At 36.7% G+C, this 60948-nt stretch overlaps 3 protein-coding genes and 1 pseudogene across 3 annotated transcripts; 3 read left to right on the forward strand and 1 right to left on the reverse strand.

Annotated features, from left to right (window-relative positions):
* The first annotated feature begins 18091 nt into the window (after positions 1 to 18091).
* LOC140234935 (beta-1,4-galactosyltransferase 6-like) lies at positions 18092 to 28427 on the forward strand. Its single transcript, XM_072314975.1, has 5 exons — positions 18092 to 18328; positions 20232 to 20348; positions 26227 to 26414; positions 27618 to 27842; positions 28283 to 28427. Exons 1-5 carry the CDS (start codon positions 18092 to 18094, stop codon positions 28425 to 28427), a joined length of 912 nt encoding a protein of 303 aa, XP_072171076.1.
* A 6302-nt stretch (positions 28428 to 34729) lies between these two features.
* On the forward strand, positions 34730 to 43162 carry LOC140234937 (acid-sensing ion channel 2-like). The gene is made up of 7 exons (XM_072314978.1): positions 34730 to 34941; positions 38431 to 38598; positions 39177 to 39341; positions 40179 to 40303; positions 40830 to 41017; positions 41613 to 41757; positions 43020 to 43162. Exons 1-7 carry the CDS (start codon positions 34730 to 34732, stop codon positions 43160 to 43162), a joined length of 1146 nt encoding a protein of 381 aa, XP_072171079.1.
* A 5591-nt stretch (positions 43163 to 48753) lies between these two features.
* Positions 48754 to 49739, reverse strand: LOC140234938 (uncharacterized; annotated as a pseudogene).
* Positions 49740 to 50333: 594 nt separating this feature from the next.
* Positions 50334 to 60370, forward strand: LOC140234940 (acid-sensing ion channel 1-like). Its single transcript, XM_072314980.1, has 8 exons — positions 50334 to 50569; positions 54496 to 54620; positions 55969 to 56156; positions 56955 to 57072; positions 57678 to 57737; positions 58683 to 58830; positions 59399 to 59490; positions 60219 to 60370. Exons 1-8 carry the CDS (start codon positions 50334 to 50336, stop codon positions 60368 to 60370), a joined length of 1119 nt encoding a protein of 372 aa, XP_072171081.1.
* Positions 60371 to 60948: the final 578 nt, after the last annotated feature.

The following is a 60948-nucleotide window of genomic DNA, read 5'->3' on the forward strand; positions in this document are numbered from 1 at the left end:
AATGTGCTTCGAGGGCGGGCGACAATCCGTGCCGCCAGCCCCCTACACGGATTGTCGCCAGGCGACAATCCGTGTAGGGGGCGACAATCCGTGCCGCCAACGCCCGTCACGGATTGTCGCCCCGAGCAGGAGGCGACAATCCGTGTAGGGGCGACAATCCGTGTCGCAACACACGATAGTATATTGGAGCTGGTCCTGTGGTATCAGGTTGCATACAGTACACGGACACTCCGACCCTTCCTGCCTGCCTACTTATTGCCTAGCTGCTGGTCATTGTTCGATGTCAGCCCTGCCTGGCCTTCGCGTCTGGGGCATGCCAATGCATGGCAGGACAGCAGTGCAAAGGAGCTTCAGACGTACAGTATGCAGCGCTGGTTGGTTGTGTGGTGGATCATTGGTTTTTCGCACGGCGGCCACCACACATCACAACGGCTCGGTATAGTATTTCGCCTCGCCACCGCACGGTGGCGCTATTACAATAACGGTCAATCGTTGCCTTAGTACAGCGGGTTGCTCTAAAATCAAAGAATTTAGCCGATCGGAAGGCCTCACATTTTCTTCCCCAGAATTAATAATAAGCAGTTTTTCTGGTCAAAATTTTCAGGAGAGTTAGCTTACAATACCTCTAACATAATTACATTCCTAGGCATGGTTTTCGAGATGATTTGAGACAACCTGATGCACCTTTCCACTTGGTATTTTTCCCCTTTAACGTATTACCACGAAACAATGTAATCATTTCTTCTAACGGTAGACGCGTCCGTTTCAATTTTCTCTACAAGGGTATTGGTTTGTTCGCGAAGCTGACAAGCTCAACATTCAGATTAGCGCAGGTGCTTGAAAGTGATGTATTGCCCAACCCTGATCGTCTAAAATAATTGTGAGTACATGAAGCACTAGCCTTTTCCAATTAAAAAAAAAAATATTCCTGAGATATGCTGTCTGACTTTACATAATAAAGAGGCTTTTTTTTTTCTAAAGCTTAATACGTAAAAAAAACCTTATGTTTGCCAAATACTTACATCGCATTCGAAGATGATTTCGTTGTGAACACGATCGTGATACTGCTTTTACGCCAAATCCAACCATACTGAAGTGAAAATAAGTTTTATAAATTGATCCTATTTTCGGAAATTTCTCACATTCTTCAGAACTGAGAAACTCCATATTTACTAGTGACGTCAGTCTAGGGAGAAATGCCACGTGACACTCTAATCGATCTAGCTAGATAGCTGCGCTGCGAGCAGTGCAACGCGATATTGTGTGCCGGTATGTGATTTATTGACTATTATTTTCTCATCAAATTTAGGTCAAATTTCATTTTTATTTCGGAGGGAAACTGTCAATTGTCTGGTAGATATTGTGTGTATCATTAATTTCATCAATTTGAAGAACAATTTCTTCCGTATTTTGATGCAATTTCTTTGAGAATCGCTTTTTAAAAACGTCATTCGAGTCTTGGCAATCAGGATTCGTCGGAACAAATTTTGTGTTGTAATCTACCACACTGCATATTGAATAGAGCGAACTTCACATCTGGCATAGATTAACTAGACTGCACTGTAATGAAGTCTTATTCGGCGCAAGTAACAGTTGTACTACAAACATGTCGGAGCGTGTATCACGTTTGTAGAAGATAGTTTGCAGTTTCCAAACATTAGCTAGACTAGCCATTTATGGGTAGGGCCTATACTCCTATTGATTACAGATGGAAACAAACTCGACGAGCCAAGTTAGACTTGTAAAGGCGAGAGTGAGAACTCATTCTACCACTTACCACCTTCCTGGTTAACTTGATCCAAATTGCGTAGACTAGAGGTATAATCTAGTTTCCTACCTATTTCTTTCAGTTTGATTTGTCTGATCCTGGCAGCTCATGAGTGACATCCAGCGACTGAGTTCTTCGAGTGCATAACATAGACTTACGTCAGCTCACACCTCGCCGCGCCCACAGACTCATGCCAGCGATATTAAAAAAAAAAAAAAATAAAAAAAACTATAGCGTATACCGCGGCAGGGGTACACAGTTATCGCTAACGCCTCGTCAGTTATGAAACCTACCCTGGTTGAAAATGGGTAAGATCATGTTTACTAACAGCAAAAACGGGGTAATATTGCATTTCGAGTTATGCTGTCTGAGGAGGTTTGAATAAAATTTTCAAATATAAAATTATGTGACATGATATTATTGTATGAACAAAATCAGCAGCCCATCTTGCATTGATATGATTTGTAGTAAGGAGGACTTGCACTACACTATGTCAACGAATCTTCAGACTTCAGTGGCTAGAATCTAGTTCTTTTACTGTATTTATTGGGACATCATAATTTCTATCAATTGTCAATCAGTCATTCAGATATCTCATCAGTAGTGAAGAAGAATATAAAAATAAATCAATCAATTTCTCAATTCAATTCAATTGCCACAATTGGTTCTTCTTGATTCGTTCTCCTGCTTGCGTACTGGAGTCAGGTTCGGCCATTTTACTGATTTTTTTTTTTTTTTAGGTTTCGAGCAGTAGTTTTGCCTCCTATTGTAGAAGCTGTGCTCTCGCATTGAATATTTAAATCAACAGACATTTGGGTCACCTCACTTTCTACCAGTATACCAGTTTGCCGCCCCCTCATGGGCAGTGTGGCGAGAAGGTTCTAAAGCGCTACAACTACTACGGGCACACCGAGTGTTACTTTGATTGCATTGAGGATTACATACGCCAAGCATGTGGCTGCAAAACTCTTTATGACGAAAGGTAAGTAGCAGGAGATTTTTTTTTTTTTCATGGACAAGAAAATAACAAGGGATCACCTAACTTGTAAAACGACGCAGAGACACGACAAAGTTATACTTTATAAGAAAGAACTTTCATCAAGGAAATATCCGTCGAGGCAGACCACGTGTTAGCGTTTGTGGAGTAGAATAAAGACAGAAAGGAATAGTAAAAAAAATAAACAATCGCTACTGGTAATAAAATTGCGCATTCTTCCTAGGCGGGCATGGAGTTCGAAAGATGCATAGTCATTGCAGTCTTTTTCTTTTTAAACTGATGTTTAAAGCCGTTACTATACATTAAGTATACACATTATTATTATTTTTTTTTTTGGGGGGGGGGGGGGTCAGAATTAATGAAAACGTGACCATCTTTGAAGACGGATAGAAATCGTGAGTTAAAGAAGAGCTTGCTTCCAAAATGCGTTAAATCCATCATTTTCCAATGGATTTGGTGCCTTTTGGTTGAAAGCTCTTAAACTCATTCGAAACACTTTCAGAACATACAGCATTGATTTTACAATCTAGTACACATTTTAGAATGGATTGACCTTGGTTTAATCGTGTGCGTTGAAACATTCAAGCTAGACTTCTAAATCGATAGATAACTTACAATATTCATTGGATACAATCAATCTTACGTTTGTAAATGACCCATCGTTCCTACATACATAATAAAAAGACATTTTTAAAACGAAAAAAAATCGTTTTGTGTGACTTGGTAAAGAAATAAGAAACAAAGAAAAAAAAAAAAGAAACGGGTTCATTGGGGCCTATGTCAAAGATAACAGAACAGATTTCAATCACCTTCTTGGGAATTGTCAGGCAAATACTGTGAATACTGTGTCACCATCAGGCGTTGAACTGAAAATTGTTTTCTTGTAATAATGTAGCCTTCATTTTATCCCTACTTTGTCAGGTGCTGGCCGAGAATGTAATGCTTGGGAATTCTTCAACTGCACTGTCTTTGCCTACAGTTAGTAAATTTCATTTATCTTGTTGTATTCATCTTTTTTTTCTTTTTTTTTTACATACTGATACAATAGAGTTCAGCCTTAACGTCCTGATTATTTGCTAAGTTATAAATCAAAGCTGCCGAGCATGAAGGCATACAGAAATTTGAATCTTGGGAATGAAGAAGCTTCGGAATGGGGTTTTAAATCTTTTAATCTCGTCATAGAACTCATAAATTTCCCAACTAGCACCACATAGTCATATCTATTTTAGGATATCATTTGCTCATCGGACAAGATACGCTACCTGATATGTCACAACTCTGTCGAAATATATTCAGAAAACTGAAAGGCAGCTAGACTCCACCTCGCATTTTCCATGGTAGCAAGTTTTGCAGCATCACCTGTAGGGGAGCCTCTGAAATCGTAGAGTGATTTTGAAAGTCACATTCCCCATTGACCCTCTTTCTTAATTGCTCGGTTTGCCACATTACACTGGGTACGGTATATGGGCACAGTTATTTTCATATTTGTTAGTATCATTTGTCATATTTGCAGTTTGTAGCAATCATGGATAAATGATTCGCCCATTGGAAAACATTAGGCTTACAGCATATTCCACAATGACGTTACACAGTCATCCTTATTCAAACACTGAATTATGTACCGACAGCACATGTGATACAAAATATGTATGGAATACATTATTAAACAAAATATTTCTGTTTTATTTTTTGAAAACCTTTTCCTCCCCTATTCAAAACACCCCACTTTTCATTCTATCACATGTGCTTTCGTAGAAAACGCAGAAGCACTTTGTGAGTGCCCATCTGACTGTTCAAGGAGAACTTATTCAGCCTTCGTGTCTCATGTGGCATACCCAAGCACCTTCTGCACTTACCCTTTGAGTGTTTTGTACGGCCAGAACACCGCTTATTTTAAGTAAGGATGCATGTAAAACCAAACTTGGCACACGCCATCACCTCAAAAGGCAGACATACAGCCACAGACAGAAAAAATAACACATACACACACACACACACACACACACACGCAAACACATTTATTTTTCCCTAGTTTCGTGAAGGAGCACAGTAATATATTGTGTATTCCTCGTATTCATTTTTTTAATGCTCCTAAGCTAAATCAAGTGATGCAATTTATCAAACCATTATTATATGATTTTATATAAGAATATATTTTCAAGTGTTCTTGTCTTATCCTGATTTGGAAACAATGGTAATGATGATGAAAAATTGATTTGTTGTTGTTGCGTATACTACTTATGTAATGTCTGCTACGTTTTTTCCTAAATAGATAAAAAAGGGTATAAGATCCGTTTTTCGGATTGATCCTTCTTTGTTTGCAATTTAACTTTAGAGAAAACGGTTGTGGGCTTACCGTGTTCTTCAAGGATATGACAGTTCAGAGGATCAAGCAGAGGAAAGCTTAGGACTTTTTCAGTTTATTGTGTAAGTATAAAACGGTGTGATTATTATCAACTTATATCAATCTTTTTTTATTATTATTATTTTTTACGGAGCACAGATATTAGTAAAAAGTAGTAAACTACCCATATTTTGCCTTTTGAAAGAAATTTTTTTTTTCAGCATTTTCGTTTGGTTTATTTGGTTTTATTTCTGCATTTTTCAACAATCCAGCACAAAATAATTTCATTACTAACAATATCTGTTTTCCTGTCTTTCAGAACGGGAGTGGTATGATCAATGGAGTTCTCTGTCAGCATAGTGTACTTGATATCTTTTCTTATAACAAGTGTATTTCGATCTTGACTTTGCAGCAGATCCCTCTTCCCCTTCAATGTGACAATCTTTCAAATGCTGTAGATTAAAGACATTGTAAAACATACAAAGACACTTTTATACACCTTAAATCTTCCAGTTTCTATAATAAACTTATATTTTTAAATATTGAACAAAACACATTGTTGACATGATCATGCCGATTCATATTGACGTTTATACTTCTAGCAATTTCACTAAACCTTGTCTTACGAGAGGTAGGGGCCATATTCAATTTATCACAATGTTGAGATTTTCAGCTGGATCATGTATTCTTGTATTTTCATTATTAACTGAATTCCATGCAAGATGCTTTTAGTGGTATCTATGTCACTTTATAGATCTATTGCATCGCCCTTTCTGCTGTGTCTGGTTTTATTTTGGTCAGGGAAAAAAAAAAAACACGAAAACTGGTGTATCATTACTCAGAATGAACACTAATATGAAAAAAAAAACAACAAACTGGTTTACCCTTCCTAATGAATTATTCCAAACACTCGAACTTGAGAGAAAAAAAAAAAGTCCTGTGTGCTTTCCTTCCCTTCCTCCTAAGAAAGCTAACTCAAACTCTGTTATTTCATTCGGGACAGTGTGTTTCATCACGTTGTTTGTTTTGTGATGTGATCATTATATGTAGTGTATACATATACGTGTGTATATATATATATATATATATATATATATATATATATATATATATATATATATATATATATATATATAATATATATACATATATATATATAATACTAACATTATATTAATACATTTATGTACACCCATTCATTTACAAATACGTGTATATGCACACATACATAAATATGTATATTCATCTCCGTGTGTGTGTATGTGTTTGTGTATGTAAGGTTACGCATTTCAAACACTTCTGTCTACACTTCTATTCTATTTAGAGATGCTTTAAGTCGAGATGCATTTGAGCAAAGTTCACGAATACTATCAAAACACTCTTGAGTTTCTTTTCCTGGATATCATTTTTTTTTTCTCCTTTCATAGGTGACATAGGCGGTTCCGTTGGGTTGTGGCTGGGCGGAAGTATATTCTCACACTGTTTGAGATAGTGGATGTCATTGGCCATTCTGCATACTTGTTCTCTCGAACGCGACCTCAGCCGCAAAACAAGACTCCTGTCCACCGATGACAGAATGTTATTATTGTGCCATGTTTATTTAATCATCATCAATGTAGTACTCATAATACGATTCTCTATTCTACTTCTCTTTCGGCTCTATTTGTTTTATACTATTGCTTGAGAGTAGCTGTAGCCTAAATTATTCCAACGACTAACCAGGAAGAATTGGTATACACCAGTGTATACTGAAGTTGACATGCAGTACTAAGCTTTACATAATGATCAACCGTGAACTAGCACAACTGTAACACCCTCTCGCTAAAACGAAGGAATATTGTTTCCACGGAAGAGATGGGAGCTAATTTTCATATGGAATTTAGTCATGACCGGTTTGACGAACTCCTGCAAAGTGGTCATCTGGTACCAACTTATTATCAAAGAGACATTTCCTATCCGGCACACTGTTGTAAAATGTTCCCTACACAGGGAAAGTGGTCATTACTTTCCCTTACTTTATAACAAAACGATAAAATATATGCATATATCATTTCCTGCAACTGGTTTTGGTAATTTGATGCGATATTCACTCCCAGTCGTGGATTAAAGCTGGGATGCATTGTACCAATCGGAAGTTAAATGTGAATTTTGGATTATTTGTACCGTTTCAGATATAGATTTGCAGTAAATTGTATTACTATTTAAAACGTTAAAATGTAAAACGTATTGCTTATGTATGTGACCGAGCATCACAAAACCAACAAAAAGTCACATCACTGATTGTGTGTTAGAACTGAAAATAATTGAAATGCGTCAACCCATCCAATCTTGAGTTGCTAATATTTTCTGAAAGGCAAGTCTTCTTGCACATTATACTAAAGTTTGGGAAGTTTTGTTTTTAGCAGTTTTTCCTCGAACACTTTTTGGTGGAATAGTGTGATTAGTTGTTTCTCATAGAACTCTTTTTTCATTTCTTAAAAACCCTGTTCATACTCTTCGTTTTCATTTCCAATAACTTTGAAAAGAATTATGCTCCTGCATTGAAAATTGGCAATACAAACGTACTCATGTACAGAATGTGTTAATAAAGCACGCTCAATTTCAGTTTCATTGGATAATCCCTTCATTGTTGTTGCTCCGGTGGTTAACATTCTGGGGGTTTTTTATTCCATTTATCGCACAGCTAGCATGGCTTGGTAAAGATTAAGCGCTTGAATAGATCCTGTACTTCAGAGCCTCTTTTCTCAGTTCACACTTTCCAGAGTGTGTGCTTTGTTTCCAGTATTACCTTAGGATAGGTTAGGAGAGTCCATCTGAATTGAGTTATACATTAATTTAAAGCTTAAAGTGGTCTTTCAGAATCGGTTTATAACTAAAAATCCATGTCTGGCGATATTTTGTTGGTTTTGTGATGCAGGGTCACCTACTCACTCAGCCAAAAAAAAAAAAAAGTAAACACTCTTTCAAGTTTATATCTTTCATAGAATTTCTGGTTACATGTTTACGTATTCTATATCATATGAAAGAAATTTTAATTGGGTATAACATGGTAAGTAAATGAATAGGGAAACCTTACGCATGATTGAATGCATTTGTTTTTCTCCTCCAAGGCACAAAAGTAAAAATTGCAAAATCAACAAGCTATTATTTATGAGTTTATGCCCTTCCATGTAATGATAAGAATAAAAAACAAATTTAACGCAATAAAATAAACATGAATTCAGTTGCCAAAAAAAAAAAAGAATACCTATGAGCTCTATGATATCTCTGAAGCCCAAAAGATCAATGAAGGCAGAATTTAAAGGAAGTAAATGAAGAATTTTCTGCCAAATCCAAATTCAACTGAAATGAGAGAAAAAAGCAATATTAAAAAAGAATGACAGGATTTTGAATTAATTTCTCAACTTAGGAAAATTGTAAACTGTATTTTGTTGTTGAATTTGTCTGTATCAAATTACTAAACAGAATGAAATAAAGATATCATGTTCATATAACCATCTTTGTGCCGTTACTCCCTATATCATTTGAAGTTTGATTTGACAGAAAATTCTTAATTTCCCCTTAGCTTTTGCACTTTGATTTTGTTCGAGGGTATAAAGAGATAAAGAGAAAGAGATCCCATTTTTGCTATTTGTGACCGTGCACTTCAAAACGAACATAAAGTCGCACACACTGATTTTGCGTGAGGACTGAAAATAAGTGAAATGGGTCAACCTAGCCGAACTTGATTTTTTCATATTTTCTGAAAGAGCGGATCTTCTTTTACATTATGCTAAAATTTGGTATCATAAAACGGGCAGGAAAGTGTGTTTTTTTAGCAGTTTATCTCGAGCATTTTTGGTAGAATAGTGTGATTAGGTGTTTCTTTAGAATCCCTTTTTCATTTGTAATAAACCCTGTCCACAGTCTTCACTTTCAACTCTAATAACTTTTGAAAGGTTAGTGCTACTGCTGTGAAAGTTGGCACTAATTATGGACAGAATGTTTTAATGAGGCATGCTAAATTTCAGTTTAATCTGATAATCCCTTCATTGTTGTCACTCTGGTGGTTTACTTCCTGTTTTTTTTTTTTTGTCCCATTCATCGCACAGCCAGCACGGTTTGGTAAAGATTAAGCGCTTGAATAGACACTGTACTTCAGAGCCTCTTTTCTCAGTTCACACTTTTCCTGAGTTTGTGCTTTCTTTCCAATATTTAGATAGGTTAGGAGAGTCCATTTGATTTCAGTTATACATCATTTTAAAGCTTAAAGTCTGTTCTTTTAGAATATGGTCTTATCTAAAAATTCATGTCTGGCGACTTTTTGTTTATTTTGAGGTGCAGTGTCACATTTCGTTCATGTCTCTCGTTGTGTTAAACTGGTCTCTTGTTATCATTGGTATCTGAAAGGGCATTTGCAAATGAAAGACAATGTGTCAATTTTTGAAATTTTTACTCTTGTGCCTTGAAGAACAAAAATAAATGTGTTCACTCATGCATAAGGTTTAACTTTATATTGACTTACTAAGTTGATAGCCAATTAAATTACTTTTAATATGGTATACAATACATTGATATTCACCACAATCATCTCTGAAAATTATGAACTTGTTCATTTTTTTTTTTTTTGGTTGTATTATAGTCCTATTTGGGTTCCTCCTTACACATTAGGGAGACAATAATTATGCTTCCTTCAAGTTTTCAACTATGTTACAGCCCACTGAATCCATGCTTTACTCCTGAAAATGCTTAGTACACATTTTTCAACACATTGTGTCCCTAACAATTGGATCCAGAGTCACACACACACACATACACACACACACTCACTCACTGTCACAAGGTGAATCTAGTTCAGGCCAGCCAGGGTAGAAGAAAGCAGGAGTAGAAATAAACAATAAGGTCAGAAGGTACTGGGGCTCTTTTGTGATACAAGGGGGTCTTGGCATAATATGTGACCGTGCACCTCAAAGCGAACATAAAGTCGCACACACTGATTTTGCGTGAGGACTGAAAATAAGTGAAATGGGTCAACCTAGCCGAACTTGACTTTTTCATATTTTCTGAAAGAGCGGGTCTTCTTTTACATTATGCTAAAATTTGGTATCATAAAACGGGCAGGAAAGTGTGTTTTTTAGCAGTTTATCTCGAACATTTTTGGTAGAATAGTGTGATCAGGTGTGTCTTTAGAATCCCTTTTTCATTTCTGAAATACCTTGTCCACACTCTTCACTTTCAACTCTAATAACTTTTGAAAAGATAGTGCTACTGTTTTGAAAGTTGGCATTAATTATGGACAGAATGTGTTAATGAGGCATGCTAAATTTCAGTTTAATCTTATAATCCATTCATTGTTGTTAATCTGGAGGTTTACTTCCTGTGTTTTGTCCCATTCATGGCACAGCCAGCACGGTTTGGTAAAGATTAAGCGCTTGAATAGACACTGTACTTCAGAGCCTCTTTTCTCAGTTCACACTTTTCCTTAGAGTGTGCTTTCTTTCCAATATTTAGATAGGTTAGGAGAATCCATTTGATTTGAGTTATACATCATTTTAAAGCCCTAAGTCTGCTCTTTCAGAATATAGTCTTAACTAAAATGTCATGTCTGGCGACTTTTTGTTTATTTTGAGGTGCAGGGTCACATATAGTTAGGGTTTGATAGCCAGGTGCGGGATAGTAGGGCAGGATGGGATAATAGGTAGAGTGGAGAGGATATTATGTAGGTGCTACATTGTGGGGTAGGATAGGATAATAGGTAGGAAGGTGAAGATAGGTTAAGATAGGGGTTAATAAAGCTGAGTGAGTAGATGAGTGTAACCCCCAGGATTGGGAGATATTCATAATGGACTGGCCTTGAGGGCAGCCAATGTCTTATCTCCCGAAAGTAGACAGTCCATATCATTATTATTACCCATTTAAGGCATCTTGAGCAGTAACTTAATCATTGTATTGTAATTTCCTGATTTAAGGTAACTCATTTTTACTCGGAGGTCGCTGTTAATATGTTTGGGTGAATTCTGGAGATTAGAATATTTTAGGAATAGGTATGTTTGTATTATCATTCTGCTGAATACGATACAGTGATATTGTGTAATGAAGAAAATTAAAGGGATGATAAGGTAAATACACACAGACATTCGCAAAGTAACACATACACATATGTACATAATATACAACATGTATTTATATAAACATGTACAAAGTGCAAACATATATTTTATATACAATCTATTCATATGAACATCTACTTAAATAGTATCTAAGACTGTTTTAAAGCGCAATGTACAACTATAGAGTAAGTAACTATTAGCTATACATGGTTTACAAATATGCACTCACGCAGACCCATTGAGTTTAGAGTTATCTAGCTGTGATAATCTCTTTCTCTCTCTTTTTATTTCTGTGATGAGATGTGACGTTGAAAATGGTCAGATAAATAGACGCATCTGCAGGACTGCAGGTTTGTGTCTAGGATTTTCTCTTGTTATGGTCCATGACCTTCAACATAACCACTCGTTGGATAATCAGGTCACTCCGAAAGGTGGCATATTTCCCCAACCAGTCCATTGCCTCGAAGAGACATACCATGCCTTGAATGTGAACGGAAAAAAAAAAAGCGGATTGTATGAGCGGGCCTTTGTGAAACTATTACAGTGCATACTCCATTAACAATGCATATCTTGTGAACAACGGGATATCAGATTGCTTGTTTTCACTCGTCGGTAGTGTGTTGAATGAAGTTCGCGATCAATGCCCGAATAGACGTTTTCTGCACGGCCAAGTTTATCTTCGGGAATTCACGTACCATGCTATGCGCTCAGTAGGCGACGTGGCTTGAAGCCCATGCAGCAAAGGGGAACATTGGGCCCATGCAATTCAATAGAACAGGCAGATAAGGAGGCGTTTATGTAAGTTCCCTATGCCGGGTAAGTGCATCGACAGATATTGGATGCTTGGTTAGAGGATTTGTGTGTGTGTGTGTGTGTGTGTGTGTGTGTGTGTGTGTATGCCACGTGTTATGTAAGATTTAGTCTGTCCTTCCTTCAGTCCGTCCGTACGTACGTCCTTTGTGTACAACGTAACTTAGAACCGTGTTTGGTATCTAAATGAAACTTGAGATATCATAGGCCCTACCAGTCGACAAAGCTGTGGACGCACGAGCTCAAGATCTGAAGTCACAGATCAAGATAAAATTCGAAAATGTCACTGTATTATCTTATTTTCCTTATTTTTGCAATACCTATAAAAAGGTATTTTTTATGGGACATGAGGGTGAAATGAAAATGCTAAAATTTCTTTCTTGTTTCTCCATATCTCGGAATGCCGGCTCGAGGTATTGTGTAATCAGATATGTATGAATTGTCTAAACGATGGTTCTCTGTGGAAGTTTTGCGTCCTTTGGTCGCACGTCAAGAGTCAAAAGTCCGTTAAAATGCTATGATTACACTATCTACTGTTGAAATTGCTCTGTTCTTCATGCCTTGGGAATGACTCATTCTATACACTTAAAGGTCCTGTTTACCTTTGGGAGCAGTGATTTAAAAGATATTCAAGACATCACATATGATGAATATGAGTAGGTCTGTTGTACCACAAAACACCCTACCATATGAAATTTTCTCAATAAAGCCTGACATATAAGGAGATATCAGTATATTTCTCAATAAACCGTAACTGTAGATGGTTTAGTCTGGAAACATTTTTATTATAACTATTCATATTTTGTATACAATACTTAACATCGATTTTACCGTTTGAACTTTTTACAGTGGTTATTTCTGTCCCTAACTCACATTTTAGAACTATTTTAAAGCATTAATGCTGGGCTTTTGTATCATCTGCAAATGGTGAATTATGTCTTTAATGGAGCTAGTATATAGTACATGCATCAACAGCCTATTATAGGGAAAGATTCGATCCAAGGGATCCAAGATAAACAATCAAAGTTCCGTCAAATCATCCAAAACTACTGTCACACATTGCAAAATCTGCTGCAACGATAAATAAGGCATACCAGAGGCATACCGGTTGCCATAGCGACATTTCTATTTGTATATGTGACCGTGCATCACAAAATCAACAGAAAGTTGCATGCAGTGATAATGTGTGAGGACTCAAGACATATATGATATTAAAGTCAACCAAGTCAATCTTGAGGGTTTTTTTTTTTGTAACATAATACGATTTTCTGAAATAGCAATCTTTCTTCTACATTATTGTAAGGTTTTTGGATTATATAAAAAAAAACACAATTGTGTTTTCAGCATTTTTTCCCCGAACACCTTTTTTTTTTCCTTTATAAGAGAGTGCGATAAGGTATGTCTAGTAGAGTCCCCTTTTCATTTCTGAAAAACCCTTTTCAAACCCTTCACTTTTAAATCTAATAACTTTTTGAAGAAAAATAATGCTACTGCTTTAAAAATTGGCATTAGTCATGGACAGTGTCAGTGTAATGTGAGAATTCCTTTATTGTTGTTGCAAAGACACACATATTGTTTTCCCCATTTATTACCATGATTACACAGAAAACGGCTCTATGAGATGAAGCGCTTGAATAGACCCTATATTTAGAGCCTGTTTTCTCAGTACGCATTTTCCAGAGTAGTGTGCTTTCTTTCCAATTAGATTCAAAGCGTCCACTTGAACTGAGTTATACATCATTATAAAGCTTAAATTTTTCTCTTTCAGAATCTGCCTTACAGACTTTCATAGAATATTGTATGCACAAGTTTTTTAATTAAATTCAATCATAATTTTTGCCCATTTGTCCCACTCCCCCTATGGTTGTTTTTGGTATGTCTTGGTCCCTTTCTTTTGGATGTTCTTTTCTTTGTCCTTATTCATTGCAAATCCGGTTTCTTTTTTATGTGACTCGCAATTTATGATACAGTGTATAATGACAACAGCTTCAATATTGTAAATTTGTTCATGAGATTAGCCTTAAAAGGCCAATGGCCTACTGGTGATGTCCACCACCATTTATTTTAATTGTTTTGTCAATCTTCAACACGCACTTTTCAACTATGATTATGCACTTATCCGAAATAATTTTTGGTTTGTATATTCATAATTTATGTTTGATTTTATAGATTGTCTTTCTGCATTTATTTTAACTGAACTTGTGGCAAAAACTAAACTAATTTAAATATTGAAAACCAACAAAAGGAATTTCAGTTTAGGGCAGATTCTAAAAGAGGAAACCTTATTTCAAATCAAAACATACGAATCTTCGGAACAATAAACCCTTTTAAATTTTTGGAATACCGAACCTCTTGAGTAACGAAATGCAACCGTCTATCCAATCTTGTTGTTCTGTGTGTGTGTGTGTGTGTGTGTGTGTGTGTTTATTTTGTTGTGTAAATCCCACCCCTTCTCCAAAACTATTATTGACAAGGCAATCTGAAAGAAAGATACATCATGCATTGTCTTCACAGGTGTAACACTTGAAACTACAGAAACGTTATTCTTTCCACCACAATGTTATATTACATGTCTCGTGGCCATACATAATAATGCATACATAAACATTTACGTATATCATTCTTCTATATGAGAATTAATCTACACAGATTTTTTTTTTTAAAATAGCGATAACACCAGTGAAATAACAAAACTGCACATATGCACTTGCGCCCTAACTCACCTTTGCACTGATGTATTTTGGAGCAACCCTATTTGGTTACACGATTTAATATGTATTGAATGGTTTGTAAAGAAGTACAAGCCATATGCTTTTCCAGAGCCCGCCATCAAATTCAAGCTTCAGCTTAAAATGACGGTCTCTTGCATTTTGTATGTATTAATTCGATTGAATAATCAATGATTTTCCAGTTGGTTTTGTATGATTAAGATTCAGCTATAAAATACTTCATTATTGATAAATTTTTATTACTATATTTGTATTCATTTTGTGTTGGATATAATATAAATAGTATTGGAATTTGTTGTTGTTATGTTACATATACTTTGTGGAAAATGCAGAAATAAATCAAATCAGAAAATCTCTCTGGTATTAAACTCGAGTTTGAGATGGGAAATGGACGAAGGACGCTGAAAGGAACAGGAAATCAACCAGTGGCCACTGGGCAGCGGTGGCCTATGTCTCAGCGACTATGTCGACTTCGGAGTCCATCCACCAGCGCACTTTTCGTCTTTTTCGTCTGCATGGGTGCTTCCATCTCTTTCTTCTTCTTGGACCTTGCGAACCAGGACACTGTTGTTGGTAATTGTCAATGATGCCTTAAGAGTATCTGTTATGTAAAAGTCCCGGATGTACAAGGATACTTTTCTTCTTCTTTGACATGCCTGTAAAAGTGTGTAATACTTATGTACAAATACTCTCGATACTCATCACTGAAGACACACATTTTGCAAAAGTTGGTAGACAAAGAGAATAAAAAGTTACACCTCAAGCCATTCAATTTGATAATCAGTAAAGTGCTATTTGTGGAGGTAAATAAAAATACGTCTGCAAGTTTGTTTGTTTGTTTGTTTTTGCAGTGAGTTTTCCAAATGTAAATGATCAAAAAAGCGGTGTTTATTGATAACATTGGATAGTATTCATACTGACGGTTTATGAAGGAAAAAAAAAGGAGAAATCAAATACTTAGCTAACGAAAAATAGCTCGTCAATTACGAGTGGAAGGTTTCAGTTTGAAATATTTTGCTCTACTTGTTATCATTTGTCATTTTTTACTGTTGTCTACAAACATTTGTTTGTTGTTCTATAGGAAAAATCAAGATGGCTTACCTACGCTCCCGAAATGTTAGCAAGATGGGCGTCGACCATGCAATTCGTCACCTTTTTGATACTCAAATCCACAAGAGCCTCAATAATTCGCATCCGTTAACGAAATACAATCTCACAAAAGGTCTGCAGTTCAAAAAGTTACAGATGGACTTGCAAACAGCACCTCAGAAAAGTATCACAGGTAATGTTAAATCGCTGGTACGAGCCGGGGGGGGGGGGGGAACTTAACGACATGTTCGTAATAATTGCAATTAGGACATGTAAAGTTAGGTATTCAAAAGGAATGTTTCCATTGAAATCAGACGTGATTTGTGACCCTGCACCACAAAACAAACAAAAAGTCGCCACATATGGATTTTTAGTTAAGAGCAGATTCTGGAAGAGCAGACTCTAAGCTTTAAAATCATGAACTCAATTGAAATGGATTCTCCTAACCTATATAAATATTGGAAAGAAAGCCACACTCTGGAAAAGTATGAACTGAGAAAAGAGGCTCTGATGTACTGTGTCTATTCAAGCGCTTAATCTTTACTAAGCCGTGCTACCTGTGCCATGAACGGGACAAAAACAAGATGTTAACCACTGTAGCAACAACAATGAATTAGGGATTATCAGATTAAGCTGAAATTGAGTATGCTCTATCAACACATTCTGCCTATGATAAATGCCAGCTTTCACAGCAGTAGCATCATCCTTTAAAAAATTATTGGACTTGAAAGTGAAGAGGTTTATAGGATTTTTGAGAAATGAAAAGGAGCCTCTAAGAAAAACCTGATCACACTACTCTACGAAAAAAAAGGGGTTGTAGAAAAATTACTGAAAATCCACTTTCTCATTCAATCAATGATCCTAAACTCGAGAATAATGTAGAAGAAGAAAAGCTCTTTCAGAATAAAAACTCAAAATTGACTTGGTTTCACCTTGCTTGAGTCCTCACGTAAAATCAAGGGGTGCGACTTTTTGTCTGTTTTGTGATGCACGGTCACATTTTTGAATAAAGCCTGATAGCTCCCCAAATAATGTTTCCAAGAAAAAAATAAACAGAAAGTATGATGGCTTTCAATTCTGTCTCCTTTTGTTGCATGTCCTAATAGTTCTACACCTCTGTCTACCGTTTTTATCAAAATCATGTGTGTTGTTGTTACTACAATTCTGAGATTTAAGTGATTTAAGGGATTTCCTTTAGCATTATGAAAACGTAGATTTTTCTTTAAATTCTATGTGCTAGTCATTTGGAGAAATCATGTCTAATGTCTGCTGCTGCGGCAATAGCAGCTATTGGTATGATAGTCGTCACTGCTGTTCATTGCGTAATGCTATTATTATTATTATTGGTTTCCAGATCGTCTACCTGACGTAGGATATCGAAAGACATGTGAAGAACATAACATCACAGGCCTTGGTAAGAATAAGAAGACGCTAAAATAATATTTTTGTTTCATATTGGACCATTTGTGACCGTGCACCTCAAAACGAACATAAAGTCGCACACACTGATTTTGCGTGAGGACTGAAATTAAGTGAAATGGGTCAACCTAGCCGAATTTGACTTTTTCATATTTTCTGAAAGAGCAGGTCTTCTTTTACATTATGCTAAAATTTGGTGTCATAAAACGGGCAGGAAAATGTGTGTGTTTTGTTTTGGTTTTTTTTTTTTGCAGTTTATCTCGAACATTTCTGGTAGAATAGTGTGATTAGGTGTGTCTTTAGAATCCCTTTTTCATTCCTGAAAAACCTTGTCCACACTCTTCACTTTCAACTCTAATAACTTTTGAAAGGATAGTGCTACTGCTTTGAAAGTTGGCGTTAGTTATGGACAGAATGTGTTAATGAGGCATATTTAATTTCAGTTTGATTTGATAATCCCTTCATTGTTTTTACTCCGGTGGTTTACTTCCTGTTTTTTGTCCCATTCATCGCACAGCCAGCACGGTTTGGTAAAGATTAAGCGCTTGAATAGACACTGTCTTTCAGAGCCTCTTTTCTCAGTTCACACTTTTCCTGAGTTTGTGCTTTCTTTCCAATGTTTAGATAGGTTAGGAGAGTCCATTTAATTTTAAGTTATACATCATTTTAAAGCTTAAAGTCTGCTCTTTCAGAATATGTGACCTGCACCTCAAAACAAACAAAAAGTTGCCAGACATGAATTTTTAGTTAAGACCGTGTTCTGTTTGTAGTACATAGGCTGTTTGTTTTTCAGTATTTTGTTCTTCTTCAGTCGGTAGGCAAACATTGAACCTGAGTGATATATCGATGTCGACGTCAGTTGATATCGTTCTCGGAAATGCCACTGACGAGGTGATGAAGGCAGTGGCGTTAGCAAACGACGGTCTTCAAGAGAAACTTGCAACCATCAAACGGGGCCAGGTGGTGAAGAAAAATAGCAGCAGTTTACTCTCGGTACTGAATTCGACGTCTATTCAAATTGGATCCTATCTGTACATGCCAGGTGGGCATTGGCAACCGATAAACTGCCGTCCACGTTGGAAGGTACATCGTTAGAGTGTCTTGCGTTTGTAGACTTAAGTTTGTCAAAATGTCCACCACGATTTTGAAATACATTATATTACTATTTAGAGCACTTAAGCGTTTTCTCAATAGTTCAAATCAAGTCTTAGTGTATTGTCAAGTCTTAGTATTATTGCAAGAATTCAAACTTTTCATGCATTTTCTCGTATGAACTTTTATAGATGACACCAGACCAACTCAAACGTCAAGTGCTGTTTAATGTAAATTTCATATATTTGCGATAATACTTGGTAGGAAACTAAGTAAATGATAAGGAAATAAAGGATTTCTATCATAACTTGAAGAATATTATAAAACATCTAAAGTATCATCGAAAACGCTTTATTTTGCTCTATCTGATAAAGGGCTTACTTGAATAAAAAAAAAAACTTCATATTTGTAAGATATGAAATTCTCTGAGTCTGTCCGAAATTGGGAAAAATAACCCCTTATTTTTTCTCTTTTCAATTCATACATTAATTTATTCAGTATTCACAAACAGATAGACAGTAAAATACTTTGACGAAGTGGTAAGAGGTACAATTCGTTGAAAGCGAGAGCAATTTTAAAATAAAATCTACCCCTTAGTGAATTACAGAAATAAAATCATACACATATTGTAATTTATACAACAAAATACCAAAAACAACAACAACAACAACAACTATAACAACACACACAACAAAACCCACGATTCCTGAGGATTCTGTTTCGGAGATTTTGTCCAATCGAGGTCCACTAAAATGTTACGCAATCCTTGTTACCTTCAAACCTCGAGACTTGCAAAGTTCTTTGACATATATGCCTATAGTGGTACGTCTTGGATGTTGCTTGTGTTTGTTTGGTTTTTGTTTTTTTCGTATTGTCATTGCTGTTATTATAATTTTGTCAATTTTAACACTGTAATTTTATGTAGCATCGTTATCATAATCAATATCATATGTATGTCTAGTGAAACACTTATACCTGAAGAAAATTTGTAATGTACACGATGGAATGCAGAAGTCATCTACTCTAGTACCATTTAATTTACTTCAGTTTTCTTTATTATGTTCTTCATTTTCATTTAATTTTTCATCTCAATGTGCGAAAATATATACGCGAATTTCGACATGCGTTTTATGGAAGCAAAAAAAAAAAAGCATGTATATATCTGTAGTCATTACAGGATGAGGCACATACATACATATTTATCTATTTTGTGAAAAAAAAAAAGGAAGCACCCACCCAAAAGACTATGCTTATACTATGTGGGTACCTCATCATTGATTGTGGCTACCTTTGAAATCTAACTGTGGATTTTAAAAAGGATTGAATATTTTGTCTCCCGTGTCTTGTTCTCTGCGAGAATCATAATAAAAAATGCAAATACAAACTCACATCAAGACACACAACCTAACAACTATCATATAGATTATATTAAAAAATACTTATGTGTGTGGGTTTGCGCGCATGTTATTTGTGTGTGTTCTGTCTGTCTCGGATTCTCATATTAACATTATAACATTTTTAATTATTTCCCCTCAAACGTTGATGTACATTAGATTTCTGTGCTCCTCTATTCCATACGGTTTTTTTCCGGGACTCTAATACTAGGACTTTTTAGGCCCCCCTCATAGTCATACTTCACCTGTTTTGCAAGATTATAGTGACCAATATTACTGTAAACAGACAATTTAGGCTAGGTTTATTTTCCTATCAAGGCAGTTGTTCATTCCAGTATCAGATTTATCACCTAATTTGAACTTTCAACATTTGGATTTGTGTTAACATTTTTTTTTCTCTTTGCATGACATCATTACACTTGGCAAACATGAAAATAAGTTGAAATAGAAATTGAAATAGAAAAAATAAGTCACGCCTGTCGTTTTCTCGTATTGCACAGGTCGCGATTATTATTCCTTTCCGAGATCGTCACCATCATCTGCCGATCATTCTGCGATACCTTACCCCGATGCTGAAGCGCCAACTGCTCGAATTTACCTTCTTCGTAGTCGAGCAGGTGAGTCAAGCTCGCGACTGCAGCTGCTAACTCTAGGTTCACAGCACACTATCAATCGCACGACTAGCCGACTTTGGATCTGAAATAAAAAGATCGTGAATACTCTGAGGTTATTGTGATTTTTTTTTTCGGATCCAAAGTCTGTTGGTCGTGCTACCGAAAGTCGTATAGTGTGCGGTGGCCGACGGTGACATAACACTGGATAACGTACGTATCGCCTTCGCGATCACTGCTATCGCCTTACTCTTCGGTATCGTCTGTTTCTTTTGTACTGAAGACAAATTTCTCACCAAGCAGCCTACTCAATAGAGCTATAAACTCTGCAACGGTTTCACAACAGACCTAGGCACAGCGATGTATTCCATTTGTTCACTCTGTAATTTTAATGTGTACCATTCTAAGAACCACCATGACATTACAACGTTTTTGTTTGTCACTCTGCACAAGTGACTACCTTGTTCGAACAAGAAAGGATGAAAAAACGCACATGAAGACTAATAGCAGAATATTGAAAAGGATGAAGAGCACTCAAGAGAGCCTTGTGCTAAGTTACATGTCATTAGTTTTTCTCTTTTCTTCAGTTAAACTTGGCTATTCTAAGTGAACATACTGTGTTGCTGCTATCAGGAACTAGAAGTAAATTGGAATATCAACGCCATCTAGCATCCCATTTAAACACACATGACAGCGTGCTCTTCCCACCATCCAATGTGCATATAGCTTCATACACCATGTTTGTCTACTTTAGTCTAGCCAGCTTGGTGCGTACTGGATCAACAGTAATTTTCTGTCCCACGGTGTGTCCTAGAAAAAAAAAAAAAGAGGGTGAGGAAAATTAAACACAGAGAATAAAAACGAGCTTCGAAAATGCAAAAACCAGTCGCAAACGCAGAAACACACACACATTCATTGTACATGCACACAAAAGGTTTGAATCAAAATGCCAAACAAAAGGTTTCAATCATCATGCTAGACAAAAGGTTTGAATCAAAATGCCAAACAAAAACGATCCAATTACGGTCTAGCGAAGCCTAGAGAAATTAAAGGGTTTTTTTTATGAAAATCTCTCTATTGATCTCATTCACTTAACCATGGAGCACTGTAGAGGTGATGCCCTATAGGCAGCAATGTAGTTGCATGAACAGCTGTTGACACCACGCAGTATGCCATGTGCAAAATATATATCGACCCACCTATATGTACAGTATGCAAGTTCCCCTTTTCCCATTTCTAAAAATTCGTTGGCGAAATTTCTCAAATCGAGTTTTGTTACATACTGGTGAAAAATTGCGCGTGAATTCATCAACACGAGTTACAGAATGTAAAAAAAAAAAAACAACAAACAAACACTGAAACACACATACACACAAACACAAACACATGAACACACGCACATACACACACACTAAATAAAACATAATTATGTGGAACCCTTATTTAATTGTGCTAAAATACAAGCGTTCCTCAGCTTTTTTAACCCCATAAATATGTCCTGAATTATTTGGTTTTTGAACTCTTCTTCTTCTCTCCCTTGCTCAGGTATATCATCATAATTATTCTTGAAGCATTTGCATGGCTTCATAGTTAGCATTGTATCAAAGCGCTCAACCCAATAATTTTGCGTGTTGAAAGTTCCGACATTCTGTATGTCAGAACTTTCAGCACGCAAAATTACTGAGTTGAGCGCTGTGATACAGTGGATACAAGTGAATAATAATACTGTACTTTGGACTTCGAGCTCAATTCATCCGTAGACAGTATCAATCCTGCCTTACATCACACTTTTATTGTTAGAGTAACAATAATGCCGGAGCTGAACGAAAAAAAAAAAAAATCCGAGAATGATATTAGTGAGGCCACTAATAAAAAAGAGGTGATTCCTAAATCTGCAGTCTATGCAAACGTGGGTGTATAATTATCATAGCATTACTGTGTACTTATTGCTGTTGCCATGATGAACGCCGTCACCAATAGTACAGTACATTGTGCTTTCATGTATCGTTATATAAGGCCAATAGTCACGGCAATACCATCAAAACTAGTTGCTTTATCGTGACTGTTTTCAGTATGCTTCGAAAAAATTCCTGGACATAGTATTTGCTATTCAGCCATTACAGGTCTCGGACCATTTTTATTTATCTATTTTTTTTTCATTTTTTTTTCTCTTTTTCATTCGATTTGTGGATGTCTTGATTGGCTATTTATGATAATTTAGTAATTGATATTCTTATCGATTTGGGCATGTATTTTCCATTTTCCTGGACTTGAACTTTGTTCACAGTTTCAGCATTGTCTTTTAAAGGTAGGGGATACCTTTTACAGACCTCCCAAAATGCAGCAAAACATTAAATACGAACCTCAGGGGACTTATTTAGGCCACTGCTGAGAAATTTGGAAGTCAACAGTTATCTACAATTTGAATAATGCACAAAACTCAACTACTCAGTAGTTCTGTGTGTCAGCCACACTTAAGCCTTTTTGTTGCAGTTTTCTGCATTTTTTATTTATAAACACATAAGAGCTGATGTAATAACATATAGAGTGTGCGGCAAGAATGTATATAGAAATGTTTGTAAGTTTTGATGAACTTTCTTCACAAAATATACATGATGGACACACATGCAGTGCATGGGTCTGCAAAGGTAGCCTAGTGATGTACTGGAATTTACGGTGAGCCCCGAAAAAAAATTCAATTCAAAATCTAACGGTCAATAAAAATGTACTAAATGATACCTTCCACTTTCAATACTTTATGGGAGTTTCTAAAATGATACTCTCTTCAGCATACCACTGTATTTATACAACTCATCATATAAGGCATGCAAATGGGATTCCCTACCTTTAATATGCTAATTTCATATCTTATCATGTATACGGCTGTATGTTACTATGTAATTCATTTCCTTTTGGCCTGGCGTGGCAGCCTTGTGCTTGAATAAACAAGATATGCTGTATACGTCAATATTTTCGCGTACAGATATTTTCGCGAATCACGGTAGTCAGTGGCATTTTCGCGTGTTGTTGAATTCGCGATTGATACTAGTAGTAGTAGGGTCTAATGCCAAGCCCGAGAAACACGTTCAAACGCTCGCGAAGGTAAACTGGCACCTCGTCTACAACCACCCTGTCCACTGTCCACCTAGTCTAATGCCATCTCGTCTAAACTCACTTCGTCTACTACCAACTCGTCTACCAACCATTTTGTCTAAATGCCAATTAGTCTAATTATCATTTCGTCTACTAACCATTCTATCTAATGTCCAATTTGTCTAAGTCACATTTCGTCTAACACCCATTATGTCTATTGACCATTTCGTCTATTAATCATTAGGTCTATGAATGAAATAGTCTACAGCTCATTTTGTCTAATAGCCAATTGGTCTACAACCACCTTGTCTAATACTCAATTAGTCTAATAACCAGTCAGTCTACTGCCAACTGGTCTACTACCAACTGGTCTACTGCCAACTCGTCTACTCCCAATTGGTCTATTCCCAACTGGTCTACACCCAACTCGTCTACACCCAACTCGTCTACTGCCAACTCGTCTACTGCCAACTCGTCTACTGCCAACTAGTCTACTGCCAACTGGTCTACTAGTTATATTTTTTTTTTATTTTTTATTTAAATGGGAAGGCTAGTAACTGATCAGTGGGAATCAGTGGAAATGCTGGGAGATGATTGTTCCAATCCTTATGGGATTCATTCAAGAGTTCATTGTATATCTATTGTTGTGTGAAAATGATTTGCTTCAGAATGGTCTCATATTCAAGTAATGTGCAGTTTAATGCTTCCAGGTTAGCGTCCCTGGTCAGTGACGGGGCATTAATCTGCACATTACTTGAATATGAGACCGTTCTGAAGCAAATCATTTTCACCCAACAATAGATATACAATGAACTCATGAATGAATCCCATAAGGATTGGAACAATCATCTCCCAGCATTTCCACTGATTCCCACTGATCAGTTACTAGCCTTCCCCTTTAAGTATACTTCATCCAGTTTCTTTTTTCCCAGTGAAATAGGTTGAATACTCTTGGTGCCCCATTTGGTTAAAATTTTTATGTTCTAATTATGACAATTTTTTTTAAAGGAAAAAAGATAATGTCAAAGTGCGAAAAACTTGCTGTGTTATTTTTGTGGTGGATGTGTAATTTATATCAGAAGCAATCATGCAGCATTTATATGTCCAAACTTCAACACTCCATCCATTCAACTTTGATACACAATCATAAGTATGGTAAAAATGAACTTAGATACTTACTTGTCGGCTTCTAATGCTGGGAAATGGGAAAGTAGGACCAAATACGCTCCGACACTAAGTTTTGTACAAATGCATTGCCAAGCTGTCTGTGTCATGTCTCACCATTGATTAGTATGTCTTTATATTCAGCATGTGCGGAATAATTAACAACTAAAATAGTCTAATATTGATTTTTGTGCTAATCAAGGGCAGGGTTTAATATGAATAGTTCATGACAGTGAGAAGGACTGGACACTAGACAAAGTGGTATATTCATTATTAGCATGACCAGATGGAAATGATCAGTTTGGGTAAATTGTTGAGAGTAAAACTATATCAGTTGGGAGTACACCAATTGGGTATAGACGAGTATAGACCAATATGAGTTATAAATTGTAGACGAGTTGAGAGTAGACCAATTGGGAGTAGACCAATTGGGAGTAGACCAGTTGGGAGTAGACCAGTTGGGAGTAGACCAGTTGGGAGTAGACCAGTTGGGAGTAGAGTAGACAAATTGGGAGTAGACGAGTTGGGAGTAGACCAGATGGGTATAGACCATTGGGTATAGACAAACTAAGGGTTGGACGATATGATAACTAGACAAACTGAATGTAGACGGAATGACTTGTAGACGAGGTGGGAGTAGACTAAGTAGTAGTAGACAAAATGAATATTAGACAACATGGCAAATAGACATTGTGAGTGTAGACGATTTGGCTATTAGATCAATTGTTTAGTAGACGAAATGCTCCTTAGACGAGTTGGGTATAAGACAGTACGGGTAGTGGGCAAAGTGACTATTAGACAATATGGGTACTGGACAAAACAAGTTGTAGACCAAATGGGTATTAGACGAATCAGTAATAGACGATTTGCCAGTAGACCAATTGGAAAATAGACATAGTGGCTGTAGACGAGGTCACTATAAACCCTTGCCAACGCACTCGTAACGTTTTTTTTTTTTTTTCCATTTGCATTGTGACTTCCCAAACATGACTACCGAAAGACACAGTAGAAGATTTTTAAAATGAAACCATAATTATTACAAACACTTGCAGTGAGACACTCACACACGACATTCACAAGTACCTACCAAATGTTACAACAAATAGATGTAGACGACAAAGTTTCAGAGCTGCGCTAGTGCTTGCGAAAGTTTTACATGCATCCCTAGGCCTCACCCAACCACGTCGAGCCGGTTTTCGTTCGCGTAGGGTAACGTAGCACGGAGATTGCACATTTCAATGCATGTTTAGCATCGTATACTGCACTTCCACAATCGGTTACACGGTAGCGTACTTACTAGTAATTATGTGTACGTACTGGCAGGACTGGTTAACAGCCGCTTTCTGGTCCGGCCAGCGTTGGATGCATTTTGTCATCAATTTGTACATAAGGTATGACGGGGTAATATTTTCGCGTGTCTTTAATTTCGCGATCAGCCCGAAGCTCGCGAAAATAAAACCCTCGCGAAAATAACAGCGTATACAGAGTAGATTGAATTGAATGCTTAGAAATTGAGACTTGTTTTGTTCAGCGTTCCTTAGCAATTTTACACTGTCGTTTTTCTGACGCATTTACTGCTAGATGTCGTTGCCATTTTTTCTATCCAAAATGCTTTCTGTGCAAATAGGCTAACCAAGACTTATTCAACCGAGCAATGCTAATGAATGTTGGATTCCTAGAGGCGCTTAACTTCACAAGATACGACTGCTTTATCTTCCACGATGTCGACCACATACCCGACGACGACCGCAACTACTACGGCTGCACGGACATGCCGCGACATTTCTTGTCCGGTGCGGATCGGTGGAATTACAAGTAGGCATACGGTTGTCCCACAGACTAATACAATAATATAAATGTGGACTAGATTAAAGGACCACATTCCAGACAAATTATATGATTTCACATCTTGTAGTACATGAATTGATAATGCCATGATTAGATTTGTGAAATAATTATTGTGGTTCTTGAGCAGATTAATCCGAATGTAATACACTAAACAAGGGTTATGTCATAGGAGGCGTACATATGATATTCCAGTTAAATGTACCTCCATTATAATATTACTTGCCCAATAAGTTCAACTGTGTAGAATTTACACATGCTCTTTTGTTTTGTTTTGCTTCCTATAGAGCGTACAATCATGTATTCTTATGTGAAACTGCTTTATCATCAACCTTGTTCATTGTGATTTCTTTGAATTTGGAAAAAAAGAAACACATTCCTCACAACAATTGTTATATCAAATTTTGATACTCTGTACCGAGCTTAAACAAAAAGCATAGATGTTAAAATGCAAGTTTTAAGATCATGTAGATATATCCATTAACGATCTTTCCTCTTCGAACACTCTGAGGTCCGTGACAATTATCATGCTAACATTTCTGCCATACAATATTTTATTGTGTCAGCATGGTGCTCAGATTAGATTTTCAAAAATAGACATTGAAAATCACTATCTTGAGTGACAAGACTTATACAAATCAGTTCTCACCCCTCCAGCATTTCATGGCGGTAAGATAACGCTGGAATAAACCTCATCGAAAACAGCTTTCTAGCTTGTTGGTGTTTGTCCATAATGTGTCTTTTAATAGAGTGAAAGCACATTCCATACATCATTACACAACCTATTCAAATGCCACTGCCACTGCAACATCACATGCATCGATACAGTGTGTGTTAAACGACTGGATTAATTTCCTATGTGAAAGGCCACGTCAACTGATAAATCGTACCAAAACTCAACGTATAACCTTTCGCCGTCCGCAACTATTTAGGCTACCCCTACCCAACGGTGTATTGGCATAACCGTGTCAGAACCTATACCCCTGACACACTGCTCTTGATTCAATATACAAATTACTATACATCTACTAGTAATTCAATTCGTGTGCCATGTTTATCATATGTCTTACGAAAATCTTTCATTTGCATTATTTCGGTCGTGTATCATTTCTTTCTTTCTTTATTTTCTTTTGTTCGTTCTTTTGTTCCTTTTTTCTCCCTATAATTTTCAAGACTGGCGTATAAAAACTTTTTCGGAGCCGTGACAGGGCTAACGAGGGCTCAGATGCTGCAGATCAACGGCTTCCCAAACGTATACTGGGGATGGGGCGGGGAGGATGATGAGATCCGACTGAGAGTAGTGGATAATCACCTAAACATAACTCGGCCAAACGGCCCCATTGGATACTATGACGTCATCCGACATCACCATAAGAGAGCACCGCTTGCTTTAAATAGGTGGGTCATAATGTAACACATCGTCATCGTGTGTTTCTAGAGAGCAGCTGCAGCATAGTTCGTAATGAACGGACCTCACGTTTGTATCAGGTAGTCGCCGTTCTCACAGGGAGGGCGCCCTTCCATTTTGCCAGCGTTGCTGGCTATCTAGCGCTAGTCGTGCGACAAACGTTTGAAACAGATTTATCCCCCCTCCCCCCCCCCAAAAAAAAAAAAGAGAGAGAGAAATGTTTGTGTGTCTGTGTGTTTATGGGTGTTTGTAAAAAAAAAAAAAAAAAAAAAAAAAAAAAAAAAAAAAAAAAAAAAAAAATCACGTTTGCTACCCTCTTCACCCGAAACAGACGTTCCTTCAAACAGATAATATTGTCTATTGATTTACAAATCAAATATCATAATGCAGTTCATTGGTCTTTGACGTTTCTGTTTTCCTATTTTCTCAGGTTTAATCTTCTGAAAACGTTCAAAGTTCGCTACAGAGGGGATGGACTTAACAACATTGTCTACCCCGAGCCGACATACACATTCCACTTACTTTACACTAACGTGAGCGCTGATATCAAGCGGATACATCCACGTGGCAGATAAATGAAGATCAAAGGCACTGACTTAAGATCTATGAATAATCGTGATCCCCAATAGCCGTGTACATTTCGAATGATAGTGATTAAGCGACATCGAATCGTGGGATGTAGAACGAACTTCAGGATCATTTATTAGCCTGAAATCATACAGCCCTGACTGCCTAAAATCGACACAATTCAGATGGCCATGCGGACATGGAATTTTCACTTTCACGTGGAGTTATCCCAGAACTTGGCTCATGAATAACCCGATATTTATACAATCCAAGTCGATATTCGAACATTTTCCTTTCTTTGCTCAATTTTGGGACAGTCTTGTTACTTTTTTTTTTTGTCTTTTTCAGACGGCATTAAGATTTTTAAATATTTCTTGAAAGTGCCTCGAACCGCAACACAGTAAGTCAGTGTGTGCTATACAATGTTTAAATGTGAGTGCCTCTTTTGAACTACATCAGTAAGCTCGGGGTCTGCACCAATCACGGGTGTGTTTGAATGTGAATGTTTGTTAGTTTGTTTGTTTATTCGATTTTCTTCAACACAAATTCACACAAAAATCAAATTTGTTTCCTGTGATATCTTATGAAATAATCAATATATTGATTACAATATATACGTGATTCGAAGGATAAAATTCCATTAGCAAAATAATGTATTAACAAATTTGCAAATTAATTACCTAAGAAATTATGTACAAGAAGGACTACTACTATAAGCGGATGCTTGAACACGTTGGAGCCCAAGAAACTTACCTAAAATTATATATATGTAATTGAACAGAATGAGGGAAAAAACTGAATATAATAAAACAGGTTTTATGCTCTAGCGCATGAATGCAAAATGAAGATATGGTACAATTATTTTTTTTTCTTTATCCTCCTTCGAGGGATTTTATTTCATTTCAAAATATCTAAAAAAGTTCAAAAACACATACAGAGAGAAGGATGTAAGAACATAGAAAATAAGGGTACGAACAATTAATTGTCAAAATCATATCATCACTTAAATTTCGATTCCTCTGGTGAGAGTATACATGTACTTCAAATATATCGAAGATATTTCCTGAATGTGACATTACCTTAGCAATTATGGTACAATTATGATAGAATATGATTGAATTATGATTGCTCTTACGATTGTATTGGTGTGTGTGTGTGTTTGTATGTGTGTTTGTGTGTGTGCGTGTATCAGTGTGTCGTTTTCCCTGTTTGTGTCGACGTGTTAATATTACTGCATCATTATGAAATTGTACTATCAGTACGTATGTCTTTCTTTTTATGTGCATGTGTTTGCCAGTGGTTAAGCGCCCGAGTACGTCACGTGTCCAAATCTATACGTTTGTACGTACACAAGTGAATGTTAATTACACACGTTTTAGTTTCTTATTCAATCAGTGTATAGTATTATGTAAATCAAGTTCTACTCTGACAGCAAAATTTGCTATCATTTAATGATAGCTGGTTACAAGTATGGTTCACATTTTAATATAGTTGTTTTCCTTTTTTTTTTAATCACATAAGCATTTCTCGCTTCCCTTCTTTGGTATATTACCTGGTCTTAATCCATTCTCCGTCTTTCTTTCATGAACACTGATTATCCGGGTTTACGTACAGCCAGACAAGCTTGCTTTTATGTACAGGTCCCGTCATTCCTCTCTTTGTACAACCCGAACAGTAAACATTATATTTACTGTGTAAATCATGTACAAATATGTGCTGTATAATTATGTTTTTTTGTCTGTTTTGTACATTATTGACAAGGTACAAGAACTTACAAGAACTTGTGCTATTACTTTTGGTGTAATTTTCATATATTACGAGAAGTATGAAATCAGTTGAAAATTGAAATAAATTGATTGAAAATTGAAATGTGCCTTCGTTTCAGACACTATTTTTAGTAGCAATAAAAGCAGACAACTTTACTTTTCTTCTCTCGCTGAAGTCTGAATATTGAAGTTGACCGTGCATCACAAAGCAAAAGTCGCACGCATTGATTTTGTGTGGGAACTCAAAATAAGTGATACTACTGGCCAACCTAGTCAGTCTTGGGTTTTTCATAACTTTTCTGAAAGAGTAATTCTATATCATTCTAAAATTTGGGATCAAAACGAATTGTAAATTATGTTATTGACAGTTTTTTGTTTGTTTCTAGAACACATTTTTGTAGAATATTGTGATTAGATGTTTCTTCGAGCCCCCTTTTCATTTCTCGAAAGCCCTTTGCACAGAATGCAGTTCGGTAAGATTAAGCGCTTGAATAGACCCTACACTTCAGAGGGGGTTCCCCCCCCCCCCTTTCTCTGTCTTTCATAGGGTCTACAAACCATTCATGAGGGTGTATTTTGTTTTAAACATATATTTGATAAAAAGTTAGGAAAGTCCATTTGAATTGAGTTGTATATCATTTTAAAGCTTAAAGTCTACTATTTTAGAATCTTTTCTCAACTAAAAATCCATGTCTGGCAACGTTCTGTTGGTTCTGTGATGTGGGTTCTGTGGGTTACCCTGCACACTTAATCATCCAATATGAATGTGACCTACTCCAGACTGATTCAAATCCCTCGTGCATTAAGAAATATTATTTAAATTCTCTATTCCCTAACTTTTCGTAAACATTGATTTGCTTATACTATTCGTTGATATTTCATGTATGTTACAAATGTAATATGGATGGAAAATTGCTATAAGAAAAATAAATGAAGGGAATGAAATGGAGATGCATTCTATTATGCATAATGTAGTGATACTTGAATCTCCTATACGTTGTGAGATCCCTTAGCCCGAATTCACGAAGGTGGTACAACATTTTGTCGACGAAATGACTGATTTCGTAACGAAATAGCTTATGCGACACTTGGCGCCCCATACAAAACTACGGTTTTTGTCCAGCCTCGTGAATTCGGGCCCTTAAGTTTCACGCAGTTGCAATCACTGTTCTGCTTTACAGTATATCATGTACTTGCCATCGAAAAGCACAGAGAGAGAGACAGACAGATAAATCTATAGACACTTGACGTATACATGCTAATTAGCTTTTACTTTCTGACGCGTATGGCAAGACGCTACGGGCTGCGCGTTTGTCAGCATTTCTCGGTATTTTCATGTGAGTAGGGTCCACAGATTGCCAAGTCGTGTTAATTAAAACAGGTAAAACAATGGTACGGCGTGTTGCAACGTATTAGTGGCCAGAGTAACCACAACACCTTGGCCAAACACAATTAGCAAGCCGCGGCTGTCCATATAGGGTTTTCACATGCTCTGCATTACTTTATAAAATAAGAGCAGAAAATGGAAAACAAAACTTGTTTTTTAAAATTATATATTCTCACTGTTGTCTGTTGCCAAAACAGTAGGGATCCTTTGATAGTTTGATGTTTTTACCGTGCAAAGACGCTAGACCTTTCAATCATTACATATTTATTCGTTTTCAGAGCGGACAACTAAGCAAGCAAAAAGCAAAGGGCTAAAATAACAGTAACAACAACAACAACAACAAAACAATACAATTATATCAAATCGACATTTGTGATCGGCACATATATATGTACATAAAACAGACGCAAACATTATTCTTTTCGTCATTTTTCACTTAAAGTCGGTGCGGTTTTTTTTTTTTTTTTTTTTGGGGGGGGGGGGGGGAGCATTATGCTTGCAACTCTGAAGTATTCTCACCAACCATAAAGAAAGCCGCGGTAAACTACTATCAGACTCCTATTCATAGGTTATTTTACCACTTTCTCTTGTACCTGAACAGAGTTACTATTATAAAAATGTCTTTTTTTTTTCTTTTTTTTTTTGCTGCAAGATAGGCCTACAGGTATTAACTTGGTCCTTTTGGCACCGTTTCTCTAATAGCAGAAGCACACGGTATGTGTGTGTGTGTGTGTGTGTGTGTGTTGCTTTTTTTCGGCAGGGTTTTATAACCCCCTTCAGAGGTAATGATAAGAATAAGACATGAAATAAAAATAGGAATACGCGCTCACAGACAAACACACGAGTTTAAACGACTTATCACACGGTCCTGTTGTGGACAAATAAATTATCAGTTATAATCAATAATCACTGGAAAGATTTATTGTTATTCTCTTTTATCAGCGTTCACATCTTTACGACAAAAGTATAAATTGTGAACTCCGTATTGATATGTTGTACAAACATTCTGAATGAGTCCTGAGTATAGCTATACAAAGCTTATTATGCGACAATTGAGAAGTTCAAAAACAGGTGTGCGATGGAACAACGTAATTAACAAGCACGGGGTGAGAGGGAAAAAAAAATCAATAAACAGTGCAAAGTAGCCCTTAACGTCCAACCGTGGAACAATGTGATCATTTTCTCTTATAAGGGTAATTGAGTCTGTTGGAATCCTTCTTATTGGTTTTACTTTGATTTTCTCAACAAGAATATTGACTTGCACGCCACGCTGGCTAGCTCAAACTACAGTGCAGCACGGGCTTGAAAGTGATGTATTGCACAGAGAAAGCATTGTAGTTTGCGGAACTACTGTGGTCGTGTGAAATAATTGTAAGTAAAATATTATTCTTTATCAAGTCAGTTTCCTCAGCTTCTGGACTATAGTAAGAAGGTAAACGACTGTGAATAATATGATAGACAGTCTAATCATTGTTGTTGTTTTTTCTTTGTTGTCTATTTTGTTTTGCATTTCGTCGCCCCTCAATAGGACGGTGAGGATCTCATCGGCGGTACACCCTGGGGTTTTTTCCCGCACTTCTCCAATGATCCGTAAAAACAACACTAGATTGTTCATGATAGGACTATACGTTATCGAGCATTACAATATAACGGAAGTATACAATTTGTACGGACATTCTCTCACAAAATGTATTCTCAGTCGAGATTTACCCGTCTTTTTTATCTTACACTATATTTTTACTTTCCATAAATCATACTTTAAATGCAACTTTGCGTTTAAAGTTAATGTTTATTTACGGTTCGGAGGTGATGTCCTAAACCCACAACTTTGTGCATTTCAGGATATTTGTATTATTTCAGATGTACTCTCTAAATTTCTTACATTGGAAATCAATCTAAAAGATTGTAGTGAGAGAAAAGATGGCTTCTAAATAATACTGGATTGAGGTATTGATTATAATTTTGGATTGGTCCCTCCTCTCAATCTAAAGAATGTAGACAATACTCTTTGAGGTGTTTTTTTTTTATTATTGTTAGTTGAGTATATTCATGTATAAAGTGTGCGACGCGATTTGCCAAAATGAGTCAAAAGTTACTGAAAAGGAAGTTTTTACTCATGTACATTATCACAATGTTTAATTTCATTTTGATCCGATGTGTCACCGGTCCTGTGCACATCTTTCCATTAGTCATCATGTAGCTTGTTTGATTGCTATGTTTGTTCGTTGTTTAATTAATGAAGTTCATACATAGATTTTTTTTTTTCTATTACTAGTAATTGACAAGTTGCACTATATCGACGCAATAAGTGCATTTGATTTATCAGTGATTAATTTGATGTGATCATGATAAAAGAATGACTGGTCATTTATTCACACAGGAGAGCCATTGTATATGGTTACAAAGCTATCATGACGGTGAAGACTGTCGGCAATCACGGGGTATTTCACGAAGTGTTTTGTCTATCCACAATAGACCACCGAAATTTCGCCCGACATCCACTGGCAGTTCTAATCCTAAGGGCATGTAGCGGCTACTGCGTATCTATTCATTAACGAAATTCTTTCGAGTATAGTTGTAAGTCCATGATTTTTATTGTTACCATGGCTACTAGTAGAAGACTGATTAATTCAGTGCTAATTTAGGTCGACGTATGGCAATTGTCAATTAGTTGCATTAAAAACTAACGAAAGAATTACGTAAATTTGAAATATATATACAAATATCGTATAAATATATATATATATATATATATATATATATATATATATTTATTTATTTATCCCGTTGCATGCTGTAAACCATTGATGCGTAAAATTAGTGGAAGTTTTTTTTTTTCTTCTTCTTCTTGCTTCATTGTGTTCCAGTTGTACAGAACACTATCGACACTGTGTAGGCCCATAGGTGCTTTTCGCATTGTGCTAGGGCATTGTTTTGGAATTGGTTCAGCCAGTCATTGTGAGTCCTGACATGTGAGTCACGAGGACCATCATTCGATCCCTGACCAAGAAGTGTTGTCATGTCTGTCAAAACAGTCGACCATAGAGGTGTAGGCCTGGACTCGAAACGCCAGTCATTGTGAGCCCTGACATGTGAGTCACTGACATGTGAGTCACTAAAGGACCACCTATTTGATCCCGGTCCAAGAAGTGTTGTCATGTCTGTCAAAACATTTGACCATAGAGGTGTAGGCCTGGACTCGAAACAGCCGGGGATCAGGACAGATGAAACCACCCTAAGTCCCCCTCCCTACGCGAGATACCACGACAAAATGTCATGGTTCGCCATTTTCTACAAGGCCATTCCAGAGGCAGTGGGACTAGCGGGAATCAAATACGCCTTCAACCCCGCAGAAGTACGAACGAGACGGTAAGTTGTACCAGTGCCCTTTCTGTTCATACCCATACACATCAACAGTTAGTTTCACTGATATGGTATATAGATGCTTTCCGGCTGATATACATCATCACTGATGCGTTCATTGTAATCATGATAATGATTTTCATTATGTTTCTTGAAACGAGCCTCGGATTACTATAGACCAAAATGAACGTTGCTACAGGTTATAGAGGTCGTACACGGATCTATCAATAAAAAAATAATAATACTAATTGTTGGCTCTTTCTCCGTTGCGGGGTAACCTGGTGTGGTCTGCATTGGGGAGACAACATGAAAAGACTGAAGAAAATTTAAAACAAAGATCAGTGAAAAAATAGTAATGAATGTAAGACATTTTATCTCTTAATTGTATATGACACTGTCTTCTTCTCAAAATGACTGTCTTGGTGTCATTTACTTTAATATCACTCCACATTAGCTTAGAGCAGATACCAGGTATAGTCAAGTTGTGCTTTCTTGTGGAATGATTTTGCCACATATTATACATCTAAGGCCTACAATGTCTAACGGACATTAAGACCAAAATGTCTATCATTAAATTATTGCATATTTTCTTTTTCACCTCCGCTTGCAGTACTAATTATGGGAAAATAAGCATATATTTCGTTTGGTTTATATCTTTGTTTGATACATGAACACCTCCCCTCTATCGGCCCTTTCGTAAAAGGTAGAAGGTACAAGTAGTTAGAAGAGGCATGACTTTGAAAACGGGATACATGATTATATATATATACACATATATGATTAGTAATAGTCATGTATATAACGTGCTTAGAAGGTTGCAAAATTTCAGAGTAAGTTGCAGTTCACTTCATTGTGGTTGCAATCGAGTTCTACGTCCTGTTTATTATTTTTTTTTTGTCTAATTTCTTCCGAGGGCCACGGCTCTGTGAAACTATTGAAAGCACTTGTATAGACTTTACACCTCATTTTTTTTTTCTCGGCAAACGCTTTCCCAGAGTGGGAACGTCCCATTATTGAGATAAGTTAGGAGAATCCATCGAGTAATGCATCATGTTAAGGCTGGTAGCTCACAACGTCTTCTCTCTCAGAAAAGGTCTCCCTCCCCGATTTTCACTCCACCCCCATTCATTGTACACAGCACAGCTTGGTGAGGATTATGCACTTGAATAGGCACTGAATGCATGGCTTAGTTTCTCAGCAAACACTTTCACAGAGTGTGTACATTCTTCCCGTTATTTAGATAGGCTAATTATCAGGATTCTCTATTTGTATAGAGTTACACAGTCTGCTCCTACAGAATCTGTCATCTCTGGCGATGTTTTTCGTGCTTTTGTGATACATTATCACTATAAGTATGATCTTGAATGCACTATATTACATTATTTTCTAATAGACAAATGCATAATTAGGCCAATCGTATTTCTATTTAGAAATACAACATTGAAATATAATAAATGAAATTATATTCTAGAGTTGATTATGCAGTTGCAGTGCATTATTGGGTTGCTGTCACAGTAATCAATAATGGACCTTCCGTAATTTCTCTGAAAATATAGTATCATTGGCAATTTAGATTGAACAAAAAAAAATATTAAAAGGAGTACTGCATGCGAGGGCATGTGTATCAGAATTTGTCAAGGTGTTACGAAGCACACCACTGTTTTGATGCCCTGGGGAACAATTTATGTGAGAATGATTGTGTGTGATAACATGATGAAAGTAAAAACTGTGGCATGGTTCCAAGGTTCAGGAACCTTTCAATATTTGATGCGATTTGGGTTTGGGTCCTTTGTGTATTTCTATCAATTTAGTCCTTTTTTGGCCATGTGTAAAAGACTGCTTTAATACGAATATTCCAAATACAGAGTATTGTTTGAATCTTTATTATCATTATTATCACCATTATTATTTCAATATTATCATTATCCAATTATTTACTCATTCGGCATTTTAGACATGTGTACATGTACATGGGTAAACACATCTTAACATATTTTTGATTGGCATGTCAGAAAATGAAAGTTTATCAGTTTCTCTCGAAGCGGCAGACCATCGCCAAATTCATTCTGACTCTGTGAAGAAAATCAATTTCATCTATTCTATCTGGAAGGTATAGAATAATTATGCATTCAAAATCGGTTGATATTGCCCATATTAAAATATCTAACTGGCAAATTCCTAAGGGACCACATGGACTAAAGGACAGTGAATTCCAAATTATGTGAATTGAATGAAGGTAGCAATATCAGTAGAACGCACAAGTGAGAGTTTGAGGAAAAGCGGAAAAGTTATAAAAAAGAAAATTTTCAAGTTTCGGTGTAACCACTGCTGGATGAGGAAACTACTTCAACCAATGACGTAACGTTTGCACTACGATATAAAGAGAATATAATACATACAGGGAATGCGACAAAACGTGTGTGTGTGTGTGTGTGTGTGTGTGTATGTTTTTCTTATGACATTACACTTTCCCTCGAATTGTTACAGGGCATTAAATGTCTCCTGCTTTATGAAAGAAGTAAGTCAAGTGCTCTTTTATTATGCTAGAAAAGTCAAGATGTTTATTTTCTTGACACCGTTGTCCGTACTTAACATCACAGGGTGTTTTAAGTTTTCTAATCCAGCAATAGCTGCACCAAAACTTTACAAAGTCATCACTATTAAAGGGATCATCAGACTTCCCTTAAACTTTGGTGCTATGCATCTACTAATTATATGTGACCGTGCATTACAAAACGAACAAAAAGTCGCACACACTGATTTTGTGTTTGAGGAATGAAAATAGGTGAAATGGGTCAACCGAGCCGATCTTGATTTTTTCATATTTTCTGAAAGAGCAAGTCTTCTACATTATGCTAAAATTTGGGATCATAAAACGGGCAGGAAAGTGTAGTTTTTAGCAGTTTATCTCGAACATTTTTTTGGCAGAAATGTGTTTAGAGTCCCCTTTTCATTTCTTAAAAATCTTGTACACAGTCTTTAACTTTCAACTCCTACAACTTTTGAAATTACTTTGAAAGTTGACATTAATTAAGGACAGAATGTGTTAATAAGGCTTGCTTAATTTCAGTTTAATCTGATAATCCCTTCATTGTTGTTGCTCCAGTGGTTTACATCATGTTTTCTGTCCCATTCATCGCTCAACCAGCACGGCTTGGTAAAGATTAAGCGCTTGAATAGACACTGTATTTCAGAGCCTCATTTCTCAGTTCACTTTTTTCCTGAGTGTGTGATTTCTTTCCAATATTTAGATAGGTTAGGAGAGCCCATTTGATTTGAATGATACATCATTTCAAAGCTTAAAGTCTGCTCTTTCAGAATATGCTCTTAATTAAAATTTCATGTCTGGCGACTTTTTGTTTGTTTTGTGGTGCAGGGTAACATTATTACAATAATTGCTGCGTTCCTTCATATCACATATTCTGTATTGGTTTCATTCTTCTCTAAGTACATGCCGTAATATAGTACGAATCTGTTGTAATAATCAAACTCTAGGCTCTTCTGGCTGTTTCTGGTCTTGTCAGCGATGGGAGTGACAGGATACCAGTTGATTGACAGGTCCATCTACTTCGCCAGCAACCCTAAGAGTGTCGACATTTCTGTGGACTACGACAAGGAGAAAGACTTTCCCTCCGTCGCCATCTGCAACTATAATTCTTTTAGGTAACCTTGGGATTCTTCCAGCGTATCTTTGGTATCTAAATGTCAAGTGACTACTTGAAATCAACAGTTTCACTTGAAATTAAGAAAAAAAAAAGTAAGAACGAATATCAAACAAATACCCCATAAATATTTCACGTGTATAGAATCGAAAAAGATATTCCATCAGTGTCCATGGTTCTTCATTTGTCGTGATTCTAGGCAAGCACACATCCCATTATTCGAAATCCTTTCCTACCTGTTTTTTTTTTCTTCGAGCAAACATCCCGACAAACAAAATCAAATGCAGGCCTTTTCCACGAAACGAACATCATGACACTACAGCTCCTATACCCCCTATAAAGACGCAAAATTATTCCAGCATTCTACAAGCGCCAAGTCTTTATTGGCATTGAATTTATTGTCACTTGGCCTCGTATAACACAACAACGGTTAACAATAACAAAAACATTTTTTTTTTCTAATTAAAATTTCTAGTTTTAAATCCTATAATCGTTTAATGATTGCGTTTGATAAAGTCCTGGCAAGTATCATATGTACCTCTCTATCCTCAACCCCCGACCACGCCCCATGGTTTCCAGGGCAGAAATGGTGATCGGAACGAGGTTTGGAGACTTCCTGGAGGAATTATCTCTTGATCCCTTGAATATCAACTTGACTGCATACCAACCAGCACTCGGAGCCTTGCAGAACATGACGGGCTTGTTCGTCAACATGACTCACACGCTGGAGAGTACATTGATATTGTAAGTTGGTCTTGACCATAAAAAAAGAGAAAAAAGATGACTCGGTGCTATTGATACAAGTGTAAGCGTATGGCCAGTCATGATTGACAGTGGTATAGCGACAGATTTAAGGAGGACAGCTAGGAGTTTACAGACCCTTAACAAGTCTTGTCCTTTTCTTGTCTGACTGTCTTTTCCAATGTTTCTGCTTCTCTTCGGCGGATAAAGTCAACCGAAAGGTCTGGAATAATTTGAACAACATTATTTTGCCCTTGTTGATCATCTTTGATATGATGTCCCCGACGTAAAGAAAAACATTTTAAATTTTGATTAATATACCAGCTGTCTCTTTTGTCTGAAATCTGCTTACTTTATGTTTGCATTTGTTTTAATTTACGTCCTAAATAATTCGCTGATTACTATTTCTACCTTCTCAATGGTCATTTCTTTTAAAAGAACCAGAATCATATTTTCTCTGGATACGTCAGTCTGAAAAAGCATATGTCGTCTGCCCATATCCGGTATGGAGCAACTCATTCCTGGCCACTCGAGTTGGCTCAGTTAATAATAATAGGTCTTCTTTAAGAAGGGTAGCCTCTTCAGTGTTGCCACTGTTCTACCAGAGGGCCATGTTACTATTGTTACCCTAACATTGCCAGGTACCAATTTATATACCTGGGTCGAAAGGGACATGGTGGGTAGAAATACCTTGTCCAAGGACATAAGCACTGGGCTGCAATCGAACTTGGGTCCTCCGTTTGGGATTCGGGATTACCCACTACAGCGCCCTCACTAGATGTTTCGCTGATTCGTGAAAAAATAATGTTTGAAACAAAATCTCTTTGATTCATTGCACAGAGGAAGCTGGGGACAGGAACCACTGACTGTGGCTAATTTCACCCTGAGAGTGACCGATTGGGGTGTGTGTTTCGTTTTTAACGATGAGAATAACGGTCTGCCGAAACTCACTCTAAGAGCTGCAGGTAATACATCTCATTGCAAAGGGGTTTCAACAAAAGCAATCTTTCACCTAATGTCAGATTTTAATTACTTTGTTAGCAACATACATACATTGGGTATATTCACGGTGACAATAAAAAAAAAATCCACTTTAAACACATTTTTGAAACAGTATCGAAAAGTGTCATAGAACAGAAGGAAATAGCACACACACACACACACACACACACATACATACACACAACAAACGATCATCAAGGCGTTATCAAATTTGCATTTGGTCGAATCTAAATTAAAGTCTTGCGCGTTATGATCCTCCAATTTCTAATATTGAACCAAAAGTGCTACCGTGATTCTGAGAATGACGAACAAAAACAAGACAGAAAACTAGGATACAAGCTCCTTGTTGAATAGCCAATTGTACCATGGTTTACGATAAGGCTGTTGAGATTTTCAGGATTACTAGATTACTTGCGTATGATATCATCACCGCGACTCTTAACCCCTAGGCTTTTATCATTCATCACTTTATTTTTGGCTTTAACATAGGTAAGAGGTACAGTCTTCGACTAACACTAGACGCCCGGCAATTCGAATATTACTTCGAACCCAAGGGCCGAGGTTCTGCAGGCTTCCAAGTCGTACTCTACGACTACGGCACCGAGCCAAGCATAGAAGACTCTGGCTTCGGGATAGCACCGGGGGAGATGACGCTAGCTGCTGTAGACGTGATCGAGGTATAAAGAGCTACATGAGATAGTGCTGGTATTGCGTTGTGAATATTGCCGACATTTAAACAGTGATTTTGACTCACACGTTCATCTCGAGTCATTCCACAGCCCAGATCAGCCGTATTCCATCGTAACGTGCGCCGTCATACAATAATCTCATTCCTTATCTTAACCACTTCTCCTCCTCATTTCAAATACCAGTGAAATTCTTTTGTAAACCACTGGGCCTTCGAGACAAGCAAAGTAAATCGTCCCGAGTTATTCTATCTGCCTATACGTATTACATAAAGGTTATTTTTATCCAGGGTATGACAGCTTAAAATACATGCATATACCTCTGATCAACATTAACTTATCATGTAACAAGTGGAAAGGTCGGACTTCTTATGTAACCTCTACCATTTGCAAACCTGTTCATTAAGCGATATTGCTTGTTTGTGTGTGTGTGTGTGTGTTTGTTTTTTTTGTTTTTTTTTTTTTTTTAGGTGTAACTAAAAAGAGAAAGCATCCACTGATTTTTATTACAATCATCACGTTCATGGTTGCCATTGACGGTAGTGTCTTGGTTTTGGCTTACCTAATTATCGTCCTTCTACCACAGTATACCAACTTGCCGCCCCCTCACGGCCAGTGTGGTGAAAAGGCTCTGATGTACTATGACCGCTACGGGCACACCGAGTGTTACAATGAGTGCAGCGAGGATTACATACGCGGAGAATGTGGCTGCAAAACTCTCGTCATGAAAGGTAGGTGTACAGGTGACTTTAAGAACAAGTAATGAAAAAAAAAAACTGGACATATTAAACTACTTAAATACACGACAAAGCTATGTTTTTCGATTCCAAAACAGACTTTTTTTTTTTTTTTTGGGGGGGGGGGGGGACTGTGTTATATCGGGAGACTACGAGGCTGATTCCGCCCCCCTCCCCTTGAGATCTCGGCCATCAGTGGCGCAATCGCAACGAAATTAAAACGCGTAACATCCGCGTTGTGATGTGCAAGTTCTTGCCTGATTTTTTTCCTCTAAATTATCAGTTGCTATTTTGAGTTGCTAATCATGCCAACTAAGGTCAAGATAATTGACAAAATTGGTAGTCTCACTTTTGGTTTGTAGGCATATCTATTTTAATGTATTCAAGGAGTGTGCATTATATGGACTTCCAAAATTCATTTGGATTCGTATTTAATAATTGTTTTCGAAATGCATTATGCATTGTTTTGTTTTGTTTTGTTTTTTTTTTTTTTTTGGGGGGGGAGGGTTACTTTTGTTTGTCTTTTTTATGAAAGTTGTCACTGACCGACCACTTTTCTATCATAATAAGCACAAAATCAATCAATCAAACTGATCAAAAGGAAAAAAAAGAATGCACATAAAATCACGAAATTATTTGCCCTGCTGGAAACAACATCGTGTCTCACAGTGTGTTAATGTGTTCACGTAGTCGACTCCGTGAAATTTAACAGTGTGAAGAGGATTTCACATTGTAGGTGTAATTTTCACAGAGATTTCACATAGTAGTGGTTGTTTCACACTGTAAATTGATGATTCACAAAGTTTATTGATGATTTACAATGTGCTTACATTATTAAACACTCGAATTTAACAATGTAAAGAGATTTCACACTGTGTTCCACATTGTGTTTCACACTGCAGGACACTGCTTTCTCTCCAGTTTAGAGTGGGGTGACATTTAGTGGCAAGAATTAGCGTGGCTTGGGAACTTACGGTACGCGGACGTTGCGAATTTGGTCTGAGAAGTTGCAAGAGACTTGAAAAAGAAATTCCAGAAGCTGCGTCATGACGAGGCCTTCAGTGATTCTCATCGCGTTGTTTGTTTTTCTGCCAACGGGATCTTCTTCATCGTACTGAACACACGCGCAAGTATTATTTAAATCTTAAACACTATCATGAACACTTTTATACTGTTCAAAGATGATAATGGTAAAAGATGCTAGCAAGATTTTTGATTTTCTTTTTGGAGTTATATATCATTATTTCAACTCACAGGTGACATAGGCGGTTCACTTGGGTTGTGGCTGGGCGGAAGTATTCTCACACTGTTTGAAATTGTGGATGCCATCGGCCATTCTGCGTACGTGTACTCTCGGACGCAACCTCAGCAGAAAAACAAGACTCCTGTCCACCGATGACATAATGTTGTTTTCGTTGTCATACATGTGCATCATTTATACAAAATTTATACTAAACTATTATGATATTCTATTGATGTTCCCCTCGAAGAAATGCGAGAACAATCTTATTGCACGTGATCGTGCCATGTAGATAATATCCTACTAGTAAGATCACATGGAATCAAATTACACGTTTAAATGGAACTTGTGTGTCTTTACCGATTAGGAGTACCCCTTCAATTTGGTAATCAGATACCAAATAGAGGAGAGAATGCTTTGTAACTGAAACACTGTCGTTTAGTTGTCCCAACACGGGAAGAATGATCAACACTTCCCCTTCAATCATTATTTTAGTAGTGCATGGTTGAAAATTCCCGAAAGGAAAGATGTTGTTTCGCCTGTTACTGGTTTTGGTAATATACCTCAATATTTAACCCCATCAACCCTGTCTCGAGACATGGATACATAAGCTAACATAATTATTGATAACTGAGAAGATTAAGTTGATTTATGTTTCACAAAACCATCTTCAGTCACACAGATTATGATTTTGAATAATAATCTATATCTTAATTGTATACCCTGTATTCAATATAAATTCAATTAGTAATCCTCAGATTGGTATTCTTAGAATGTGTTGTTATTACAAAATTCAAGTCAGGTTTCAAGGCGTTCATAATCGCACAAATTAATATTTGAGGATTGCAAGAGCTTTACAAGCATCTGCTTTAAGAGCTAATGACTTCTATCTTTATCCAGTGTCTTCTATACTTGCAGTTATTCTACTTGACTGTAAAGGGTCACTTACCTCATTTCTTTTGATACATAGTGGTATCCAAACGCATTCTATAGTTAGAGTGAATAATAACAATGTGCACTATCGAATTTGGTGCCTACTAGATAATGGTCTTCACGCTGCAAAACAATGCGTATTCAGATATTGATTTTATAGATAATCAGTCTTATAATAAGATTATGACTTACCTATAACAATCAATTGGGTTCTGATATTACTTAGTAATAACAAATATGAAAATTTCATTTGCCCTTCATGACTTTTAACTTACCCCTTACTGTGTCATATCGTGTCTTTCTTCGTTAGAACCCTAAGCATTTACCACAGAGTTATTTTGGTGGTAGAGTTTCAAACATTTCGATGTGCTTTGAAACCATACCTATGTATTAAAATACAGAATCGGTATCGGTACGCAATATATCATTTGTTTTAGTAATAATAATCTAGTTCACTGACTAGTGGAACGGTTATTTTTTTTTTCAAACATGTAGGCTGTCACCTTCAGTGAATTTAGTGTATTTCACCTTCGATTTTGTTCCTGATTTATAAACTTTGTTGGTGGATTTGCTCTCTATTTGGTTCCAGGATTGTTTGACCTGTTGAAGACGTAGATATGAATTGAATTGAATAAACTTGTGGAAAAAGTATTATTCTAATGCATTGTCTTGCGTGTGGATGTATCAATCTCACAATGATTACCTATCCTTTTTCTTCTCGTATTTGTATATCAACATTATGTGAATAAGCTCAATTTATATAAACAATGCACTTATAAAAGTTTATTCATTATTATTGTGATATGAAATGCAGTCACATAATATTGATATACAACTCGACAGCGCGATATCCTGTCAGGGTTATAGAACTGTGAAAAAGCCATGTGTAGGAGTGATGTTAATCCATAATATTACGAAATTCAAATGTATTAATTTCTTATGTTAATGTCATATTTAAACTTTCTGTCAAGTTCCAATGTCAATGAAGGTAAAAGGAAGGAGTCAAGGAGAAAAATATGATGTAAAGGCAATATATAGTATACACATAATCAATAGTAATCATGGAACACATGGAAGAAGGATTGGCATTGAGTACACCTGACATGGAGAAAGCAGTAAAGTGAAAAAATACACACACACACGCACGCACACACACACACACAGAAAGAGACAGACGGATAGACAAACGTGCACACATGTTAAGCTTGTTGCCAAATACGGCCTTAGTTCTATTGAAAGAAAAAGGCCACCACAGGCCTTTTGTTAAATGCTATGAGTTGTTTGATTAATGTCAGGAAGTCATATTCTCCCTGCATTCCAATGTGTGTAGGGTGCACAAATTGCCAAGTCGTATCCATTAAAACAGTAAGACAATGGTATGACGTACGTGTTGCCTCGTATTAGTGGCCAGAGCAACCCTAACACCTTGGCCAAACACAATTATTATGAGCAAGCCGCGGCTGTCCACGGGTCTCTTTTTTAAAGTGCTCTTTGTTACATCATCCCAAATGTACTTGTGAACATGTAGGTTGATGTTTTCTGTTGTCACGTCCTGTTATCTTTTCGTTGATATTTCGATGCTTTATACCCGCATATTTAAGACTTCTAATAGGACTTTCAACCATTGATCATTTCTCTTTCTTTTTTAAATTAAGAACAACCAATTATTAAAGTAAGCAAACAAAGAACAAAATGTTGGAAAACTGTATATACTGTGGTACTTTCGTATGTAACCTTGTTTGTATTTTTTATTGCTTTACGCAGGACCCCTTTGCAAATTTATATTTTTTAACTGAAAGGGTTGCCCTGTAAAAATGTAAGGGAATAAATGTAATAAAAGAATAGATAAGAACAACAGAAAAGCTCATAAAGACACACTTTAGCAAATTGCCTTTGAAGTTTAGATACAGCAAGAAAGAAGGAAAGGGTCTTTAAACTGAGGTTAATCTTCACAGCGATTTCTGAAAAGCAGGAAACTCTCGATTTGTATATCACATTTATGATTCATGGGATTGTACTATTTTTTTTTTCAGGTGATAGTTCATCGGGATACCGTGCTCTGTACTTATAAATACAACTTTTCTTACTTTTTGTTAAAAATAATTTTACCGTACATGAGTAGACTTTTCGACTATTTTCATTGATCCTTTTTTTTATTTATTTGTATTTATTGATTTATTTATCTATTTATCTATTTATTCATTAACTTAATTCCTCACTCATCAATCAAGGCACTACGGTAAAACACAAATCGTGTTAGTAATTTCGTTTTGATGTAATTCTAATCTTTGGTACAGCTTCAAGAAAGAACTATAATGGTAGAAACTTGGCCCTTTCGGCAGAACACCATGTGGCAAACTTATTCTTGAGCTAGATACCCCCCCCCCCCCCGGCTTTGGCTTTTATAAAGAGATCAAAAAGAGCAGTATTTCATGGTGTATGAACTTATATAAAAATCATTTTTTAAAGGTAGGGAATCCCATTTGCATGCCTTAAATGAAGAGTTGTATAAATACAGTGGTATGTTGAAGAGAGTATCATTTTAGAAACTCCCATAGAGTATTGAAAGTGGAAGGTAACATGTAGTACATTTTTATTGACCGTTAGATTTTGAATTGAATTTTTTTTTTACGGGGCTTACCGTAAATTCCAGTACATTACTAGGCTACCTTTGCAGACCCATGCACTGCATGTGTGTCCATCATGTATATTTTGTGAAGAAAGTTCATCAAAACTTACAAACATTTCTATATACATTCTTGCCACACACTCTATATGTTATTACATCAGCTCTTATACTTTTAGATTTGTGTTTATAGATAAAAGATATAGAAAACTGCAACAAAAAGGCTTAAGTGTGGCTGACACACAGAACTACCGAGTAGTTGAGTTTTGTGCATTATTCAAATTGTAGATAACTGTTGACTTCCAAATTTCTCACCAGTGGCCTAAACAAGTCCCCTGAGGTTCATATTTAATGTTTTGCTGCATTTTGGGAGGTCTGTAAAAGGTATCCCCTACATTTAAGTCTCCACAAAGGTAGAAGTCGTTAATACCCGTGCGTCTCAAACACACGCACGCACACACATACACACACACACACACACACACGCACAGACACACACATAGCAATTAAGAGATTTGTTATACAGTCCAGTGTTTGGGCTATTGAATGTAATGTGAAAGTTTGATTATGAATAACTTCATTAGCGTTCACACCCTCATGATGAAAATATAAAACTATGCGAATTGATCGATGATATATTCTACAAATAATGAGTCTTGAAAGCTATCGAAAAAGTCCATGTACAAACACTGACAAGCTTAAAGTGAGGGATATAAATGAACTATGTAATTAACAAGTATGTATTAGGACTACACAAATCAATAATACACCGTGCAAAGTGACACTTAATAACGCCTAACCGTCCTACAATGAACTAATTTCTTATAACCCTAATCGCATCTGCTGGAATCTTTCTCCATTAGTTCCATGCAAATTTCCTCGACAAGAGTATTGATTTGGAGGCGACGCTGACTTGTTCAAACTCGTACAGCACGACTGTTAAGTGGTGCGTTCCACGGTCAAAACATAGCTGTATGTGGAAGTGATCTGGACGACTGAGATAATTGTGAGTAGAAATTCTTTTCTATCAAGTCAGTTTCCTCGACTCCTGTCATTATCTGCGAAGAAATCTGCAGTAGATATGAGTGTATGATATTCTATTATAATTATATAAATCATAAATATTCTATTCTAATTATAAGTGGCTCATTGACTACTTGTATTGATTTATATTATCGTTCAAAATGTGCATTATTTCAAGATTGGATATACTTTTTTCCATTTCAACTTTTGAGGTCATGAACACTATTTCTCTTTATATTTTATCATAAATCGGGTTCTTGACTCTATGCTACTTTGAGTTAAAAGTATTTTTAGGTCCACTTTTGTCCCTTTTCTGAAGAGGCAGGGATCTATTCATTATATTACATACATGTTTTAGTTTATTTTAATTTTATCAAATTAATATTGTCTTTCATAATCTCGTGATAGGTATAATATTTCAAATAATATAGGTTTTCCCGGCCAATTTCGCACTTTTTTCAGTCCAATTCCTAATTGCTTCATTCAATTTAGCACAATTTAGCCTAGATGGCATGTTCGATATTTCAAATTTTATAATCTTTTCATTCAAATTCATTTTGGAGCATTCAAATTACCATTAACATCATTCGAATCAGCACTTTTTCAGTTCAAATTCGTAAGGCAAGCACCATTTCGCAATTCGGTCATTCAATTTAGCATGACATAGTCACGTGATCACGTATACGCTCCGCTCGTTCATTCGATTTCGTTCTTGGGCATCCAATTTCGCATTTACTGCAGTCAATTTAGCAGACACGTTATGCTTTTATTCCTTTTTTTTTCATTTTCATTCATCATAGGTATTGTTTGAAACATTATAACATTTCATATTTTCGTATTCATTCTTTATTCTGATATCATCTTTGCAACTGTACTTTCAAAGTAATGTAAATGTGTTTTTAATGTTCGATAGCATTATTTCATTCACAGATACATTAATCATAACTTTGTTTTGACACTAATTGGGAGAAGGAGGTTTCAATTTATATTGTGATTATTTCTTTCATCTGCATGTTTCATTATTTTCATTTGGTGGGTGCTATATTGCGTCAATCATCATTAGGAATAAAGTTCTTGGATCAGCTCTAGCCATCAATTTCTTGGCGGGCCAGGCATCTTGGGAGGTAGGTCTGAGTGTGGTTAAACCACCGGATGGCCTTCTCTTGTGTTATGGCATCTGTATTTCGCCGAGCTGCCTGCTGAATGACGTTGATTCTCCACTCCTGGAGGTTACCCCAGCTTCTTGTGCTGCCCCTCTGTCTCCTAGCCTCTGCTGCAACTCCGGGCGGGCCAGATCTCTTTTGATGGCTGCCTTGAATGCAGAATGGGCCATCTCCACGCAGTTGAGAAACGGAGAATAGGGAGGAAGACGCTTCAAATGAATCCTCGGGCTCTGACGTGAGGACGTGCGTTGTCATAGATCAGGTACACATCCTCATTCGGAGGGAAAACATTGTCGCATTCATGGGCGGTGGTAGCCAGGGAAGCCTCGAATGTGTCCCTCGTTACGGTCTCGGATGCAATGGTGTGGTGAACAAGCCCAACCTCACTACAAACTGCAAAAGTGACATTGCAGTTCCTACCGCGTTGGCCATGTACTACTCGACGTACAGGGATCCCTCGTGGGGCTCTCCCAAAAGATCGTCTTGTCCAGACGTTGTATCCGGTCTCATCAATGAAAACGCAGTGTGCAACGACACCCTCGGCCATGAACCACTGTGCATACTCCACGCGCATGTCTAGGATTCTTGCCGAATTTCTAGCATCAGGAACATCCTCAGCTAGTTTAGAGGTGATGAGCATTCCATCCAGTGCTCTTGCAATGGTGGAAACAGATACAGGGGGCTTCTGCGGAAAGACTGCCTGTAGATCTCTCTTCATTTGCTCAAGGGTGGCTAAGGAGTTATTGTCCACAATGTGTTGGAGACGAGCTCTCATTTCGTCATCCATCTTCACGTTTCGCTCGCCTCCCCTTGGCAACTTATTGCGTCTTTCTGTCCTAAGATAGGTGGCCACAATTGATCTGGCCGTTGAGCGTTTTATTCCGAGTGTGTCGGCCAGTTCTAGATAGTCAAGGTTATTACCATCAAATGCTTCTATGATTCTTTCCCTGTCTTCTTGAGAGATACGCCTGTATCTGACTTGTGCTGCCATGACTGGACATAAGAAAGTGAAGTGATCTACGGTACTGGTGCATGTATAGTTCTCATAAAATGTATGAAAGAAGAGGGGCGTTACAGAACAACAAACTCGAGTTATTTAGGGTCAAAGACACCTTCACCATACTTAACAGTGTGTGGATGAAACAAAAATTCACATTTAAATACATATAAATTACGGTTCTCACCTTTTCAAAATAGAAATGACATTACGCCAATTTGAATGAACATGTTTGGAATTTGACTGCCCATACGCGAAATTGAATGACCGAAATACCGTTTTCCGCCAGTGCTGGCGAATTTGAATGACTGAAGACCACGTGCCAATTTCATTGATCGAAATGCTAAATTGAATGAACAAGTTGCAAATTTGAATGACAGAATGTGCAGTGACGAGGATTTTCGCTAAATTGAATGAACGTTGTATCAAATGGACTGACAAATGTGCGAAATTGGTCGGGAGAACCTATATTTCAGGTATTTCGCACTGAAATCCTGTACTATATTGTTTCCTCGATTATCAATGACAAATTTCTGTTTTCACCATCAGGATATAGCAGCTGAAAAGTAGTGTACGATACTAGCAGACATGCCTTTCCATACCATCAAGGTTGCGGACGCGGGGGAGAAACAGGTAGACCAGAAACACATCCCAACAATCGACAGGTATCCTCATGACACCGGCGGACCGACGGAGGGTAAGGTGAGGGCAACTTATGGCGGTAAGACGTCGTGTGCCGCCATCTTCTACAAGGCCGTGCCCGATTCCGTCAGCGTAGCTGGATTTAAGTACGCCTTTAACCCCTCTGAAGTTAGATGGCGCAGGTAATGCAGTTTTTAGACTATTGTCGTTGCATTTTTTTCTGTAGTTCGTTTTTGCGTAATATTAAATCATTCTTGCAATCTTTGTGGAAAGTTAGTCTGAATACGTATATGTAAACATCATTTTGCCGACCCCTAGGTTAGCGAACAAAGGAAATTGACATAAATTTTGATCTGAAACTATCAAGGAAATCTAATAAATGTCATTACATTGGAGGATCACATAAAATGTCTTGTTTATTTAGGATAACTTTGTAAAAACTTTTCCCCCCAATTCTCTGCGCGTTTTTTTTTTCTTCTGTCAATGGTAAGAGCAAGTGAAGTTTAGTGTCTTGTCTACGGAATGTATCTTGGTAGTGATTTTTATTGTTAGTACTATTATCATCATCATTATTCTTATTATGAATATAGTTAATATTATAATTATCATTGTTGACAAAATTGTCGTCAACCACAACACATGTATAACATATATTTCAATATGTTTGTGTGATATTATATGAGCATGAAAAGGCACGTACTATTTTTATGTAAATACAGATAAATTGTTACACATCATATTTACATGTAAATACAGATAAATTATTACACATCATATTTACATGACATTCGTTTAATGTAAATGTATGGACTTATATTTCAGGACAGCTTGGCTTCTGCTGGTGGGGATTTGCTTAGGAGTTATGAGCTACCAAGTCATAGACCGCATCCGATACTACTTCAGTTATCCTAAAGGCGTGGACGTTTCCATTGAATACGCGGGTGCAGTCCCCTTTCCTTCAGTCGCCATATGCAACATAAACGCTTTTAGGTAAATGTCTGATCGTGTATTGTTCACTTATCGAAATTTGAAGAGTTGTCGTAGACCAGGAATGGGACATTTTGATTTTTTGTTTGTTCCGAAATTTGCACAGCCACGTGTTATTTTTTGATCCAAGAAACGTAACTATAGGAAAAAGTATAACCATGATGGCACACCTGCACTGATTTGCATGTACTCGTGTGTTTTCTTCTAGCAATCGGTTTTTTTTTTTTTTTGTTGTTGTTGTTGTTTTTTAACAGCAGAGAAAGACGATTCAATTCAGTTTCGGTTCAGCTTACAAAATGCTTTTTCTCCCTATTTTGTCGCCACAAAATGCCAATGTTCGCCACATTAGATTTTAACTATCTCTGCATCTAAAGGGTGTCTTTTAATGGACTAAACATGAAATAAAAGCTTGGAGAGTGGACTAACCAGATATCTTGTTGACAGGGAAACAATACATTTCATCTTCATATTAGGAATAATGTGCTGAAAGAATTAAGAAATATTACCAGTCGCAGAAGTTTGGACGGGCATAATATCAGCTTGAAATTTAATTTCAGAAAAATTCATAAAGGTCATTATTTTTTCACTTTACTTATTTTAACTCACTGATATTTATTCTTCTTCTTTTTCTTCTTCTTCGTTTTCTTCTTCTTAAAGATATTCGAAATATGTACAGTATATTTTCCGTCAATTGTCAGGAAATTTACTGATATTGATTCCTGTAGTCAACGGTATGTGGCTAACCTTTATTAATGCTGTTTGTTAGGGCCATTTGTCAAGATGTATATGATACGTATCATTGTGATTTATCAGAATGGCTAATCTTCATTCCGTCTAATGGCCAGATAGTCTATAATTCGTACATTTGGATCTCCCCCCCCCCCCCCCACTTCGTTAAATATCATTTGATCTATTGTCAGTTCGTCTAGATTTCATTTAGTCTATCTATTGTTTGGTCCATGCTGTGGACATTTTGGCCAGTTGCCGCTTGGTCTACTGTCTGATTGCTCTATATTACACTAGGTCTAATTTTCAGTTAGTCCACTAGACAATTCGTCTAATTAGCATATCGTCTAAACACCGATTCGGCTTATCACATTTCAGTCTAATTTCTTGTAATCTAATTTCCAGTAGGCCTTATTTATACTCTTCTTTCGTTGACAAGATGCAAATTCTACTTAATCATCTATATCGCCGACTTGGCCATCATTGAAATGCCTTTCCTGTGTGGTATACTTACCAAATAAATTATGATTCCATCTGTCCATTTCTGCATGTTCCATTGTGTGCTTTCACCGCTTGAGACTTGGCTCATACGTTGGACTACCGTGTCCATCATGGTGCCTAGCTTGTGAAAAGTTTTTATAGCGTTATTGATAAGAAAAGAAAAATGTTTGTCGGACCATCAAAGTTAAATGTCGTAAAATCAATAGATTATTATTCCTAACATTGTGACAAGAAGTTGTCACTTCGTCATGTGTATTCTCTTTTCTTTTTCCCTGTGTAGCTGAAGAGCAAAGCCCACTGTAAAATCTTGTTGACTTCATCTCACACAATTCTCGTCACCAGTAATGTGTCATGTATAGATGGGGTGCACTTTACAGTTGCACGCGATATGACGAGGGTAGAAAATATAATTACACAAGGAGGTAGAGCCTTTTTGGTATAATGTTCACTCCAGGAGGTACCTCCTGGAGTGAACATTACACGAAAAAGGCCCTACCTCCTTGTGTAGACATTCCTCCGTGGTTCAATGAATTATCAGAGACATGCAGATACAATGTCTCATCAGGGAGGTGGGAAGAAAAATCTTTCTTCAACCTCCTCGGTGGATGTATTCTAAAGTTATAGAGCAATCATGACAAGGAAAACATGGTACGGAAATTCTTGTAACTTTTCAGCAGTTGCTCATTTCAGAGCTACCTCAGGGATCACTCGAGGATTTTGGAGTGATCCCTGAGGTCACTGCAAAATTAGTGAAAATGAACATTTTTCACTCAAAATTCACTCAAATTTCACTCTTTTCTGTTATTTACCATTCCAAGAGTGAATGTTTTCACTCGATTTTTTCAGAGATTAGACAAAGTGGATATTAGGCAGCTGTTAGGCGAATTGGAATTAGACAAATTGAATATCAGACGAACAGGTGATTAGACCATGTGGTATTTAGACCGACTGGCAATAGACCTAATGTGTATTACACGAAATTGGAACATAGTCCATCTAGTAAGTAGACGAACTGGTGATATAAACGAAACATTATTCGACCATGTGGGTTGAGACTAAACAGGTATTAGACAAAGTGGGAGTAGACCAAGTGGTACAGTACAGCTCACCCTGACAACAATGCGAATGTGTGGAATAATGACCTATGCGGTAATTGCAATGTTATGCATGCTATTGTTCTTGTTGCTTTATGTTCTTTCTTTACCATTTTTCCCGTCCATCCATAAGTGCGGACCTCATTGGCAATACGTCTCTCGGAGAATTCTTTGCAATTTTCTCGGTCGATCCTTCCGAAAAGCACTACATAGATTATCGACTGACGTTAGAAGGCTACAATATAACAGACATATATAAGACGTATGGGCATCCTCTGGAAGACACCATACTCGAGTAAGATATACCTATGACTTTATTATGTTATACTTTATAGATAAAATCATACTTTGATCTTTTTAACGTTAAGATTTTTTTTTTTTCTATCGCATTTACAGTGTAGGCCTACTCCTTGCGGCTTCTTAATGATGTTTGATACAATCACTTCGTTTGTCAGGCTTGTGACGCTATTTTCATTCTAAGTTGGCGTGTACCCTGCTGGTCATTCTTTGTACATGTATCATGTATTTCTTTCTTTAAAAAAAATCTTAAGCTTAATGTCAATAATGCCAATATATTCAAACCGGTGTTGTGCTGGTACCTCAACAATTCTCAATGCATTCTATCAGCTATTTTTTTTTTTTTAAAGGCTATGTCGAGATTAGTTTTGGATTTACATGTATTGTTCTATTTCTTAAAGTGCAAATTGAAGCAAGGATGAAAGAGCATTTAATTATCATCATTTTATCATTTATCATCATTATCATTATTATTATTTGTCCTGTTTCAATATTCCCCGAAGGATGGAGTGGAATAAACATCAGCTGACTTTCGACAACTTCACTCTCAAAGTCACAGACTGGGGACTTTGCTACGTTTTCAACGATATAGCAAATGGTTTACCAGGACTCAACGTGACAGAGGCAGGTATGTTTGCCATACTGAAAATCAAAATATTGAAATATCAAAACGAAATTAACGAAATGGTGATACAACGAAAGAAATTATATGAAAACTTGTAATGCTTAGGGCCAAATAGAAATGGGTAATGGATAATGGAAGTGTTTCTGACGTGATATAGGCCTATATCCGGATAAAAATTTGTTTCATATACACTAAAGTGGTTACAGATATCAGATAGTTTAAGGTGTATTAATTTGTATTACTCCTTTGTACACAGCCGAATAAAAATAAGAATAATCAAAACGTTTACATGGATATCTGTCCATGAAGCAACAGAGATATTATCCTTTTCAAGGAAAAGACGCAAACAGTCATATATAGATATCAAATAACCATAGGTTTAGTCAGTTATTCTACTGAGTTAAATTGAGCCTGTCAACATACATAATAGTTATTAATATAAATAATGGCCCACATACTGGCGAATCGCATGCAAAATTTGATGCCATGTTGAGGTAAAATATGGTCAAATATATATAATTATTGATAACTTAAGAATTGCAGAAGAGTAATCAAATGGAAAACTCGAAATCATCGATGTCGAGTCAAAGAAAGTATATTACGCAATCAAAAAAGATGCGTGAATTACTATTGATGTGTGTGATGTGAGTCCAAACAATATTCTTGACACTGGCGTCACTATTTTTTGTAAGTTCTACGATTATGAAAGGGAAATATTTTACTTCAAGCTGCATGAGAAATGAAGTGATTGTATCCAACATCGAGGCGAAACAAGATACAAGTGTATTTGCCAGTTTTCTTTTAATACAATGATATCTCATTGAAATGATTATGTCACTATGAAGCACGATCCACCTTGTGTCAGGTATTAATCGTCTATTTTGGAAATAATATTGGCTGACTAATTTTATACGCAGAAACCAAATGATTATTTAAAATCATGAAAATCTTGCGTCCAGTTTTTTCTTCTATTGCAACTAAGTGACAAATTGCCCTAAATTGGCGTAAATAAGCACTAAATTGATCAATCTTGAGAGCAAGATTCGAACCTTTGACCTCCTGATTGCGCTGAGAGTCGTCTTATCAACTTGACCAGCGAGCTTCCTCCCGACATCCAAAGCCTGCTAACCCGTACAGCATGCAGCGGGTATATTGCATAATCAAATAATAACATTTATTAACTCAATGCTTTTTTACGTCGATCTTGGGCAATTTGTCAATCAGTGGCAATACAAGGGACAACATAGTTCTATGATAGGTATTCATTTTCATCTACACAAACTGTGTGTATTAATATATATATAACATATATATATATATATATACCTAAATGTGTTTGCCCTTTGAATAGGGATGGCTTTCGGACTAAATATCGCCCTCAACGCAAACCAGGATAAGTACTTCTATCAAGCGCGGCCAAGGAAGGGAGCTGGGTTCCAGGTTGTGCTCTATGACCGTGGCACTGAGCCGAGCGTAGGGTCGAATGGATTTGCAACCGCTGTCGGAATGTCGACATTCGTTGGGGCCGACATTACAGAGGTAGAGCTAAAAAGTATCCTATAATCTACTGGTACCTGAAAATCATGTTACATCTCTCCTTATGGAACCTTATACAGATACATTGGTATAGGAATCAGAGAATCCACATCTTGAAATGCGAAAAATATGTCCTTTTTAATTCTAAGCATACTGAGCATGAATTATTCCAATGGAGTCTTTTAACTACTTTCTTACACAAAGGTCGTTGGTATGAATCTGTGTATCGAAATGATTATTGTATGTGTGTGCTTGAGTGTGAGTGTGTAGCATAGAAATATATTTGAATGAATATTCCTACAAAACAATTTTAATAAACAGTTCACCCAATATAACTTTAGCCCACTGCGTTTCCATACTATAATACTAATTGCATAGTGAGAATGAAAGACAAAATGCATTGTGGATTCATGATAAGATAATAATTGCTCACTATTTGAGGGAAATATTTAATATCGTCTGATTCTTCAATACCAATTAAAACAATGTATCGTTTTTACCAGAGTAGAGAGTGAACTGGAAATACCGGTATTGTTAAGGAACACTCAATGTCTGAAATTTTGTAAAACTTTTTCCGATTTCTAGTGAATAATATCAATATAGTATCTTTTCAAGTGCAGCTGTGGTTAAAGTTATTATTTGGCACCACGAACTGCTTTAGAGGTGCAAGAAACGCTCGAGCGAGTGATGTCAGCTGCTGACGCTACTTGCTCTCGGCTTAAATATCAAATAATTCCTGTGCGTTCTATTTAACCTACAAAGTTGATTTCAATTTTTTTTTTATCATGTATTATTTTTCAGTATCGTAACCTTGAAGCCCCATATGGAGACTGCGAGCCGATGAAGCTAAAGTACTTTCCTTCCTACGGACATTCAGAATGTATCTTGGAGTGTGAAATTGATTTCTACATCGACCAATGTCAGTGTACAATGCGAGAGCTACCGGGTACTGAAAACAAACACTTGTAATATATCGGAGTACCAAAGTGACGATGTTTAAAGTTTTGTTTTGTTGGCTGGAATCAAGTGCCGCACATAAGCACTTGAACCAGATGAGGTTGTTAAGAATCAGTTTCCAACGTGACGAATGGCTATGCATCACACTTTGGTACTCTGCTGCATGGACATAGACCATGGAGCTGATCATAGACTACCTCGAAAAATGACCGCGCCTGCTGAATAAGAACACTATATGGATTTTTAAGCACTGCATGCATTCAGCGTTCATTTTATCTATTAAGGGCCATGTTTTTCGCCCTTATATCATTTACTTTGGAAATCAACATTCTGCCTTTCAGAATCTTAAGCAGACCTTGAATTGATAATGAGGAAAATATCCTTTAAAAGCAAGTTCTAACGACTTCAGCCATGACAGGGATGTATTTTTTTTCTTTGAAGATGTGTCAAAAATGCATTGAATGATTGAAAGATAATAGCGATAAAATGGTTCATCTGGTTATTTCCATACGATTACTCAGTAGTTCTACTGCCGTGAATTCTGTTACTTCACTCTGTACACGTCAGGTCTCGAAGCACCGGCCTGCAGTACTTTTCAGTACTTTACGTGCATCATACCTGCGTATGGTAAGTTTGTCAACAGACATGTGTCAGTATGCAATATAATGAATGGTTATTATCGTTGCTCTTTTAAATGTGTCCGTCAGTGATGCCGTGTTTCTAACAGCAATCCACCCAGTGTGCACTATCTCTTATCCATTTTTGGGAGTGGTATTTTCATACAGATTTTCAGTTCTTTTGATATACACGAGATCTGCTAACAGCGACAACAGTTGATGATGTCACCGACTTCATTCATTTGGGAATAAAGGAGAGTTATAGTAATAGGTCTTCCTCGAGGTCAAAAAAGGCCATAACTCGTCGTTTGCCCAGAAGAACGACGGAAACGCACGCGAGGAGCCTATGCTGTGCCCGGAAGAAGGACGATTACTGTTTCCAAACAAAAAGCCTCATGGTTTAACCAGCCAAGAGACCAAATCACCCTGCAGATTTAAAGGGATGATACAGTATTGGTGGAGATGAGAATTGGACTAACTTTTTGCGAGATACCAAGAACACACTTATAAAATAGTACAGAGCATACCATTTAAGAGGAATTCAAAGTTTATTTGATGAAAATCGGGTTTGGAATGACTGAAACATCCAAAAACAAAGTAAAACAAAGCGATCGTAATAAAGTGTGGGTCCCACACTTATTAGAATCCCTCTGTTTTGGATATCTCGGCCATTTCAAAAACCAATTTTCATCAAATAAACGTTGAATTCCTCTTGGAATTACATGCTTTTCATAATATTATTTCATTAGAAATTTCTCATCTCACCAAAAAAAATGCTAGAAACCTGAAATTAGGTCTCAACCAAAACTATACGATCACTTTAAAATAAAATGTTGTTGTCAAATATTTTCTAGCAATGTAGAAATTGTGTGCATGTTGAAATGCAGCTCTTAAAATGAATTCTTAAACGCCTGTGGCACGACGTCTGGTGCATCAACTGTTTTCCCTTGTAAAGACGTGTTCATACAGACCCAGAGCTGTGAATGCCCAGTGCCTTGCTTCCAGCGAGAATACTCAGCGTTTATTTCAACCACCAAGTACCCGTCTACCTTTTGGATTGACGTCGAGGCCGACAGAATCGACGGTACCGAGTGGGATGCTCGGTTAGTGGTATTTATCAATCTTTACTAATGTTCCAGGCTTCAAAATTAGGTATTCTGTAGAAGCAATGATGATGACTTGCCGACAGATTGGTACTTTGATTTCAAAACAAACAAACAAACAAACATACAACAAAATAAAAAACCCGATGCTTTTTAATCATCCACACGGAGATGACGAAAATGAATTTGAAACCACGATGATCTAACGCCAATTTAGTCGTATAAGTTACATTATGACATAACATATTGAAATACGTAGATTAAAATAGAATGACATTATTCTTGATCACGAAGAAGAAGGAATACTTTGAACGAGTATGAATAGATGTGTCTTTCAAAAAGTTTCAAAGGAGTCAAATAAGTTACTTATAATAAAACTTTTTCTTTTCTTGGTGCATGAGATAATAACTTCATATGAACTCGTGGAGTTTCTCAGAATAATCAAAGTTTTCCCTTACTGTTCCAGCTATTATTGTATTTCTGTCTGCTGGAATGCGACAACGTGGAGGGGTCCTAACGTGACTGTTAATTGGCATGATGTACGTCATAAATCTCTTTACCATAATAGAGACAACCTTTGCGAACTGAGTGTGTACATGAAGAATCTCAACATCTTACACATCTCGCAGCAAACGGGCTATACGTTTTCAAGTCTTCTGAGTAAGTTTTGTGCGTATGATGTGTAGCTGTAGTTCCTCCGGTCTCGTCAGAAGCCATGCGTGTGTGTGAGTGTGTGTATGTGTGACGAAATGGTGTGATATTGTGAACACTTGTTTCAATCATAGTTTCATTGTAAAGCGTTTTCTAAACGTTCAGATTATCTTTGAGAGCAATGATTTAAAAAAATGTTCAACATATCACACTTGATGCATAATAGGTCTGTTGTAAAACAAAACATCCTACCATATAAAAATTTTTGCAATAAATCCTAGAATATACGGAGATATCAGCATTTTCTCATTAAACCATAACTGTACACCGTTTAGTCTGGAAACATTTTTATTATAACTATTGTTCACATGTTGTGTATTTAGCAATACTTAACATCGATTATACGGATTCAAATTTTTACATTGGTTGTTTCCATCCCTAACTCACATTTTAGAATTATTTTAAAGCATTAATGCTGGGTTTGTGTTTCTTCTGCAAGTGGTAAAATATGCCTTTAAACGTGTGATGGAAAATACGCTGGGTAAATGACATCGTTATTATTGACATTAATATCATTATTATTATTATTATCATCATCATCATCATCATCATCATCATCACTATTATTTTTATTATCATGATAGAATGTGATTAACACTGTGTTTACCGATTTGTGAGACCATTGATATGTATAAACTCACCAAAACGATTGTTTTCTTCCTCAAATCTTGCTCCAGGCGACATAGGTGGAGGACTTGGTCTGTGGATCGGTGGAAGTATTCTTACGTGCTTCGAAGTATTTGATCTCATTGTTTATTCTCTCTACGTCACCTCTAAGAGAATTCAAAGGCAAAAACAAAGACCAACGGGCGTATTGAATGGCCGGTAACTGTACTCTATAGGCACATTCGACTTTGTACAGTATTATATTGGAATGTAAAATAACAATCCAAAACATCTTATATATTTTTAAGCTAAGATCTTTAAATAACGACTTTTATGAGTTCATTTTTTCTAATTACTATTGTTTATGGTATGGTTTCTGGTGAAACCTATTATAATGCAAAGTGTTAATTTAACGTCAAAGGGCCCTGTTGTAAAGCAGACTCGTTGGCTCTGAACCAGAATACCTGTGAATTTGAAATAAATGAAAATAGATAGATAAATGAATAAATGAATAGATAGAAAACCAAGGAAATGGATATGAAATTAAATACTTTAATACATAAATAGATATATGTTTCATTGTGTTGCAATATCGCTTCTTAAGTGTGTGTTTCGTAGATGTCTAATTGGATAAAAATTTCACACAAAATATTTATGACACCCATAATTGACTTCCGAAGTGAAGTGACTTAAAGAGCAACTGAGTAGTCTTAATTTAGTTAATATGTACAAGTATTCTATAATTTTTTTATCATATTAGTTAATGAAGTTTCGAGTGTATAGCGTTTTTGCCGGATTGAT

The sequence above is a fragment of the Diadema setosum genome, chromosome 11 (assembly GCF_964275005.1).
Source record: "Diadema setosum chromosome 11, eeDiaSeto1, whole genome shotgun sequence".
Classification (NCBI taxonomy): Eukaryota; Metazoa; Echinodermata; class Echinoidea; order Diadematoida; family Diadematidae; genus Diadema; species Diadema setosum.

Excerpts from the sequence above, each read along its gene's own strand:
- LOC140234937 (XM_072314978.1), top strand. The coding sequence starts at position 34,730 with ATGTCTGTCAAAACATTTGACCATAGAGGTGTAGGCCTGGACTCGAAA. Across the intron at positions 39,342-40,178 it reads CTGGAGAGTACATTGATATT|AGGAAGCTGGGGACAGGAAC; the intron begins GTAAGTTGGTCT and ends TTCATTGCACAG. Across the intron at positions 41,018-41,612 it reads CTGCTGTAGACGTGATCGAG|TATACCAACTTGCCGCCCCC; the intron begins GTATAAAGAGCT and ends CTTCTACCACAG.
- LOC140234940 (XM_072314980.1), top strand. The coding sequence starts at position 50,334 with ATGCCTTTCCATACCATCAAGGTTGCGGACGCGGGGGAGAAACAGGTA. Across the intron at positions 57,073-57,677 it reads TGATTTCTACATCGACCAAT|GTCTCGAAGCACCGGCCTGC; the intron begins GTCAGTGTACAA and ends TGTACACGTCAG. Across the intron at positions 59,491-60,218 it reads TACGTTTTCAAGTCTTCTGA|GCGACATAGGTGGAGGACTT; the intron begins GTAAGTTTTGTG and ends ATCTTGCTCCAG.
- LOC140234935 (XM_072314975.1), top strand. The coding sequence starts at position 18,092 with ATGTCGACGTCAGTTGATATCGTTCTCGGAAATGCCACTGACGAGGTG. Across the intron at positions 20,349-26,226 it reads CCTTCTTCGTAGTCGAGCAG|GCTAACCAAGACTTATTCAA; the intron begins GTGAGTCAAGCT and ends CTGTGCAAATAG. Across the intron at positions 27,843-28,282 it reads GCACCGCTTGCTTTAAATAG|GTTTAATCTTCTGAAAACGT; the intron begins GTGGGTCATAAT and ends CTATTTTCTCAG.